Below are 72089 nucleotides of genomic sequence, written 5' to 3'. Positions count from 1 at the left end.
GACTTAAAACAAATACCTAAAATGTCTGAATTACAACATGCTAGACAAAAGAGAGAGACAGCGGCTGCTGTCGTTGGTGACATATTTGGAGCCATAATTCCTTCAGTGGGGATTATCTTAAACTCCATAAAGATTCGAAAGTTGTCTACTATTGTGAATAACATGCTGACGAATTTCACAGGGGCTATACTCCTGATGGATACTGAACTTGCTGCGGAAAGAGCTATGACTCTTTAAAATCGGCTTGCTTTAGACATTCTTTTAGCGAAGAGCGGCGGAGTCTGTAAAATGCTTAGCGAGCGTCATTGTTGCTCGTTCATTCCTGATAATAGTAAAAAGATTAGAGGTATGCTTACTAACCTAACTAGAGATAGCGCAGATTTGAAGGAGCTGAAGGAACCTGGGAGTCTGGGAGAAGGTTGGAAAGGGAATTGCCAGAGTAGGGAGTTGGTTTAGCAATATTTGGAATGGGGTACTTGCAAAAATATTAGGGGGTCTATTAATTGTCCTGATCTGTTTATTGGGTTTATGGGGAGCATGCAAAATCAATGAAAGAATTAGAAGAAATTTGACAAAACGAAGCAAAAGAAATGAAGAAAATGAAAGGGAGAAAATGTTTAATGAAATTTGGGAAAGCTCACACAAAGTGCAAGATGATGAAATGCGCATTATGCGCAAAGTGAAAAATTGAAAGTGAAAGGTTAAAAGGGAAAGGTTTGTGTGATGACTAGGGTCATCAGAGGAGGGACTGAGAGAGTGTAGCTATATTAACATAAATTGTTTATGAACTAATGTATAATAATGCCGCACAGAAACTGTATTAATATGTTTTGCTTAAACGTGCACTTTAAATGTGACCACGGGGAGTGGCCGCCAATGTGTACGGGGACAAATGAAACTGACTAATAATGATTAAATGTTTATTAAAATTGTGATTTACATTAATGTTGAAAGGCTAAGGGGCATATTTATACCTCCGTCTGCGCCGATTGTGCGTCCAAGTTTTAGACGCACAATCAGTGCAAATGTTGCCCCGTATTTAAACTTTGACGCCCGAGCCCGCGGATGACAAAATTCCACCGCGTGCGTCACTTTTTGGATGCAGCAACCTGCCTTGCGTTAATCATATGCAAGGTAGGCGTTCCCGTCCAAAAAATGGCTTAAAGGGCCGTGCGTCGTATTTATGCTTTCGGGCAAAAATGACGCATAGCCGGGAGGGGGAGCCAGAAAATGACGCACAGCCCAATTTGCGTCAAAAATTAACGCCTGGGTCAGGGCAGGCGTTAAAATGGGGCAAACACACCTGTATTTAATCAGAACACACAGAACAAACAACAGAGCAGCAGAGCAGCAACAGGGAGCCATGGAGGTGATTCTAATCCAGCATGCACGCAGACGCAGAACCCAGCAGCAACAACAGCAGCTACAACAACACCAGCAGGGACCCCAAAGGCAGCACAGAAGGCAGGAGAGGATATTCCGCCCAAGATCAACCCTTCAGGGCCTCAGGGAACACAACATCATACAGAGGTACCAGTTGAACTGGCAGGCCATTCAGCAGCTGCTGCGAAACATTGAACAACAGTTGGCCCCCACTTTGGTGACACCCCGCACCATCCCAACAGAAACAAAGCTGCTTGCCGTGCTTCATATGCTGGCAAGTGGCTCTTTTCAAACAACTGGTGCCCTGGTTGGCAGAATATTACAACCATCATTCTCCGCCTTTTTGACCAAAGTACTAGATGCCATCATTCGACTGACACCCGCCACATCTGCTTCCCTAACACACTGCAGAAGCAGCAGGAAACTAAACAGGGGTTCTACGCAATCAGTGGCTTCCCACACGTCCTTGGTGCAATCGACTGAACACATGTACGCCTTGTGCCACCTGCTGCAACTGAACACCTCTACCTCAACAGGAAGCACACACATTCCATCAACGTGCAGGCCATAGTCGATCACCAAGGATTGATCACCAACATCGTGGGTAAATATCCTGGGAGTGTACATGACTCATACATCTTCCGTCACTGCACCATCAATCAACACTTCCAGGATGGACGGTATGGCAATGGACTACTTGTTGGTAAGTACAAAAACCTACTTATATACACACTGCACAACAACCCTCTAGGACACACAACACATACACCACAACAGCAACATGTCAACAGGAACACACTGAGGTCATGACATCACTAGCCATTTTTCTTAAGTCACCATTGAACCTGTCACACATCGGAATTTACTGTACAGCCTAATGTGAAGACGTCAATGAGTGTGGTTGCCTAAATGTCACCTTGCAAATTGTAAGTGTCCCAATGACCTTTACATTAATACATTGCATAAGTGTCAAGGTATGGGATGTCCAGGGTACTTTCATATGAACGTGTTAACAACACTTTCAATTTTAACTGTGCATGGAACTATCATCTCACCCCCAGTGAAGACACACGGACACCTGTATCACAAGTCACAATGCAAGGGAGGGCACACTGTACTGAAAATCCCAAAACATACTGCTGACAAACGGTTAGCAGACAAACACTTGTTGAGCCAAGGAAACAATACAATGCAGATGGTATAGCCTACAAGCATAGGATGTCACATTAGTACACAAAAGAGTCACAGACAACACAAGACAACTACTGCCATTTAAGGTCTTTTCAATAGTGCCAGCTACATCAACATGATCCCATTCATTTTCTCTTGCAGCTGATCAGGGATATGGCATCCAGCCATGGATTATGACACCATTTGGCAACCCGAGTACAGCTACAGAGCGTGCATACAACGAGGCCCATAGGAGGACACGCAGCATTGTCGAGCGGACCTTCGGCATCCTCAAGTCAAGGTTCCGCTGCCTCGACATCACTGGTGGTAGCCTCCTATATTCCCCAGAGATGGTTTGTATGATCATCCTCACATGTGCAATATTGCACAACATTTGTATCAGAAGAAACATTCCCGTCCTGGAACCAGAGCCACACATGCCTGAAGAGGAGGAAGAGGAGGATGATGGGCTGCAACAGGAGGGGGAACTACAGAACACAGCTGCTGGTATACGCAGGCGGCAACAGATTGTAAATAATTTCTTCTGAATATGATCACCTTCACCACTTTAGTTAACGAATTTAAATAAACACCTATTATAATCACCATATCATGGTCTGGCTATTCCTTTTTACACACCTTCATCTCTACTTATCAGAATAAGAATGTTGCCTCATGGAGCATTGCTGAAATACTGAGTAGGACACAGAACATCCCAGAGCTTATGTGATGCCTAACATACAATGGTCACATACACACACACTCTTAATGACATATATCATGTACATATCTCCTTTGAAGGCACATTTCAAATAGCTACTGCACAGTTGATATGTCACATTACCCAGAGACAGATTTGTTGTGTAAGTGCTATTTATTGAAAAGTGCTATATGTACATTGTCCATGATTGTGAGTCCATTATAGTGATATCTTCCATTGTGATCCAACACAAGGGTTTACCAAAATGATTTTGTCATGCTGGGGTTGCTGTTTAAGACAGTGCAGAGGGACAGGATTTGGCAATGAGTAGGAGAGAGACAATCACTGGGCTGGGTTACAAGATATACAGTGGTTTGCAGAACAGTGCTTGAGTACAGTTGTTGCAAGACTGGCAAGTTACAAAGCGCAGGACCTTGGTAAAAGTTGGCCACGTGGCAGGGACTAGTGCTTCCGGGTACTTTTCCTTGTGATTGTGATCTGTTCCATGTCTTCTTCTTCTGATGTGTGTTTTGCCTGATTTGTCGTTGTTGTTGTTGATTGTGAAGGGGCAACACACACCTCAGTGTTAGAAGACGTGGAGTCAGACATCCTGGTCGCTGCTCCCTGTGAAGGTCTTAAGGGCAGTACTGCTGCAAGGAGGGCCTGCTGGTTCTTGAGAATAGCAGCCACATCACGATGGTAGGCAGCCAGGTCGGTCTTGAGGGGTTCAATGTTGCATTCGTGCACGCGTTGACAGGATTGCTGTTGTAGGTGTTGGGTCAACTGTATTACAGCTGTGCTGATTTCCTTCTGGGTTTTCTGCTGTTCCTGCAAGATAGATGTTAGGGCTTGCATAGCTGCTGCCTGATCTGCAGATGACATCATGCACGAACGCATCCCCTCAAGGCTGGCTGCCATATTTTGCATCCCCACCCGCACCTCCTTGGCCAGCTCCTGCTGTACTCCAACTACAGTTCTCTCAAAGCTGGTGCCAGTGTCGTCTGAGTCCTCAGCTGTATTGGAGCTGGCAGGTCTTACAATTGGGGTGGTGGGTGGATCCTCTGCGATGGCTGCTTGTTCTGTGCTCCTCCTTGTGACTGAAGGTGGGGTCTGGAGGGTTTCAAGGACCTTTTGGATGGTGTCCTGGGGAATGTTTATCGGCTCGTCATCCATGTCATCAGGGAAATCTGGGACAGGCATATCGGCAGGAGATCCATCTTCCTCTGCAATGAAACAGGGTACAATTAGTGTGTCTGTGTTGTGACAATTTTGACGTGACGTGCCTGCCTTTTGATGAATTCACTTTGTGATCTTGTTTTGTATTAATATCTGCAGTCCTTCAGATGGGCATTGTTTCAGGCCTATGGCCCACCTGTGTGTCACATGTATGTTATTGAGTTATCAGACTTGTCAGCCTCATTGCCTCTAGGTGTTGCTTTATGCCAAATAGAGAATTGCCACCTTCTTGTCCTACTCGACCCTCGGTGTGTATATCCATTCTCATGGTGAGACCTTTCACTGGCTGTGGGTGTTCTGATGGCCCTGGCAGCACACTTAACTATCAGGACCTGCCCCAATCCCTGATCGCTCACATCGACCTAAATGTAATTGACATGTTGCATGTCCTATGCATGGCAATGTTATGATCTGATATGGATGTTGACATTGTTAATATGTCCTGCTGATGTTGGGTAATGTGTGTTACATTGGATTGCCCTGATAGTCGTATCAGTGTCCTATTTCGTCCTCTGACTGTGCAGGTGTATTTCAGTGACCAGTTACATGTGTCCCCTCCTCAATGCTGTTGTCTGAGCAGTATGACATTTGTGATGTTGCCTTGTTACCCAGGCACAGGATGGACCCTGACATACGCAGCATGGGTGTGTCCTTAGTGCTGTGTCGCTCCTATTGTTGTTTACTATGGCTGATGTTTGTGACAACTATGGGCATTGACATTTGAGTGTACTGGGGCCTTTGTCTTGTTTCAGGGGATTGTTGCAGATGTCATCCTCACCCCCTAATTTAAGTATGTATGTTCCATGGGGAGGTTACTGCCATTGGCTACTTGAGCTGCACACAGATCAGAGGTGGTAGTGGCAACTGTTGTCGCAGTTACATTGTAGTTGTCGGTTTGGCTAGAGGATTGCTATTAGGGCCCTAGTTAATGTAGGAGGTATGTTGGCTGACGAGTGCCAGGATGTAAGTTTGACGTAGTGGCCTTCCCTCCTGTCATGGCTTTCCCTTTGCTCCATCGTTGGCATGACAGCATGCCCCCATGGGACTGTTGTTGGTGTTGTGTAATGGTGTGCCCCAGGTCTTCTCAGAACGGGCCATGCCCTAATACCATGCCCCTTTACCCATGCCACTCCATGTATATGATGACTTACATGCAATGTGTAGTAGGTATTCCCCCCCCCCCGGTTGCAGTTGACATTAGTGCATTTCAATTCCCCATGCGACTTACCCTGCATGTGCGTTGTCTCCTGGTAGTCTGAGCTGTCCTGTCCTTGAATCCCTGTGACGATCTCCCCAGGGATGACGGCTGCGACCATCTCCTCCATGTGGTCCAGGGCCTCCTGGTGTGCTGGACTCCCACCTACAGTCTGCAGTGCTGCCTTCCTGTTCCTGGCCACATTTCCCTGGTCCTGCGTTTGCAGTCATGCCAGCGTTTCTTGCACTCGCTGACTGTTCTGTGTACTTCAGCCACACTGTTAATCTTGTCGACAATTTGTTGCCATACAGCCTCTCTCCTACTAATTGGCAATTTAGAGGTGACAAACAGTTGGTGCTGGTGTTCCGTCACCTCTTTAACCAGAATTTCCTGCTCCTCAGCACTGAAGCAACACTTTCTTTTCTTCTTAAAAGTGTCCTGGTTCTTGTGTGGGTCCTCCTGGCTGGTTCCTGGTCTGCTGTCATCTTCCTGGGGTCTGTAGAGGCATCTGGGATCCATTTTGGCTCTCCTCTGGTGAAATGGCTGTGTTCGCTGTGTTTTTTCACGCTATTGTGTAAAAAAAAAACGGCGCATATCGGGTTTGCGGTGTCGTAAATCGACCCACAGTCATTTCCGCTGCGTTAACGTCGTTTTCCTTTACGACTTGACGCCGCGGTGTGCGTCAAAAATAATGACTCCCACCTGTTGTTTGCGCCTCTGTGCATCAAAGTATAAATCTGACACCCGCACGGCGCACCAAAATGGCGTTAGCCGGCGGTAATATTTTGGCGCAAAACTGCGCCGGCGCAGTTTTGCATCAAAAAGTATAAATATGGGCCTAAATGTATTAGATTCTTGCTAATAAAGCAGTAGGCCTTAGTTAGCATGAGTCGAGGCCTAGCTGCCTGACTCTCATATTAAATGTACTTTTCTAACGTGCAGTGAGCTGACTTGCTAAAGGACATGAACTCTTGTTTTTTCAAAAGTTAGAAGCTGAATGTAACTGTAGTAGATCCGTTCTCATGAAATTCACCCTGCCTACAGTAACATTTTTAGCTAAATGCAACAGTGTAGATTAACAAGGTCGCCTAAACCGGTACGGACAATGGAGCCACTGACCGAAGATGTGCAAAGGACCACAAGACTTTGAAATCATACCGGACACACCACCCGCTAAAGACGTCAATCATAAGCACCAATAAAATACGTGGGAACTGTTGTGGGGTGACAAATTTGATGATTTAATGCATTTTTTAATTGGTTATAGATAGTGGGGTGCAACCCCTTGTCCAATTAGATTTTAGGGGAATGTACAATGAAAAAGTGATAAAACCCATTGACACAGGGAAATGAGTTCGTTAGTTAGGGCGATGCTGATGCAATTTGATATGATCCAGAGACTCTGTCACTTTGCCTAGTGACTTTGCTGATTTTACTTAGAACCATCCTTGTCCTTAGATTACCCATTTACACTTTACCTCCTTATAAGGGAAGTGCCCCTTTACCCGGAGCTGAATTACTGATGGCGAATCAACTGATGTCCTGAAGACAAAGACAGAGCTTGATTGCTGACCAAACTTGAAGGGTATGACAATGAAATTGTGATTGTCTGTTTGCTTTCCTTTCTAGGTACCAACTGCTTTTCTTTTGACAGGAGCCATAGTTAGATGTTTTCCAAATTGGTGTTACGAAATTGTTTTGCATGAAGCCCAACATGCCAATGCTAATTAGAGGTTAGGTAAGGGGTTCACTAGAACTGACACAAATGGACAAATGACTGAATCTACGCTTTGTTGAACCATACGCTGATATACTCTGCTAACGATAGTTTATGTACACGCTGTGCTATATTCTAATGTTTGTTATTCTTGCTTTGATGAAATCTTATCAGAGTTGCCATATTGTGAGTATGCTATTATGTTTTGAGGCTAATCAATTTGCTAGTAGTATTGTAACCAATAGGGAATAAATATCACTAAATTCATACTAAACTGGTGTGGTTATTCATGACTGCAAGGTCATGGTGGTGTCTTGAGCTTCATTAATGCCTTTGACTAAAATTAAATGCATTATTGTGATAAATATTGATGATATTATTGACGTATTGATTGACATGCTGATTAGCTATCTCGTCCTAAGGTGTCTCTCAACAGGGTAAAAAGATTAATTGGCCTAAAACGAGTCCCAATGTGTAATAATTTATCATAAAGGGACGTGTTAGCAGTAGCCCCACAAAAATGGTGAGGTGGTGACCTGGCAGGTCAAGTGTTTTGACCGGCAGAGCCATTTGAGGCTCTGCATTGGAAAGACAGCAGTTCCAGAGTTCTAAACAAGGGAGTGGAAACACTAATTTGATAGGCATGTTGAATTCCCTTAGGCAACTATCTTTGGCTTTGATCATCAATGTACCATTGAGGCAGATGTTTTTTGTCTGTGCTTGGTGAATGTTTGAATTGGCTGAACATCAGATGCGTGTTCACATTGAATGTATGAGAGCTTTGACATGGTTGGAAATTTGGGAACTCTAGGAAAGAGTTTTGCATGAAGAAAGAATGTTCCTGTTTCTCTGCTGTTGTAATAATAAGTATAGATGAGTCCTGTAGGCTCGCACTCGTAGTTCAAATGATTTTAATCTTTCCTTTGTTTATGATTCTTTGTGTGCAACAGTATGTGCTTCCTGGTCATTACCCATTTGCATAATTTGCCTAATAGACATCTGAACTACTTGTTTGGGCACTGTGTTATTGGTACTCAGAGGTCCCTTTGCATATTTTTGTCAATCATTTTTGAATCTGTTTTAATTTAAGTTACAGTTCCTAACTTAGACTCCTTTCCAATATTATTATTTACTATAAATGATAATCCATATGTGAATCTAAGGGCCAGATGTATCAAAGGTTTTTACCCATTCTGTGTCTATGGGAAAAAGTGTTCGTACATATGGCCCTAAGTAGGGTGTTGAGGCATAACAACACAGCTATTTGACAATTAACCCCTTTCCTATTCAATCGTAATCAATTACACTTTCATCTCTAAATTCTGCACCATTAGACCCTTAAACCTTCCACCAAAAGCCTTCTCCCTTCATTTGTAACCACTTCCTCCTTAAACTCTTGCTGTAGCATTTTCATTCGTCGTAGGAATCAATATTCATGGAGGTGGGTGGATCTTTGGACCCGACGACAAGGTGTGGTAGAATCATTAACATAATTTTAATACAATCCAATTAAATTACACTCCATGACCAATGCAGCCATGGAAAGAAAACTCCAGTTGCCCAAGATGTTAAAATAAACACAGGCAAATTAACATTAAAAAAATATGCATTCAAGAAGAACATTACATATCATGAATAAAGATATGTGTGATTAGGAAATTAAGTTTTGGCCAGGATTAGCATTCATCAGTCAAATTAATTCATTAGTTCAGCAGAGTTATATGTTTAGCTTAACACAGAAACAATCCTACTGTTGCCCAAATCATGGAAGTACATGTGTGGGGCCAAACACATGTGGGCAAAAGGCAAAAAGCATAAAAAGGACAAAAATATTTGGAAAAAGAAAATCACAGTCAATTGAAAACTAACTAAGATGGGCAAAAGATAAGTTAAAAGGGAAAGTGTCAGCATATCAGAAGCTCGATCAAGAATCTTCTGAAAAGGATTGAAAAATCTCCAAGTCTAAAAGGGGCATCTCACAGGGATAGGTAGAGGGGAAGATACCTCTCCAAGGGGCCCAGCATACAGGATTCTTCTTCAGCAAAGGATCAGGAATGCAAGAGATCTAACCAAAGTCCAACAATTCACTGCTAAATTAAAGTTCATGAAGCACTCTGATTCACTCCAAAAAGCAGTCCACATTACATTGAAGGGGCATCATCCAATAGAAAATCGATCACACAACTCCAGGTTGCAACATCAAGTTCCACTCCCAGGTTGGTTCATGGGAACATCTCCTATATGTGTGACTCTACGTAAATTCTCTATAAGTCTAAACAATAAGGCCTATTACGAAAATCTAGTGTTTTCATGAGAACGAAGTCTGAAAGAAAGCTCATGTTATGAAAATGAATCAGCATTTTCTGCAAGATCTCAAACTACAAAACTACAGGCCTCAATTAAGCTAAATATAACAATACATTTATTTAATGCATTTTAATATTCACACTTTTCTATGAAAACCTATGAATTCAATGTTAATAGTGGCTCAATAATATGCATGTTGCATTTATTTTAAATGAAAAACAACTTTGTCATTACATTTCATTGGATTTGATAGGGTGATGCATTTCTTTCATTTTTTTTTCATGCATTTTTAATTAATTAATTATTAGAAATTCAATATTTTTTCAACATATTCTGCTAGTCTGAGGCCTAATTTACATTATGATATCAGTTTAATCATGTTAACATGTGATTTAATTCAAATTCCACCTATGTTGAACTCTACATTGTAAATGAGTGCACATTTAAATTGTGTGTCAATGCAGCTTCTACCTTTGAATCACTAATGCTTTGATTCACATAAGGCATAAACTGTCACATTCGGATGACCTTTGTGACATGAGGTACATCACAAAAATGTATAAACTACATTGCTTTTTTTCACACTCTCATCACCACTCCACTCTTTACCCTTAAACTGTTCACCCTAGCTCCTTAACCTCGAAACCATTTCCTTTAAACCCATCACCTGCCAACCCTAAAAATGTCAGCATTCACCACTAAACCGTTTACCCTTAAGTCCTTCACGTTTAAATACTTCAACCTAAACCCATTAACATTTTCCTATAAATCCTTAATCCTGAATCTTTGATTTGTAAACAAATGAGTTATAAATTTGTTCTGGTAATGGCTGTAACTGATCATGATGTTAATCTACCCCTCCTTGATTCTACAACCCTGGGTCTTATGATCCCTTATAGAATGTTTCACCGTCTTTGTCGTCTCTATACAAATAAGAACCTACTTTACCAATTGTCCTATTCTTTAGCTGGGAACCTGCAAGGTCTAAAGATGCTAGAGGAAGAGTTATTCAACAGAATTGTGCTTCATATAATAATAGGAAAGAACAAGAACACAATCAGGCCATCAAATCAAATAAAACATACTTCAACAACTGAACTGTATATTTTCTCAACATGGCGAAGAATCTGTTTGGGACGGTTTCAAAGCTCGCCAACCCATTTTGTTTACATTCATGAATCCTTCATTCCTATAAATTATGTGATGAATGGACTCTTGTTTTCTGGGACATGGTAGCCTCTCTCTGCCTAGCCATAGAATCATAAAATCTACCCCACCCAAAAGACCTTTCCACTCCCCTTAAGCCACATCAGCCAACTACATTGTTCAAATTTTTCACTCCGTTATGCTCTGAGGAAGTTGCCATTTGCCTCAAACCAAACTGGCTCTCTAGCTCATGGCTGTCTATCCCAACTGGTAAAAGAAGTAACAGTGGCCTTTGTGGACAAACCCCGTCCTTCATTTAACAGTCCTCTGGCATCCCTACTTGAAAAAAAAGCTGCTGTCTTGCTTCTAGTGGAAATGCCCCATCTTGAGCCTACATCCCTGTCCTGTTAAAACGATTCATAAGCTTGACATTATCTTGAGAAGCTCACTCAAGAATGACATGTTGCCTCAATAGCCAGCTCATGTACATATCATTTGAAAGATCTTCACTTCATTCTGCATTTTCTTGAGTCTCAGCTCCGTGTCAAATTAGTTAATGTCTTTATATAATCCATGGTACACTACAGTAAATAGCGTACATCTTGGATCCTACAAAAAATCTCATACTCATGTGCAGCTGATTAAGAAACACAACCTCCAGGTTACTCACATGCTGTAAGAATTGGTAGCGCATATCCCCATTGCACGAAAATAGACTACTAATTAGGATGGGTGACTTCCAACCTCAAAGATTGATAACACCCATTTTAGTATGAACCCTCAATTTCACTAAAATAACCTGAGCTCAACCCCGTGGTAGCTATGGCACAGAGCAAACAGGCTTAACTTAGGGCAATATGTAAAGTAATTATGCAGTACCATAACAAGTAATACAGTCAAAACACCAAGCAATAGAAATCCCAAAGTAAACTTTATTAAACAAAATGACCCTAAAATGGTAAAAATCAAATAAGGGGAATGGGACATATGCATTTTTAAAGTTTAACTACAAATAGCACCAAAAAGCACAAAGTGCCAATGATAGTCATGGGAGTGGTAGACTGGGACCTTGATGCACTTTGAGGCTGACAGTGATGGAGACCTGGTCAGATACAACAAATGGATTGATCACAGTTGAGGAGATGCGCTTTTATAACTTATTACAGTGTGTTAAGTGACTTCAGCTGGTCAGATTCCTATTACACAGCCACTGCGTCATTTCCTATGCCTGGGTTACAGAGACGTAGGAATTTTGACTCATTACAGGCTGAAAGCGATGCATCGTAAGGATGCATGTACATTGCCAAACTTGTACATATCATTGTGTCAGTCGTGAGTGAGAATTTAAGAGGGAACACCTACTATGTAATACATTCTAAATTGTGTGGTGCAGCTAGTTCTGATGCAGATATTTTTTGACCTAGGCCTGCAAAAACTGGTGTACTGAGCCTAATGTGTCATTTTGTAAATATGGAGCATAGAATGCGCCGCCAGAGCGTAAAAAAATGATGCAACAGCGATGCAAGCTCCCTGTAAATATGCTCCACTGTTTGTTTCTTGGATAATGAGAGGCTAGCAAGTTCCATGCTGCCGGCAGTGGTTGCTAGGCCTCGTGGAGTGCAGGGCCATGCCTTGCATATTTTCTATCCCAGTTTTGTTATGCCAAAAAAGAATAAAAAACTACAACTCCCTGTTGGTGTGATTTTAAAAAATACCAAACCCCTTTGGGGTCGACAGCAGGCAGTGACACATGAAGACCCTTACCAGCCATCTGAGAGATTGCCCAGCACAGGTGAAGTCTCAGTCCTGCCCCCAGGGGCCTGGGACACCTCAGTGCCTCACATCTGTGAAATGCTGAAGCTTCACAGCTAAAGGTAGCCCCGGGCACTGTAGGTGCAAGTCCTGCAGTGCCCAGGGCTACATGCCAATAATCATTTCATACCAACCATTCCGAACGTATCACAGAGTTGGGAAAATGTGGGGTGAAAAATCAAAGACTGAAACCTGGTGTCACTAACTGGGCAAGTTCAAGGTTTTAGTTCCGTGCTTCAGTGCTGGTTGAAGTGTTAAATATCTGTGAGGCTGCCTTGAAGATAAATGCAACAGTAGGAGCCTAAACCGTACATGTATGGACAGCAAGGTAGTAGAAAAATTATTTTAAATGTTTTTGTGCATGAGTGCGAGCCTGTGTCTGTCAGCATAAGAGAGAGAGGATGTATATGTGTGAGCGTGTCTCTGTGTCTTGGTGTGTGTAGGTGAAAGTAAGAGAGTGAGTAATGGTGTGAATTAAAGTGAGTGACATTGAGTGCAAGTGAGTGATTGTAAGACGGTGCAGCTGAGAATGAATGAGTGAGAAAGAGTACAAGAGTAAGTGTGAGTGCAAGCACATGAGTAAAAATGAGCAATTATGAGGGCAAGGGACTGTGAGTGAGAATGAAAGAGAATGAGCAAGAGTGAGTGTTAGTCAGTGCATGAGAATGAGTTAGTGAGAGTAAGAACGAGTAGTGCAATGACAGAATGAAACTGAAGGTGCATCAAGAGTTAAAGTGAGTGCAAGTGTTTTTGAGAGTGAGTGAGAATGAGTTAGCATTAGTGAAAGTGTGAATGAATAAGAATATGTGCACGTGAATAGGAAAGGGAGTAAGAATGAGTGTGAGGTAGTGTGAGTTAGAATGAATGAGTGTGAATAGGAATGTAATGCAGTGAAAATGTGAGTGAGTGAGAATAGGTGAGACTGAGTGAGTCAAAGTGAATGTGAACAAAAGAGTCTGAGTGAAAATGAGTGAGAGTAAGAGTGAGTGCACATGAGTGTGAATGGGAGAGGGTGAGAGTAAATGAGTGAAAGTGGGGGTGAATAAGTGAGAGAAAAAAGAGTGAGTGAGAATTGGTGAAAAGTGTGAATGCGTATCAGTGAGCATGAGAGAATGTATGTGAGTGAAATTAGTTTATGTAAGTGAGCATGATTGAGTGAGTGAGTAAATATGAATGTGGAGTTGTGCTTGTGAGGTGTTGTCACTTGCAAATTGAAAGTAATTTTTGGATTACAGAGACATCCATTCAAAAACATTGGTGCTGGCATATTGGAGGTAGTTTTTAACGTAACAGTACATGTGTTAAAGTATTTCCACTGTGTTGGACCAGACACCCTTGGGTGGTAGTCCCACAAACTGTTTGTCTTCACCACTCCTGCTTTGTCTAATTCAATCTTATTGGCTTTAGAACTCTGTGCTAACCAGTGCTAAAGTGCTCCGGCTTTCTCCCTAAAACATGGTATAATTAGCTTACAGCTGACTGGCACATTTAATTTACATGTATGTTCCTACTAAAGTGGTACTGTGTGTACCCAGGGTGTGTTAATTAAATACTACTAGTGGGCCGGCAGCACTTATTGTGCCACCCACTTAAATAGATTTGTTTGAAGAAGAAGAAATCATGCTCTCTTACTACAGCTGAACACAAGAGCCTTTATTCTAAAATTTCTAATTCTGACGTGTCAGATGTGTCTGTGCAAAGGAAAATGGAACATAAAGGTAAATATGTTGTGAAAGTCATGCCCCTGAACTGTTGTTTTCACAGGAAGAGATCCTTTCCTCTTTCCAGGATGCAGGCCACAATTTAACCAACCCTCTTGTGTTTCTCTGCCCATTCATCAGCACGTTCCTGATGTTATTTTGAGTGAATTGAAGGATCCAGAGAGGATTTCCATTCCACGCTTTATGAGCATTTATATACACTGGATAATATAGAAGAGGTGTTGCCAGACTAGGTTCATGTGGATTCAGTGGTTGGGGGTCTGGCGGGCCATTCTTCTGTGTCAGAGAATAACATACTGAAGGATGCAGTTGACAAAAAGATTGATAACTCTTTAAAGAAAGTATATTGTAGGTCTCATTTAGCTTTGAGATCTGGCATTTACAGGGCATATGTTGCTCAATCATTGCTCACATATTTTAAAGAACTTTTTCGTACTATGCAAGAGGGGGGTCAGTGTCCTGACCTCCTGAAGTCGATGGAAAAACAAACAGAATTTTTATCTGACATATCTTTCGATTCTGTATGTGCTTCTGCCTTGTCCTGTGAAGCTTCTGTTGCAGCTGGCAGGAATTTATATTTGAGATGATGGAGTACTGATTTGGCCCAATGTTCTGATGCCCTTAAATGCCTGCCTGTTCTGGGTTCCCATCTTTTTGGTAAAGAATTGGGGGATAAGCTGCACAAGACCCGAATGGAAGAACTCCTTTACTTTTCTGGACTTTCTCGACGGAAAGCTTCCTTCTTCCAGTCCAAACTTTTTCAGAAACCATCTATGTGTCAACAAACTACAGATAGTGCTTCGAAGTTTCAGCATAAATTCTTCCAGTCTAAATTCCAGAAGAAGCAGGGATAGGATCCAAGTCATAGTTCTTGACTATGCGAGGCTCAAGGAGATAAATGGTGTTGTGTCAGAGGTTGGTGGCAGGTTGACACTGCTTCAGTTGGCATGGCACAACAGAACAATGGACAGATGGGTGCTAGAGATCACTGGGAATGGGTGCCGGAACGAGTTCTCAACAATACCATTGAATTCTGACACTATCTCCTCCCCTCTACCCAGAGATCCAGTCATGAGCATGAAATTGAAAGAGAGCATCCCATCCCCATTGTTGAAGAAATCAATTGTACTGGTACGATTCAATCAAAAAGGGATGGAGGTATACTTCTTCACCTTCCTAGTGCCCAAATTGACTGGGGAATTTTGGATGTGCTAAACTTGAAAGCCTTCAACAAACTTGTCCGCAAGATCCCATTCAAGGTGGGGACAATTCAACGCATTGTTCCATTAATACAGATCCAGTCAGTGATAGCGTCTCTGGATCTCAAGGACACCTGTCTTCACATTCCCATAGCATTCTGGTCACAGCAGTTTCTCTGGCTTTATGCACTGGCAGCATTGTGTTCTTCCCTTTGGCCTTCACTCATCCCCAAGTGGGTTTACTAAAGTGGTGGCACCGCTTGTGGCATATCTCCATCTCCAAGGTGTGTCCCTCTTTCCATATCTGGACGATTGGTTGATTCAGGCCCCATCACTTCAGCTCATGGAACACCTTCTAGGACTAAACATAACTATGCTAACTACCACAGATTTCTTCTCAACTTCACGAAGTGTCAGCTGTCACCCTTTACCAAGATTCAATTCATTGGGGATCTAGTTGACTCAATTCAGAGGAAAGTTTTTCTTCCACAAGACCGAATCCTTTAAGTCCAGTCTCTTCTACACCTCCTGCTGGGTAAGTCTTCTGCCAGCCTTACTCAGTAGTTGGAAGTGCAGGTGCATATGGCAGATGTGGTGTTTATGGTTGCTTGGGCAAGAGTCCACTTACGTTTCTTGCTTTGGCATCTGCACATGTTCATAACTTTTCCCATTCGCAACATGGAGGTGCGGGTTCCAGTATCATCACAAGTCATTCAGGATCTGTAGGGATTGTGTCATATCATATTCCCAGTCTTCATAAAGGAATGGTCATACATCCTTCCCCATCCAAAGTTGTAACAACGAATGCCAGCTCCCTGGGTTGGGGTGCCACTTTAAGCAATCTCTCAATTCAGGCTTGCTGGAGGACATGGGAGAGGAGGGAGGTGTCTTACCTTATTCAAGCCTTAATTAGAAGGGTTCAATGTGAAAGTTGCTTACATCAATTACCAGGGCAGCACTCACAGTCAGTCGCCCAACTTGGTGGCAGGCTCCATTAGTTGGTGGGCAGAAACGCATCTCCTCTTGCTGCCTTCAACTCACATCAGGGGAGTGGACAATGTTTCTGCAGAAGTGCTCAGCCACCTGTTCCGCTCATTGATCTCTTTCAGGCTGTCCAAGAGAATTTTTCAATTATGGGCCTGTTTGCATCCAAAAGGGATGCTCTCCTTCTGCTGTTTTGATCCACAGTGAACAAAGTGGTGCCTCAGGAAAGGATGTGTTGACTCTATCATGGCCTCAACTGCTTCTGTTTGCCTTACCTCCTTTTCTACTAATTCCAGGGTTTCTCAGGTTCTACAGGAGAAGGCACAAGTGGTGGCAGTCATTCCCTTCCGACCTTCGAGGTCTTGGTCTCCTCTGTGGAAGAGATTGGCTGTCAAACCTCCATGGATTCTACCACGGACACCATTTGTAGTGGAATTGCTAGACCTCCAGTAACCAGTTCTGCTAATCCTAGTGGTCTAGAGATTGAGACGCAATCATAAGAGAAACATGGATTGCCCTCGCGTGTGGTTTATGTGGTCCAGGAGTCCATAAAAGGTTCCATCTGACTGTCCTATTCTAAACACTGGGCAAATGTTGACAACTGGTGTGTGTCCCACAACCTTTCCTCTGTCACCTGTTCTACTTTGGTGTTTCTTCTCTTCTTGTTGGATAGTTCTGACAAGGATAATTCTCCATCTACACTGAAGGAGCAATGGGTTGCAATCAGGGCTTCTAGAGATTCTGACAGGCTTTCTCCTGATGCCCATCTTCTAATTTCTCATTTGTTTTGGACCTTCAGCTTTCTCCTTTTGAGCCATTGGAGTGTGTTGGTTTGAAGCTTTTTTCTTTCAGATGGCATTTTTGGTTGCCATTAACTTAGCCAGGTATTTAGAAGAACCTTCTGCTTTACGCTACTCTCCCCCTTTCCTTGTTTTCTTGAAGATGCTGTGGTTTTAATACTGGATCGTGATTCCCTTCCTAAAAAGCAATCTAAATTTCATTCCTCCCTGGAACTAATCTTTCCTTCCTTCTGTCCTTCCCCTTCTTCTAGGGAAGTTGAGTTGCTGCTTTTGGCTGATGTTAAATGCGCGTTGCCTATTTACATTGACAGGTCTGCTGCCATCAGGACATGTGATGCTTTCTTTGTGACTTTTAGGCTGCTTGGCCCTGGGAAAAAGGCATCTAAAGTTTCTTTGAGCAGGTGAATAAGAGTGATAATTAAGTTGGCTTATCTACATTCTGATGCTTTTGTTGCTGTGTCTCTTCAAGCAAAGTCCGCAAGGTGATTGGCAGCCTTTTGGACTGAACTTTAAGAATGACTCTGTGGAAGAAATTTGCCGAGCTGACACATGGGCTTCTGAACAACTTTTACTCATCAATACAGACTAACTTGTGCACAGTCCACTTGTAAGAATTTTGGTTCTGGAGTGCCACAAGCATTACATACAGGATCAGCTGTTTAATACTCTTTCTTTCCCCTTTATCTGATTAAACATTAAAACACATTGAGTTTGCTATCTCCATTGTGTTTTCTTGAAGGTCCTGAATAAAGGCCTTCATCTGTTTTAAGTCTGTTTTGATATGCCTCATTAGTTAGGACTGGGTAGAGGATGAGGGATGTTGAGGTAATGCCCTGATTACTTCAGGTAATCTTCATTACTCTTACTCATCCTAGATCAAATCATCCTTCCTACTCACCATCCCTGTATCAGGACTTTGATGGGGCTTTGTATTTCGGGAAGTTCTAATGTGGGGCTACAGTTTATAGCCCTGCTGCCCGGTGGGGATGTTAGCATTTCCTGTTTTTGTTTCCTGTCATTGGTTAACAAGCCTGGTTAGTTATGACTTGGTTAAGGACGAGTAGGACTAGGAATAATGACGATTACCGAAAGTAATCACAGCATTGCAAGAAAAGAAGTCCTGGGTCTGCAATGAAAGCCTCATTCTGAGTGGGGCATTGAAATAAAAGGGGGGCTGGTGCATCATTTTTACTCTACACACAGTCCTTCTTTTATTTCAATACTCCACCCTCAACAAGACCTGCACCAGAGGAAGTGGGATTTCTTATTTTTTGGTCTTTATTGGCGGGCATGTGTAGGTGTTATACATAAACACTTAGCAGCTCATATGCAGTTATAGACTGTGAGTAAATGGGCACTGTCCTTTAGTGGAATCAATCAGCGAGGTGTCAGTGGTATCCGTGCTGCAACTTTAAGTCATCATATTATCGTCTGGAGTACACTGTGTGCAGGTTGTCAGAGGTTATTTGCTTGTGTGAGCTGGAATACGCGTGAGGTCACAGTGGTGTTCAAAGTTAGCAAATTGTGTGAGACGTTGACCTTCTTTCAAATGTTATGACAGAGTGAATGATTACTTAGTACGTGATCGAGTGTGACTGCTAGTCATTTTGTTTTCCTGTTGACAGGCAGTGGTTGGTGGAACCCAATGCCAGTATTTGGTATTTGCAGAGTGAGAAGGTCATGATCTGTTACAATAGAGGTAGTCCTGTAGTAGATACTTTGCTTTCGTTGTATTTGGCTGTTGTGATAGGAAGCAGTAGAGAGTCCATGTACCAGCAGTTGTTGTTGCTACATTACTTGTGGTAATCTTCATTGCACTCGAATTTTTCTTCCTCGTTACATTTATTAAGTAGGGCTATTTTTTTAGAGCTCCTATAAAGGGAAGAATGACATAAAAACATAAGCACTACATAAAAATAGTCATAATGGTAAAGATCTCCTCGCATTTCAGTATATGCACTATATGACTACATACAAATCATATATCTAAGCAAATAAAGTTAGACACTTTTTCTGCAAGTTATTTTGGTTGCCAGTGGAATGCTTTTGATATGGCTACTTAATGCAATTAATGATGGCGTACAAAACCCTTGTGATTTCTTGTCTTCTGGCAGCGGAGATTTATTATCTTTAATGAGATTTTAAGATGCTAATTCATTTCCCTCAGCTCTGAAACGATGAACTATAAGAAATCGCGGCAGAAGATCTGCTGATGTCATGTGTTATCTCCCTCACCCCTGATGCCATGTTTCTCGAAGTCAGGTAAAATCATGCTATACTTTCATCAGAGACGGGCCTGTCTAGTTAAAGCAGTGATCTTTAAACTTTGTAATGCTGCACCCCACCCATGCTGGAAAAAAATAGCTCTCCCCCCTACGGATTTTTCCCAATTAGTCTATTAAATTGCAATGTTTAAATATGGGTGGACTTATTTAAACATTGCACTTAAGTTCAGTTACTGTTTAAAAAATGCTGTCAAATACATGATGCTAACATACTATCCTGGTCAGGCTGGCCTTACTAACGTTTGAAAGCATTCACAGTGTGATTCATAGAAGTGGGGGTGGGGATTTTGAAGAGTATTTCGAGACCCTTCCCTTTTGACTCATACTCCAAGTTTGGATATAAATGACAAAACTCTTAGTGATGGCCCATTAGTGACTGGTTTACTGTTGCTCATTTTTTTCATCTTAAAACAAAACCGTGTTATCAGCAAAATGCTTCTCTTGCCCCCCCCCCCCCCCGGGATCACCTGAGACCCCAAATGGGGGTCAGCTCCAGCCCCCGTTTGAAGACCCCTGAGTTAAATAGATAGCTAAGGGGAAGACAGATTTGTGACACAGCCGCCAGTAGGGTTTCACGAAGTGTAAAGATATTTTTGTTTGGTTATGTCAGACATAGAATGGGTACAATACGATGACACAGTTTCACATAAACTGACTTTGTCTTTAATAACTGTGCAGGGTGCAGTCCCAATAAAAATAAATGTCAGGTCTTGCTTGCAAATAATGTTCGTGCATTTGTGGAGAGAAACAGACGGCCTCATTTACGAGGCCCTAGCGGCACACTGCGCTGCCGGAGTGTCTCGTTTTTTTTTTTTACGCTCTGGTTGCGCAGTGTGCCAGTCCATATTTACAAGACCACGCAAAGCCACCATGCCTGGCTTTTCGTAGCCTTGTAAATATGGACCTCTTTCAAGCTAAACACTGCATAAAAGGGGTGTTCCATGGGTGTTGTTTGGGGTGTTAACACGCAACACCCATGGAACCTGAAGAAATTTGACGCAATTCCAATTTTACAAGTCTGGGAATGCATCAGATTCCTACATCACCTCAAAGGTGGAGTAAGAGTGACACAACAGGGAGAAAGATCTTTATTTCTGCTCTATGTGCTGCAGCATGCAGCACACATAGAAAGAGGAAAACATTTCATGTGATTGTTTTTGTGCAAGAAGGTGTCCCTTCTGGCACAAAAACAATCATCCCCACAATGCTGGCACCCTTGCACAAGGGTGTCTGCGGCAGCAATATGTGCGCCAGCGCAGGGGAAGACAGAAATGCATCTTATCTTGCAGATACGGTGCATTTCTGCCCTTTCTCAGTGGCACAGTGCCTTGCTGCACCACCCTGCGCCACGGGCCTTGTAAATAAGGCCCAGAGTGTTGGGCATTGACAAAGTACCTACAATTAAGCCCTGGGATGCCATGAAAAAAACAGTGGAAACACTGGCAGCACGCAATTCCTGTACACATTCCTCACAGACTTTATTTCACAAACGGTTCCTAGGTATTTGAAACCTCAGCCATGCTGCAGATGTTAACTGCAGCACATTTCTTATACTTACAAAAGGAGCTGACAGGTCACCACGACTTAGAGCGCAGTACTGTTTTGCCAAGGAGAGGTTGAGATTCTGATAGGGGCTGCAGAAATAGCGTAAGCATAAGTTTCGTTTACATCAATTGTTGCTGTGAGGGATTTTCTTGATTTGCGTTATCCTTACATTTTATTACTCAAGAATCCCCCCTTAACAGTGCTTAATTTGTGCTTGTTTCCGGTGCTGAGCCCTGGCACTTATTTTTGAGGGCCGGAGCTTGCTCTTCTGCCTCAAGCATTTGCTGCAAGCAAAAGACATATGGGAAAGACGGAGGAAGGGAAAAACGAAAAAGCTTCACAAAGGGAGAAAGCATAAAGCTGCAAGAGTGAGCTGGAGGGGCAGGTAGCTGCTTTAAATGGATTTAAGAGGCCCGAGATGGCTTTAGGATTACGCTGCCTCAGTATTCTGTGTTCACACATTTAACTGCAGCATCTGCGTTTTTAAGAGGAGGGCTTTGGGCACCAGCACCTCTTTATTTCCAAATTAAGCACTGCCCCTTAAACCTATTGCTTTTCAATTAACTTATTTGGGGATTTTTTTGGCTAAGGCACAATTTGTTCCTCAATGCTTCAAAAGAATGAGTCGGGAAGATACCCAACTCCACCTCCCCATTCCCCACACCAAGATTTCGACCCGGCTGCTTACACTGCAAATCGCGACAAGTGTCTCTATCCCGCCGCTTTCAAATGGCACCTGTCACCACCCCTTTATTAATAGTAAATTGAAAACAATAAGGGGATGCTCTGCTGTTCAGTAGTGTAACAATATACTCTCGCTGACATGTAACAGATTAACTGGTATGACTAAATACCTCCAGTGACTGAAATGATTGTTTCTTCTTTAATTAAGCTAATATTCATTCCGTCTGCTGCGAGTAAGTGACCTCAGCATTAAATTGAAATTGATATATATTTTGGGTTGTTTTTTTGGGCCAGTGGAACAAATGTTGCAAGAGCAGACTCTGTTTAGCAGGGTACATAAAACCACACCCCCTTGTTGGCTTTCTTGTTGATGTGACAAAGTGAAGGCTAGCCATACCGAAGCTCCTCTTTAAATGATATCTGTTTGTATCTAGGCGAAGTACCGTTTAGAGCTGCCAGTGAAAAGGTACAATGTCGCTTGAGTCCACTAGGTGGCGGCCAATAACTGACCGTCTTTTCTTCTCGACGGCAGCGTGTAGTAGGAAAAGAGGCGGAGTCTCATTGATGCTGTGAAGTCAGTACCCAAACGAGATATAAAAGCACGGTTCCGTAGCAAGGGAGGAATTCAGGGCAGTTTTCGTTCACTGGAATGTATATAGAAAAGCCGTACATCTTTATACATTTTAAAAACAATAATTTTAAAAATGCGTTTGGAGATAGTTATGTTTTTTCTTCAACGACTGATCGAGCAAAATCCTCAAGAGAGAACTGAAACTCTCAAAAAACGGACATTTTAAAGAAGAGGACAACAGCTGCAGTATTATCCGAAGATGTGCCGGCGAGGTCTAACATCAGGTGAGGAATTACTTTTACGACTGACCGTTAAATTAACCTTAACACCTAAAAAATGTTATGACCTGTAGTTTCACTGGGTCACGTTATTAGTTTAACAGTTTTTGCTTTGTGTATTAAGCTAAATGTAGACAGAAGTTACAGTTGTTGTCAAATATAATTTCGAGCATTTGTCCTCTTACACTCCCGAGGCCCCCGATCACCAGAAACCGCAAATACACGGATGGGCAGAGCGATGAACACTTCTACCCTCTCCAGGACACCATACTCTGTGTTCGTAATTGAGATGCAAACGTGTAGGTACCGATTGCTTCCTATTTGCTACTGAGAAGTGCAGGTACCCTCCTATTAAAAGCATTGTAACTCTGCTAAAAAAGTGCACGTGCTCTGCCTTTTAAAATCAGTACGTGCAGGTACTCAGTGCCTGCGAGTACCTGCCCATTTAAAGCACTAAGCTCATCCTATCACTATATTGTCGGCCCCTCACCTAGCACTTTAAATGAGCCGGTACTTACCGGTACTGAGTACCGGCACTTCTATGTGTTCTCCTCTTGAATATCAGAACTTCTCCCTGTGATATGTGAGTACCAGTACTAGTAGAGGCAGCTAGGGACAGGGTCTGAGGTATGGGGTACGTGCAGCACAGGGGTAGCTAAATACGAGACTTTCAGATGAGCAGGACTGCGCGACAGGAAAGAGGAGATGTCGCCTGACAGCTAGAGCATCCGACATTGAAGCTGTCACGCTGTCACTTATAGTGTAAAGCTGCAGCAGCAACCCAGCGCTTAAGTACACTTGTCATTGACTGTCAGAGCTCCTAACTCCCTTCGGTCAAGTTCAGTCATTTGAACAGGGCGGAATTATGTTTTTTTGTGCAACTTTATAAGCGCGAGCCTGGCCCGAGGGCAATAAAACGCTGAACACGAGAAGCGCAAGCTCCATAGGAAAGCATATATTTTTGTTTTTACGGCACGAAGGGGTCAGACCTAGGCGTTGGCTCAACATCCAGTGATCCTGGGCAAATGACTTGATTTCCCAGTGCCAAAAAAATAAATGCCTTAATGTAAAACGTTTGCTTGTCATGCAAAGTGCCTTGCACTTTGCCTAAGTCTGCGCTATGTGAAGCCACATGAAGAGAAAACTTCATGTCAATTATGCCCTGCAAATATGAGCCAACTTGGCCGAAGGGCACTAGGGCGCTTTACATGGGAGAAGAAAATGTTGGTGTTGTTAAGTACCTACCTCGCAGCCACGCGCCCCAGACACTCCACTACTAGACCTCAAGATTCACCCACTCGGTTGAGTACCAGCACTTCCCTTTCGATGAAAGCACTGCATTCACCTAAAGGCAGTCGCATACAAAATATAATCCACAAACCTTAAGAGACAAATACATGAAGGTTATAGGGGAAAGCATTGTTCTGTAAAGGAAAGCTAAATGTTTATGTGATCATTTGAGACATCTGTGTGCCACTGATCTGACTCCTGGTGAGAGCACTGGGGAATATATTCACGGAGATATGCAGCCCCAGCCTGTGATAGAGAACACTGTGAATACGGAGTTCATTAGGTTTTTCATGCATTACAAGCTGTATAGGATCGGATGCTGCAGTTGAAAAAATGTATTTCCCACGATATCGGCTAGGCTTCCACAGCTGAAAAAATGTGTTATACACAGTATAAAATAGGCTGTCACATCAGACCTGTCAGTTCACCCGTATTTGTCAGATGTCACCTGCCTTTTTTGTGTTCATTCTCCATTCACTTAATGGGAATATCTTCTTAAAGGCCTGGCTTCACCTGCATTTTAAATTCAAGAGGTTGACAAGTGTGCAAAATTTAGAAAAAGATTCAGGGGCAGATTTACAAGCCCCTTAAAGTCATAAAAATGACTAGTGTCATTTTCATGACTTTAAGGCAGAGTTAAGGTGGCCATTCCCCCCGCTCCATAATTACAAAATGGCGCAATGCATGCATTGCGCCACTTTGCAACCCCTTGCGCCACATTATGCCTGCGTCAGGCATAATGTATGCAATGGGGGCGTTCCCACTCAGGGAAGCCCGACAAAACTGGCACAGTGAAATTCACAACATTTCACTGCACCGTTTTTTCGGTCATTTTCAAGGCCTGCTCAGGGCAGGCGTTAGAGTGACGCACCCATAATAATCTATGGGCCTCCCTGTGCTTTGTTGCACTAGTGCCAAAATGTTTGACGCTAGTGCAGCAAAGCACAACAAAAGCGTTAAAAATGTGGATGCTATTGTGGTAACCACCGCCATGGTTTGCCCTACTGTAAATATGGTGCAACCATGGTGTCGTTAAGGGGAGCAAGGGGGACGCAAGAAAAGTGGCACACCGGGACTGATGCACCGCTTTCTTGGAAATCTGCCCCTCGGTGTTTCAGTGCATAAGGTGGTCTCAAAATATTGATTTTTAGTAATAGACCATCAACCTGAGCCTAGCGCAAACCCTTTTCTATAGGTTCCATTAAAAAGATGCATTCCAGAACTGGTTACCCGCTTACGGTACCTGTCAAAAAGAATAACTCTTTGTCACTGAGAATCTTCATATGACTGCATCAGGTAAAGCCTATATTAGCTCCCAATGAGCCTTTGGATTTGGTGATTAACTAGTTGCACAACTTACATTTCTTCAACGTTGAAGGCACCCTGTAGAGGAGGCTTGTGTTTTCCAGTTGTGTGTCCGTTCACTCGTTTCACTGTACAGGAGACCCTCTACTTCCCTTTCAGCCTGGGGAAACAGATGGTCAGCATTAACTGTTCAGGACCGTGTAATTTAGCTATGGGAACTCTCTTTAATAATGGACTTGTCCACTTCGAGCTCTAGCTATAGCGAGATAAAGCCCGGGGTGGTACTTGCCATAGCAGCCCCCAGCAGAGCATTGAAATGAATCTGGGATTAGTCTACAGCCAGTCAGCAGGTACGGGCCCTAAGCACACAGAAGCTGCGAGGAGGAAGTTATTTAGTGATTCATTAAATGAAGATAGTGTTATTACTTTGCACATCTTGAAAAATATAAGAACATTCAGGGGCTCATTTACAAAGAAATGACGCAGCGCGGCGCTGCATGCGCTCTACATCATTTTGAAAGTAAACGGATGGGTTGTATTTACAGAAATACAACTCATTCCTGTACTTTCCTATATGCTGGCGCACAAGCTGCTGCCTAGCTCCAACGTAGGCACCCTTGCGCCGTGGTGAAGGGTGTCTGCCTAGCAGGGATAATTGTTTATGTGCAGGAAGGGACACCTTTCTTCACATAATCATTAGTGGCGTTTCCTCTTTCTTTTTGTGCTGCAGAATGCAGCACATATGGAAAGAGGATAAAACAGACAGAAATACATGTATTTCTCCCTATTGTGCCACTTTAGCGCGGCCCCTGAGGTAGCATAGGAATCTAACACATTCCCAGCCTTGAACATCTGGGAATGCTTCCGATTCCAGGGGTGTTGCTTGGGAACATCTACAGTGACACCCGTGGAACGGCCCTTTCACACAGTTATCCATGAAAGAGGGCCATACTTACAAGGCCATGCAAGGTAGCTTTGCATGGCCTTGTAAATATGGGCCAGCACACTGTGCTATTGGAGCGTCAAAAGAAATAATGTTCCGGTAGAGCAGTGTGCCGCGAGGGGCCTGTAAATGAGGCCCTCAATCTTTTATTTAAGTGATCCAATAAAAACAGAGTTAATAGGCTATGTGGATTTCTTTACTAGCTTTTCGTTCTTCTGAATAGGTGAAGCTGTTTTGCATGCATTGCTGTATGGAGTTTAATGAAGAGCACGAGCTGTTTATAAACAGGTGATCATTTGACATAGAAATGCAAATATGTTTTGGAGAACTATTGAACATCTCCCATTCTGCCTGTTTTGCAAAAGAGAAGTTTACTATCAATAAGATTTTATATGCAGTACAAAATATCAGATATATGTTGGCTAGCTAACACTTTGTGATTTTCCTGAAGGTGACAAGATAACCAACTTGTGAATTGAATGTTGAAGGCTTTGCATTGGCACCAGTTATTTATTAGTAGTCTTGCTGCTAGCGTTCCTGGCTTTGAACCTTTCACACCTGTGGACGAACCTTGACTTTCCCACTCGAACTACTTGTGTGACCTTGGGCACATCCCTTTCTCTCATGTGCATCAGTGCCTTTAATTACCAAATTCTAAAGAGCTTCTAAACGTGGTTGAGGTTTCAGTTTGTGCTATTAAAGGAAACATATTATACTATTCCTAAAGTGATGACTTGTAGCAAAAGGTGCCCCTGTTCAGCTCCAAAACTGACACCTCTGTTATCAGGATTTTAGCAAATGGCAAAACAACTGTTGCAGCCTGAACCTTCAACTGAAGTTCACTCGAATATGGTGAAATGGTGTTGCATTGCCAGCTACGATATCTGTATATTAGTCCATTCAAACGGAACATACTTCTAAACCTGCTAACAATCTCTGCTATGAGAATTACCTACTGGTAGCAGCAGTAAACTGAATGGGTGGGATTGTGGTAATGCCATAGTTTGTTCTCTAAGAGTCTTAAATGGCCCTCATTTGGCAGGTTTGGCCAGCTCTGAGCATTCAACCTTCACTTAAAGGGCCCACCAAACTGTGTTCCTCCAAGTATCCTTTAAATTCTGTGCCTTTCAGTGGAAAAGTCAAGTATGAGACACTCTCTAATGTTAGACTAGAGCGCTCACAATAATAGTTTGCAATATTGAACGCTATTTGGCAGGGATGGATAAACATAATGAGGGCTAGGGTGGACGTTATTTTAAGCGGTGGGTAGGTAGCTTGAAAAGGAGGGATGGTTGTCATATCCGCTGAAGTACATCTGCTAGCAAAGAACTTAGTATTTTCATTACACTATACTAAATGAACAGCTACTAGGAGTGATAAGAGAGCAATACAAAAATGTTAAATTACTTTCATATATTTATTGAGGTATTTATTAAACAGACACTAACTATACCTTAAATGTCTGTTAGGATATTATTTTAGTTACATTGACCCTACCTGTTGGAAAGATGCATTGATTACTCACTTGTAGGATTACCTAATTAATTCATGTCACTGGGATACTTAAGGCATGATGTAGATCTTGGTGGAGGGAATACTCTGTCCCAAATGAGATGGATATGCGGTCCACCTTATTACGATCTCCATAGGATATCGTGAGATTGTAATAAGATGGACGGGATAGCCTTCACGTTTGTTGCAGAGTATCCTCCTGTACCAAGATCCAAATTAGGACTTTAGTTTCTAGCTCTGAGCTTCTGTTCAACAGATCAGTGCATTATTGGAATCATATTCTTGGTTTAGTTCAATTAAATTAATTTAACTAACATTCCTGCAGACAGAGATGTGTAAAAGGAAATTCCACTAGAAAGAGTGTGCCCATGTCATAAAGCTATCTAGCAGCCCTTCGTAAATTTCGCAGACCACACCTCCAAATGATTATTGCTTTGAGGGGTCTTAAGCCCTTCCTCTCAATTTACAGTGCTGATTGTAAGAAAAAAGAGTCCTAACTCTTAAAGTTTCATGCAAAAGCAAAACATGTGCGTACGTTCATAGCAAAACAAATAAATCTACCTAAGTGTTGGACTTGGCCATTTCTACAGAGTCATCCCCAAACTTTTTGCCTTCACTCTTCTGTTTTCTGAACCTGTTTTTCTGTGTTGTTATGGCTTTGTGCACTTTACTACTGCCAACCAGTGCTAAAGTGCTTGTGCTTTCCCCTTTAAACGTGGTGAAATTGACTTCCACCCAATTGCCACATTTGAATTCCTTGTAAGTCCCTAGTAGGAGGTGCTACTTTTACCCAGGATGTTTAAATTAAATGTACTGCTGTGCTGTTCTGCAAGAAGGTCTGAAACTCCTTTGCCCTGCTGCCCTGTTGCCTGCCGCCCTGCTGCTTGAGTGAAAAGGATTGGACCTGCATCTTGAACCCTGGACCACCCGATTGACTTCAAGAGCTAGTTTTCTGGCCCTCTGATCAAAGCCTCAGGGACAGAAAAAGCAGAAACCACCTTGAGCTCAGCACCTGGACTCTGACTGCTGTGAGTCTTGCCCCCAATATGTTGCCACCCTAGATCCGGACCCTTGAAAATAGGCCTGAAGGTGCTCTCATAGCTGACACATCTCCTCACAGCTCCACTTTGGAACTGCGGCTGCATAAAGCATCCCTTTTACTGGAGTTCGCATTGCAGCCCGCAGTCTTATTGGAACCGCCACTGCATGACACATCCTTGACCCCTCCTTGACCCAGACCTTTGCATTGCAAGCTCCTCATTGATGTCATCTTCGATGACGATTCAGGACTCCACATCACAGTGCTGCAGGTTCTTTGGAACAGGCAGTGCACAACACATCTTCAAAGCAAGATTTTACAGCTCAAGCCTCTCATTAAAGGCATCCTCTCCAATGACACAGAATTCATCATCACAGCCCGCAGCTTCCTCAGAACTGACACTGTGTGATACATCCTCAATGTGGTATCTCACAGAGCTTTGCAATCCAGGATTTAAGGTATTTAAGTAGGCCTAACTGTATCCATTCCGAACTCCATCACAATCGGCCCGAGTGTGTGACTTTGTCCTGGGCTGGCGTGATCAGATGAACTCAGCTAGAACATGATGTTTCTAGACACTATTTTCACTTAAATATTTAAAATTTCATATCTCTGGTTCTACTAATTGCATTTTTGATGTTATGATCTCAAACAATTAATTAAAGTTTCATCTATTTTTCCAAATTCATGTGGGATTTGTGTTGTTTTTTTTGTTTTCACTTTATTACTGTTTGAGGTACTGCATGAATACTTTATACGTTACCTCTAAGTTAAGCATTACTGCTTTAAAACAAGGTTAAGTTGAGGTTTGCTTGTGTTTCACCCTGACAGAGATTGTGGTTTCTGCTTGAGTACGGTTCACCCCACCAAACCAGTGACTCAATTTCTTACACTAAGGGATTATCAATCACGCTGATTCTTGGGGTACTTAGGTTCAGAAATGGTGTCACAATGTAGGGTGAAAGGATTGGCTGGCTATAAAATTTAAGATTCATTTTGTGCTTTTCATGTGTGCTGTTTAATGCTCAAGAATCTGCTTAAATTTGGAATGGGAATACTGTATGTAAGAAGCCTGTGTCTGGATGCCACGCACATGAATTAGAGGGGCATCCACTTTGTGGTTTGCATAGATAGCTAAACGCTTGATAATAATGAAAACGGTTTATTTGCTATTTCTATTCTGTTAACATGTTTTTGACCTGCTCATATCACCTTTTGACAGATTGGTTCAACTTTCTTGGACATGCACTTCGATAACTTTGCAGAACACCTGTCTGAAAAAAAGAATTAGCAATTTCCTCCAGAGATGAACTCAACTCATCACCCTCATATCTCTGAATTAAACTTGAGCACCTCTGGGAGCAACATAAGCATACCCACTGTGAAGAGCAACCCTGCATCATGCGAGCAAGTGTTCATAGCCACTGAGGTTTTCCTCATCCTTGGCATCATAAGCCTCCTTGAGAACATCTTGGTCATCCTGGCAATAATCAAGAACAAGAATTTGCACTCTCCAATGTACTTCTTTGTCTGTAGTTTAGCCGTTGCAGACATGTTGGTCAGTGTGTCCAATGCTTGGGAGACCATAACCATCAATCTGATCAACAACAATCACCTGATCATAGAGGAGGCCTTTGTGCGTCAGATAGACAATATCTTTGACTCCTTGATCTGCATTTCTGTTGTAGCCTCAATGTGCAGCTTGTTGGCAATAGCCGTAGACAGGTACGTCACTATCTTCTATGCCCTGCGATACCATAATATCATGACAGTGAAGCGAGCTGGGGCCATTATTGCATGTATATGGACTTTCTGCACAGGCTGTGGGATTATCTTCATTGTCTACTATGAGTCCACATATTCCATTATTTGCCTCATCACAATGTTCTTCACATTGCTTTTTCTTATGGTATCCTTGTACATTCACATGTTTATGCTCGCACGAACCCATGTTAAGAGAATAGCTGCTCTGCCTGGTTACAACTCAGTCCACCAAAGGACCAGCATGAAGGGGGCCATTACGCTGACCATACTGCTGGGCATCTTCATCGTTTGTTGGGCTCCATTCTTCCTCCACCTCATTTTGATGATTTCCTGCCCACAGAACCTGTACTGCGTCTGTTTCATGTCTCACTTCAACATGTACCTTATCCTTATTATGTGCAACTCTATCATCGACCCCTTGATTTATGCCTTTCGTAGTCAGGAGATGCGAAAGACCTTTAAAGAGATCATTTGCTGCTACAGCGTGAGAGCTGCTTGTGGGCTTTCCAGCAAATATTAGAGATATCATCTCTAATCTAGAGATAAAAAAGGCAGCACATACACTGGCCAAGGTCTGCGATTTCTGCAGTATGAAACTGTCCAGTGGGCATCAGAAGGGAGTCTTTGCTTTCTGTGGTTCATGCTCCAGAGACAAGTTCATTCAGTTGTTTGTTAGCTTTAATGTTCTCATAATGTATCATTTTGTCATAGGGGCCAAATGCATTTCTTCAATGGTAATGACATTTTACATTTGTTGCTGCATTTAGCTGTCATGTATTTTTAAATGGTGGGGATGGGAAGAGTTTTCATGGCATATCTTAGTCACCATCTACTGAAAAGCCAACTGTCAATTAACTCGAAGGGTCAAGGGGGAGCATGTCCAGCACAGCTTCTTTTCACAGGGAAGAAGATTCACATGAAAGACAAAAAGAAACACTAAAGCACTGGTCTCCCTGAAGGTGGCTGCTTCTCTGCAACTCAAGCCTGGGTGATGTTTGTTTTAGGAGTTCTTTAAAGTATGGAAGAACTCAGTGACCAATGGACAGTGGCAACTGCATGACTGGAAATCTCCTGTACTGTGAAACCGTTCTTACAAGGTGGAACCCACACTTTACTGCTGTGCATCACTAAGTCACTCTGTATATTCTATATTGAACTGAAGCCCTAAGAATAAACCATTGTGCATTGTATCTCAAATAATGGAAGAGGAAAACAGGATGGGCATGCCAAAACCGCAGTCAAGGTCTTGAAAAGTGACACACTTATGTTTACATGCAATTATTTTCATGTAATATGTTGAATGTATATAATGGTTTGGACTCTTTAAAACCACATTCATAGGCTAATCCTTCCATTCCGATACACATATGAATGTAATGTGAATAGATATCACAAAATATAGAGCAAGCTCACTGGAGAAGGTAGTACATAGTTTAATACAGTATATGTGCCAGGGTACCTTTTCCGCTATGAGTCGTAAGTGTTAGAAGTGTAGTTATTATTATAGCTGATACAGTATGCTATGTGTAGCTTAGTGCAGTATTTATAATGCATTTTCTCAAAACAGGGTATAATTTGCCTTTGGTTCAAAATGTGCTTGGTGAAACATATCTCTGTACTCTTCTTACAAGGGCGAGTTTTGGTCATGCCATTTGTGGCAGCAAAGTGTGTGCTCCACTAATTATATATTATATGAAGATTATATTTATACCGACATTCTACTAGTTCTAAAATGTTTTATCCTCTATAATAACTTGAATGCATCCCTAAAATGAAGCAACTAATAAGCTATTGATATCTATGTTTTTGTCTGCAACATGAGGTTAAAATGCTTGCATTTTGATTGTGTGAGGTATTCATCTTTAGGTCAGTTGATGCCAACTTTCTAAATTCACATGAGTGAATTAATAAGGTGACCACCTTCCTTGAGATCATTACTGACACTCTTCCTTATCTTGAACTTTTCACCTATAAATCATTGACTTCATGTCTGTTAGTCCAATGAGTTAAATGGAAGCCAAACAAGATTAAAACACCAAAAATGGATTTAGCTATCACACAAATAGATAGGCCTGGAAACAGGACCTGTATTGACCTGGTTACTCTAGGCTTATCTGAAATGGCAACCTGCTCTGATGCTCACAGTGGTACTCAGTCATTAGCAGCAAGGGTGTGCAAAGTATTTATTAAGCAAGCAAACTCTCATGTAGATCCCTGTTGTAGGCCCTAACGCTATCACTACATCTACTCCCACGTGTAGTTCTTGCACGCAAACTGATAAAATTTCCTTGCAAGTCCTAAGTTGATGCTTAAAAGGGATGTGTTGTTTACAAACTAAGAGCCTGATTACAACTAAAGATTATGTTTATTGCACCTGGTAAAAAAGTATACCCTGGTATTTGTTATTTACTGGATGTGATAAATAGCACCTATAACAAGTTATTGGGGAATAACATGCACATTTTGTGTTTAACACACCAAAACTCGCATTGCACAGTAAAAACTGTACTTATTTCCCTTGTCAAGTTTCAACAGATTTGACCTTCTGAAATTTAATGAATGTCGGGTTATTCAACGCATCCCATAACTATCAGATGCATTAATTAAAACCAAGCTCATAATTCCGTCCCATGTGTAAACAGGGGTTTACGCACAGGAAAGAAATAACCGCTCAATTTGCATTCAGAGTTTAAGTAATTCTAAATCAGTTTTTTTCCTTACAAATGTAGACTGGATGAATGTTAACTTTCTTTTTTTTTCTCAAAGCAATGTAGAAGGAAAGCAAGAGTCCTAAAGTGAATTTGAACAGTCACGTGCAGAACAGAAATGTTATTAGAAATATTTGAAAACTATAGGGATAGTTAAAATACTGATGCCAAATATGAGAGGTCTGCAAGAACAAACATAAAGATTTCACACATCCAAATACTTCCGGTCATCCAGAATTCTACAGTACTTATCCTTGGCTATGAGGGAATGGACGCATCTTGCTGGTTGCGAGTGGAACACCATCATATTCATACACTCTTAAAAGCACTCACGAATGTAAGTCACCTAAAACAATCAAAAAGTTACTGTGCCTTCAGATATCGAAAGCAGCATGTCATTTCACATCTGACAACAACCATGTTATGGCATATTAGTCCTTAAGAGCACTGGTATAACTAGTGTGCTTTCTTCGTGCTGACACATTCTCACACCTAGGGCCTGATTCAGAAAGCTAAATTTACATTTTTATGTAAGTTAATGTTTTTTTGCAATTCCGAAAGCAACTTTATGAGTCGTATCTTTATGACTACCTATCTTTTATGTGTGGAGTCTCTGCCAAAAGTGTTGAGACTCTGCAGTTGTAAAGATACTACTTGCTAATTGCTATGTGAATTGCAAAAAATCATAAACTTACACAACATTTTAAGGTTGCCTTTGTGAATCAGACCCATAGAGTTAAAAGGGCATAGTCATGTCTTTCGTTGTGGAAGCAAAGCAGATTCTCTATTCACTGTAGAAGTGAAAATTGAAACATTCAAAGTACATGCCAACAGACCTGAGTGATGTGAGAGACCTCCGATTTTTAAAGAAAAAAAACTTTAATTTAGCTTTCTCCCTCCTGAAATTGCACCCACTTCAGTGTAAGTCAATTGCGAAAATTAATCTTCTCATGATTATCTTATCCTGTTAAAATCTCACACGTTCTCCTTCCCCAATATTAGCATGTACGAGATTCCAGCAACATGCTACATGGAGGGAAAAGGAGTGCTTGCAACTGTAATTTTATAAATTAGAAAATGTAACTAAAATACCCAGGTTTGAAATCAAACGATTTACAACAACAATTTGCGAGACTAAGATCAAATTGCAAAGTATGTTTTTGTCGTGCATCGTTGCATAGGAAACACCTGTAGGTTGTCACTGGAAAGATATTTATGCTTGATTCACAAAGATGGTGTTTGTGGAGCCATCTGGTTGCGAGCAGCCCATCAGATGACCATGTCTGTAAATAAGAAAGATAACATTTGAAACACTTGATGTAGCAAGAAACAAACATTTGGAGATAAAGACACCTTTCATCGAACCTTAACTTAAATCAATGGAAGTAATTATTGAGGTTACGCGTATGCATGCACTTTTAGGACCTTACAGGACCTTTCCTCAGATACTAACATTTGGATTCAATTCTCTTTAGTGATGGGGGAAACATACTGCCTGCCTCCCTGACACCTTCTTTGGTTATGCTGTCAGCTGTACCTACATGTTTTCGGTTACAAAGAAGAAGAGAGAACTGCTACACACAGTGGTAATATCTGCTTCAGTGATTACTTTGGTGTTGCCCTGCAGAAGACACTAAAGTGTTGTCAGATTGCATGCAGTGCACTTGCCTAGATGCTTTTATGATGAGTGCCAAGAATTTAAGTGCTTGAATGAAGTGAGACACATTAAGTCACTTTGGTATGACCAAATGCAGTCCTCAAGTCAAGTACAAGATCAAAAGCCTAAGAAACAATAGTCTTATTTTTAAAAACCCACAGAAGGTGAGAAGCAGAGGCATGAGCTCCATTACAAACCACCCAAAACAACCGGGAGTGAAGCTGTCATTAATGCAGAATTTACAGAGGAACAAGGACCTAGTGGTCCGTGATGCCAACACCACTTCAGCTTTTTCTTTTACTACACAGCTGAAGAAGAGCTTGATTAGGCTGAATGATTAGTTGAATGCTACCCTTGCTCTGCTACTGATTCAGTCCCCTAACTACCTCAATGTTTTTTGTGGAAGATTGTTTCATTGTGCAGGGGAGAGAGTTGACATATCTTGTCAGGTCTTAAATTGGATCCTGTATTAAGTTATTAGAAAGGTGTCATCAGGTTCTACTTTTCTATTAGGTGACTATCAACCAACCGGAAACTGGGGAGAAAGGTGGTCAAAACATAGGTTAATAAACATCAGTTCTCACTCAATATGGTCCAGGGTTTAAGACATACTTGTCATCTGGTTAGTTGCCTAAATGTAGAATTACTCAGTTCCTAAGAATAATTTCTCCCTAACGCTCTTGCTTTTGTTTGAACAGAGTTGTACTGTTTCCAGGGTGCAGTGTGGTTCACGTTGTCATGGAGACGCTTCTTATGTTTCAGTATACTATAGCCAAACAGCAGGGAGACAAAACATGTTCGTATGCTGTTCATTTTCAGTGCATTTGGTACTTTTTAGTAGCAAAATCACTGCTGGAAACTAAGCATACATTTGCTTTTTTCCATTAAATGATATATATGTCGCAGTTGTTTATTTAACATATTTTGTTTCATTATATTTTATTGGATTGTCAAAATGGAGAATGCATAATCTTTAATATTATTTGGGAGGTTGCTCCACATTTTTGATGAAAAATAGTAAAACGAAACCCCAAATAAGGTGTCTTAATGAGTACCTGAAAGCATTAGGATGTGCTTATGGAATGAATTTACACCCATATGCTTTGCAACTGTGTTGCAATATTTTTATATGCGTTATCATATAAATCACATGTGTATACTTACTTTATATTATACAGTAAATTATGTATTTATTTTACTAATGATTGACTGTAAATATGTTCTTCCAGTTACATAATGATGGTTTTGTAAATGCTACACAAAAGGATGTGTTATTTTATGGCATTCATATTTGACACTCATTTGAGCAACAGTGATGTTGAAAAATACAGTGCCTGATTCCGACTTTGGCTGAGTGGATTACTCCGTCCCAAATGAGACGGATATCCAGCCCACCGAATTACGAGTCCATTATATCCTATGGAACTCGGAATACGGCGGGTGGGATATCCGTCACATTTGGTATGGAGTTATCCCCTCTGCTGAAGTCGTAATCAGGCCCATAGTCTTTTCAAATTGAAACAATTCTACACAGCTGCATAGCTCATTATTGCATAGTGTGAATAATACTGTTAATACACAAATGGAAAACAAAAATCCTTAAACCTCTTCGCTGCTTAGTCTCTCCTCCCCCTCCCACTAACCCTTTTTTTTTACTATGTGGGATAGTTCATGCTCAGGTCCCCATAGCCTTTTGTTGACATAAGCTATACACGCAATATTTGCGTCCTTTTTTTCCAGCATCATGGGGATTCGAAAGGTACCCAGGATTTGTGGATTCCCCTGGTAGGGGCCCAGAAATTAGCCAAAATACTGCAAAAATGTGTTTTTTTGGGGAAAGATGGGAAAAAAGTGCTGCAGGTGAAAGCATTTGTTATTCCCTGCAGATGGCACCAACAAAAGGTTCACGTTGCTAAAATCACCATCTTCCCATCTTTCAGGAACAGGCAGACTAGATTCAGAAAACCAAAATATTCAACACGGTTTTGGTATTTTACTAGGACAAAGTCAATTTTTCCTATTTTTGTGCTTTCAACCTCCTTCCAGTTAGTGACAGGAATGGGTGTGAAACCAATGGTGGATCCCAGACAGCTATACATTTTTTTAAAGTAGATAACATTCTGAATTCAGAAAAGTGTCACCTGCGTAGATCCTTCAAGGTTTTCCTATAGTAAATAACAGTTGAAAAAGAAATATCAAAATTGAGTTGAAAAAAAACAGCCATTTCTGTCTACATTTTCATCAGTAACTTTTTCCAACTATGGCAGATTTTCAAAAGCAATATGCTGTTATATCTGCTGGACTCTTCCGGTTGCAGGGATATATAGAGCTCATGGTTTCAGCAAAAACCTAAGGTACCCAGACCCAATAATTGATGTGCACCTTGCAATGGGTTTTCATTGTGTACCGAGCATATAGCAATTCACTGGGTAAGATATAAAGAGTGAAAAGAGGTATCAAGAAAACCTAAGTATTTTCAAAATGGTGGAAGAGAAATGGAATTTTGAAGCAGTGGTTATTTGAACATCTCTGAATTTGGGGATACCCATATTAGCATGTGAATTAAAAGGCATTCCTCTAAATGACTTCTTTCCCAAACTGTCCTACTTTTGGAAGGCACAAATGCAGAGAAAGACAATTGCTAATAACACTTGGTCTACTATTCTGTGTTACCCCACGTCTCCTGATAAAAAATGGTCCCTTACTTGTGTGGGTAGGGTTAGTGCCCGCAACAGGAAATGCTCCAAAATGCAACATGGACACATCACATTTTTCCACTGAAAACGGACGCGTTTTTTGCAATGTGCCTAGCTGTGGATTTTGGCCTCTAGCTCAGCTGGCACCTGGGGAAACTTAGCAAACCTTTACATTTTTTAAAACTAGATACGGAAATCCAGGATGGGGTAACTTGTGGGGCTTTCACCAGGTTCTGTCACCCAGAATCCTTTGTAAACCTTAAATGTTGTCTAAAAAAACACAATTACTCACATTTTGGTTAAGCAAAGTTCTGCAGTCTGAGGGGAGCCTCAAACTTTCTTTCACCAAGCATTTCCTTAAGTCTCCCTATACAAATGGTATCTCACTTGTGTGGGTAGACCTAGTGCCCGCAACAGGAAACGCCCCAAAATGCAATATGGATACATCACATTTTTCCACTGAAAACCAACAAGTAATTTGCAGTGCCTAGCTGTGGATTTTGGACTCTCACTCAGCCAGCACCTAGGGAAACCTAGAAAACCTTTAAATGTTTGAAAACCAGACACCTAAGAAAATCCAGGATGCCGTGATGTGTGGTGCTCTCACCAGGTTCCGTCACCCAGAATCCTTTCCAAACCTCACAATTTGTCTACAAAAACACATTTTCATCACATTTCAGTGACTCAAAGTTCTGAAATCTGAGGGGAGCCAGAAACTTCCTTTCACCCAGCATTTCTTCAAGTCTCCAGATAAGATGGTGCTTTACTTGTGTGGGTAGGTCTAGTGCCAGCAACAGGAAATGCCCCAAAACGCAACAGGGACCATCACATGTTTCCACTGAAAATTGATGTGTTTTTGGAAAGTGCCTAGCTGTGGATTTTGGCATCTAGCTTAGCAAAGTTTTGGAATCTGAAGGGAGCCACAAACTTCCTTCTACTCAGCGTTTTCTCAAATCACTCGATAAAAATGGTACCTGACTTGTGTGGGTAGGCCTAGTGCCCGCAAAAGGAAACGTCCCGGAATATGTTGTGGAGATATCAGTATTATCTTTCACAAAACATCCTTTGCAAAGGGGATAATCTGCGTTTTTGGTCCCAGGCTCAGCGGCTATCTAGGGAAAACTACCAAACCCAGATATTTCTGAAAACTAGACACCAGATGGAGTCAAGGGAGGTTTGGCTTGCATAGATCCCCTAACAGCTTCTTCCCTAGAGTTCTCTGTAAACTTCACATATAGCTAAAAAAATCACATTTTCATCACATTTTGTTTTGTGAGATCACTGTCCTGGCACAAATTTCCTACCACTCAGCACACTCCCAATAAAAATACCTCACTTATGTAGGTCAACCAAGTGCCTGCGCAGGAAAGGGCCAACAATGTGTAGACATTGAGGGGGCACAAAAGCATGTTGAGAAGCGCAGTTTTTTAATACATTTTTAGGCTGACTTTGCTTAGGGCACCCACATGGGTGCAATATAATTTTTATCAGGAAGCCGAGGAGAATGCTAGCTGGTAGGAAATTTGTGCCAGCGCAGTGATCTCACACAGAAATGTGAGGAAAACTTGGGAAAATCATTATACAAAATGACACAAAACTGGGCTAAGGTATTTTTGCATAATTTTCTTTAGTGCGAGCTAGCACCATTCCATAGCGCCAGCCGTGCATCGTATTTAAGGAATGACGTACGAAGGTGCTAAGGAATGATGAGCGTAAAAAATAATGACAGTAACCATTGAGCCCTGTCGTAATGAAAAATGATGTTAATGATGAAAAAGTGACCCAAAAACATTTTGCAACAAAGGGTTACCACCATTTTTAGCCCAAAATTAGCACCAAATTTAAATGCACACGCAGGAAAAGGTGCAATTGCAACTGAAAATGGAAGTATCAAGCCAGGAGAGACCCCAGGGAGAACCCAATCGCCCAAGCACCAGCCAGGAGGATCCACAGAAGTCCTTGGAGAAAGAGATGAAAAAGCACATCACTTTAGTTAGAAGGAGCGCAACATCCTTGTCAGAGAGGTGACAGAGCACCAACATCAACTCCTTGTCACCTCCAAATTGCCAATTGGTAATAGATAGGCTATATGGCAGCAAGTAGTGGACATACTGAAAGTGTGCTGGCATGATTTCAAGTGCAGATCTAAGGAGAAATTGGCAAAGAACGGAAAGGCAGCACTGCAGACTGGAGGTGAAAGTACTTCACCACAGAAGGACTTGAATAAGCTGGAGGAGATGGTTGCAGCAGTCATCCCGGAAGAGCTGGTCACCTGAATCCAAGGATAGGACAGCGCAGACTACCAACCACCACCACCACAAATGCAGGGTAAGTTGCATGTGGGAATGAACTGGAATCCTACAAATGCCAGAAGAGGGAGGTAGATAGGACACACCCAATGCATGCTAAAGGATTGCATGGGGACACATTCGCCCTGAATCAAGATGCCCCAACCCCACACAAGCAACCCATGTACATACACCTTGATGGTGCTATGCACTCCAACATATATACAACGTGCATATATGACCCTCACCAGGCTTAAACTCCACCACGTAAATATGAAGCACATTGGCTGGAAGAAACGTGAAGTATAGTTCCTTTGCCATCACAACACCCCTTGCATATTGTCAAAGCTCCTGTACCCACACAATGTAGACATCCGAGACTAGGACAGAAGTCAATACCATTGAGTGGACTGAGGGTGGTGTATCTCGCAAAACTGTTCCCCTTCCTCCTTGTTGCATTGCCAATACACGTGTGTTTCATCTTGCAGCACACTTTGAAATGCCACCTTAGCTAACTTGACTTGTACATGTCCAGGAGGGGACACCACCCTGCTCATAAACAATCCAACCCCGCAAGGCAGCTACTCCTTCATCATGCTGCAACAATGCCTGTCTCAGTGGTGCAGGGAGAACATGTCCAGGAGGGGACACCACCCTGCTCATAAACAATCCAACCCCGCAAGGCAGCTACTCCTTCATCATGCCGCAACAATGCCTGTCTCAGTGGTGCAGGGAGAACAAATCAGTGCATCCACAGGGGGAATTGCAAGGCTGTCCCCTCTCTCAGTAAATATGGCACTTCCCTGTGTAACTAACCTGGTGAAGTGCTGAGCTACACATATTGGTGCTGACCTGAACCGTGCCACAACAGAAAAATCTGTACTAAAGCTTGCAACCTGTGGAACACAACACATACAGGGTGAACCCACAATAACTCATACACAACCATATTACCCACATGGGAATGGCCAAACAATAGAACAAATACAAACACATGGTGCACGTATGTGAACATTACTGTGCCCATTACGACACTGGTGGCTGGCGGAGGCCGTCTGCCAAAGTCCAGTGTTGGGAAGACACCAGTGTGGACTTCCCTCTGTGGTAGGCATTACGAGATTCCCACTGGGACGGTGGGTAGAAACCGTGTTTCGGCCTTCCAGCTCTGTGAGAAACTCACCACAACATTGACGCTGGTTTGTAATATAGCCAGTGCAAATGTTGGGTTGGGCTTATCACTGCCTGTAAATTGTGAAGTGGAAAGTACAAAGGGGCTGCCCATAGGGGCTCCTACACCGCCCATGCCTCGTGCAGGGGCACCCAGAGGCACCCCAGACCCCATTACAAACCAGCCTCTGTATCGTGAATGGACTGCTTTGCAAAGGCTGGTTGGAAAGTGGGATCATAATCTGGAGGGCAGCGCTGATTGCAGTGCTGACCTGTAGGATTAAGACCAGTGGCACTGGCAGCCGGTAAGCTTGCGGAAACCTGGCAGTGCCAGGCCTTTGAACCGTGGTGCATACATCATGGTCCTAATATACCAGTTGGACCATTGCTGTTGCCGGTGGTCCGGGCACCACTGTAAGTCTGGCGGTCATAGGACCTCCAGACTTGTTATGAGGGCCAATGTGTGCAGTAGTGCAAGTAGCTGTAATCTCACCATCAAACAAGATAAAGGCCCTGATCAAACTAGAAATGAAGGTGGGTGCCTCTGTACCAAATTAAGCTGGATCACGCACAGACATTTAGAAAACGCAGTCTTGACGAAAAATCATAAGCATATGGGCCATGCCTGTGTCCACCCCTGTGCCAGTGGTAAATTAGCTGTCCAGCCCCAACACCGCATCCCTTGCAGCATAGTGCAAGGATGGCCGCATTGAGAGGAGAATATTGTTGTGTAGGAAGGAGCCCCTTCCTGCACAACAAGAAACTGATATGGTAATCTTCTTGGTCCATGTGTGCTGTGGAATGCAGCACACATAGACAATGGAAAACATGAGGAGGAATTAAAGTATACGTCAATATTGTGCCCTGCTAATTACACCCCTGGGGTGGTGTTAGATATTGGCCCTGCCTCAAGTCTACAAGAGCACGTACATCTGGGGCAGCATCAAAATCCATAGTGTGTTGGTGTGTCCCGGCCACAGCAACAGCCATTGCACGCCCGTTCCACGCAAAGTGCTGCATGGGAAGGGGCCGTATTTACAAGGTGGCGTCAAGCCACAATAAGGGGCTTAATACAACCTAGTAAATACAACGCAGCCCATAGCGCCACCAGAGCATCCTTTTACTTGACACTCTAGTGGCACTAGGGGCTAAAAATATATGCCACATAATGTACAACAACAACCTTGGGCCTTAAACTAGTCACTGAGCCGCCATTACCAAATAAATGATTTGCCATGTCAACTGTCACAACAATCTAAGATTAATTTTACACTATCTAATTCCAGAGGATGATTGCTTTCCTCCTGCCGACCTGCCTGTCCTGGATTTCAATGATGACCTGGATGACCAGCTGACAACCATCAATGAACCGACTCTCCAGGATGTGCCTAGGATCCCTCCAGATACCACCTCCAGTTGCAAGGAGGGCACATAGTGTTGCAGGGTCTCCACATGAACCACTCAACAACCAAAATATACCACCTACCAGCACTGACACAGCCCTGGATTCCGGGGACCCAGATACCAGCTTTCAAATGACAGCGGGAGCTAGCCAAGAAGGTGCGGGTGGGGTTGGAGACAATTAGAGGGAGTGCAGACGTACCTCATAACACCTATTGAAAACATACTCCCCACTAAGTGGACTGCAGCGGTCCCTGGAGGACATAGCTGCTGCCATGAGGGAAAGGCCACAACAATTGCCCTCCCAAACTGGCATCAGGACAGCAGACAACAGGCTGGAGTTCATTCAGCGGGAAGTGTCCTCCCGCAGGGAAGACATGGCTGCCTACCACCGCGATGTTGCAGCTATATTGAAAAATCAGCAGTTCCTCCTTGCTGCAGTGATACCTTATGTCTTACCACAAATAGCAGCTGCTGGGAACTTATACACCACATCTTTATCCCCTAAAGTGTGTGTGTGTGTGGCCCCCTCAACCTCTACAACAGCACCACTAATGGCACAAGAGGCACCACACACATCAGAGGATGAAGATGTGGAGAAATTACTTTCAGTAGGAAGAGTACCCTGTAGCACCAGTCTGGGCCACATAGAAAATTCTTCTTAGTTCTGGCCTTAAGATCATGCCAGTGTTGTGACAGTAGGAATTGTGTTCTCTTCACCCATCAACTGTTGACTTGTCTGCTATGTACTGTCATTGCCTCTGACATACCAATTAGCAATTTTTGTTCCTCCTCACTAATGGACACTATGCCTAAGCATGTCTCATGACAAGTCCCTCAACCCTAGACTCTGATTGTGTCACATATCCAAGACTTTCACTAATGGGATCTCAGACCTGGACATTGTGAATAATTCACTTTCACACTTCCACCTGCATATAATCCCCTTGTACACATTTAGCATGTATACCTTTTCTGTGATCCATCTACTCAGGTAAATAATTGAATTGTGTGAATCCATGTGGTAGAAATGGTCTTTGATTGGCAGTCAGGTTACCCCCTGTCCAAGCAAGGACTCTCATTCTAGTCAGGGTAAAGGAAAATCACCCTCAGCTAACCCCCACTCACCCCCTTGGTAGCTTGGCACGAGGAGGCAGGCTTAACTTTAGAGTTCTAGGTGTAAAGTATTTGTACCAACACACAAAGTAACTTAATGAAAACACTACAAAATGACACAACACAGGTTTAGAAAAATAGAAAATATTTATCTAAACAAAACAAGACCAAAACGACATAAGTCCAACATACACAAGTCAAGTTATTAATTTTAAAAGGAAAAGAGTCTTAAATCCTTCTGTAAACAGGTAAAACACTGTCAACATTGAAAAGTACCTGAGTAACGTCAAAATAACAAGCACGGATGAGTGTGCGTTGAAAACGGTAAGCGGTGCGTCAATTTGTCACCCGCAAGAGAGACCATGCGTCGTTTCTCCTTCTCCGGTCCGGTCGGCGTGTGTTGTTTTTCCTCTCCGTGATCTGTGCATGGTTTTTTAATCTTGGTCTGCTGGCTCCACATGTCAAGACCCCAGGAACTGGATAGGGCACCACTTGGCAGGGCAGGAGTATCAACAGAGAGTCCAGGTGCTGGCAGGGGAAGTATTTGATGGCCCTGAGACTTCAACAACAGGAGGCAAGCTCAGGACAAGCCCTTGGAGATTTCTTCACAAGCAGGAATGCACAACAAAGTCTAGTCTTTGTCCCCTTTCACCAGGCAGAAGCAGCAACTGCAGGATAGCTCCACAAAGCACAGTCACAGGCAGGGCAGCACCTCTCCACAGCTCTTCTCAAAGCAGAATTTCTTGTTGATGTCCAGAAGTGATCTAAAGTCTGTGGTTTTGGGTGCTCTTCTTATACCCATTCAGGCCTTTGACGTAGGCTCAAAGGAAAGTCTCTCTTTTTTGTGAAATCCTGCCTTGCCCAGGGCCCGGACACACACCAGGGAGTTGGCGACTGCATTGTGTGAGGGCAGGCACAGACCTTTCAGTTGTGAGCGACCCCTCCTCCTCTCCCTCCTAGCACAGATGGCTCATCAGGATATGCAGGCTACACCCCAGCTCCCTTTGTGTCACTGTCTAGAGAGAGGTGCAAACAGCCCAACTGAATGGTTAAAGCAAGAAAATGCTCACTTTCTAAAAGTGGTATTTTCAAACACACAATCTTAAAATCAACTTTACTAAAAGATATATTTTTAAATTGTGAGTTCAGAGACCCCAAACTCCATGTGTCTATCAGCTCCTGTAGGAGGCTGGCCTGGCTTATAGTGGGTACCTTGTGGTACTTACACCGTGTGCCAGGTCCAGTTATCCCTTATTAGTAGAATGGAGGTGTTCTATCAGCTTAGGCTGATAGAGGTAGCTATAGCAGAGCAGTTTAGGCTGAACAAGGAGACATGCAAAGCTCCTATTATACCACTTATATCATATAGCACTATATCATAAGAAAACACAATACTCAGAGGGGCATATTTATACTCTGTTTGCGCCGAATGTGCGTCAAAATTGTTGACGCACAAACGGCGCAAACCCTGCCCCATATTTATACTTTCATGTCCGACCCCACGGGCGTCAAAATTCCACCATGTGCGTCATTTTTTGGAAGGGGGAACCAGCCTTGAGTTAATTATATGCAAGGTAGGCGTTCCCTTCCAAAAAATGACTTTAAAGCCTGTGCCCCTTATATATACTCTGGTGTCATTTTGACGCACAGGAGGGGGTGGGCCTTAAAAAACATCGCACAGCCTGATGTGCGCCGTTTTTTAACGCCTGGGTCAGGGCAGGCATTAAGGGACCTGTGGGCTCGGAAGGAGCCCAGAGGTGCCCTCCCCTGCCCCCAGGGACACCCCCTGCCACCCTTGCCCACCCCAGGAGGACACCCAAGGATGGATGGACCCATCCCAGGGAAGTAAAGGTAAGTTCGGGTAAGTATTTTTTTTCCGATATTTTTTGTGGCATAGGGGGGCCTGATTTGGGCCCCCCCTTCATGCCACTATGCCCAATGACCATGCCCAGGGGACATAAGTCCCCTGGGCATGGCCATTGGGCAAGAGGGGCATGACTCCTGTCTTTGCTAAGACAGGAGTCATGTCAATGGAGGTTGGGCGTCAAAAAAAAGGGCGCAAATCCGGTTTGAGGCCTGAATTTTGCCTCAGACCTGACGTGCACCATTTTTTGACGCACAACCCCCATTTTCCCATACACCGGCGCTGCCTGGTGTGAGTCATTTTTTTTGACGCACACCAGTCCGCAGCGCCGGCTAACGTCTTTTCATTAATAAGGCGCCCGCATGGCGCGTTGGAATGGCGTTAGCCGGCGGTAAAATTTTTGACGCACAACTGCGTTGGCACAATTGTGCGTCAAAAAGTATAAATATGGGCCAGAGTTACTAAAAATAAAGGTACTTTATTTTAGTGACAATATGCCAAAAGTATCTCAGAGGATATACTCCCTTAGGAGGTAAGTAATATACACAAAATATATAAACACAAACCAAAATCAGGTAAGTAACAGTTAGAAAAGTATTGCAAACAATGTAGAACACAATAGAATGTAGTAGGGAGAAATAGGCCTAAGGACAACACAAACCATATACTAAGAAAGTGGAATGCGAACCACGAATGGACCCCACGCCTAGTGTAGTGTGTAGAGGGTCGCTGGGAGTGTAAGAAAACACTAAGGGTGTCCATGATACCCCAACCCAAGACCCTGAAAGGTAGGAGTAAAGTTACCCTACTACACCAGAAAGACAGTAAAGTCGAGATAGGGGATTCTGCAAGGACAGCAACTGACTGCAAAACATTGAAGATGGATTCCTGGACGTGAGGACCTGTAAAGGAAGGGGACCAAGTCCAAGAGTCACGCAAGTGTCCGGGGGGTGCAGGAGCCCACTAAACCCCAGATGAAGGTGCAAAAGGGCTGCCTCTGGGTGGAAGAAGCCAAAGATTCTGCAACAACGGAAGGAGCCAGGAACTTCTCCTTTGGTCAGAAGATGTCCCACGGCGTGCTGGAGAATGCGGAGTTGTTTTCATGCAGAAAGACTGCAAACAAGCCTTGCTAGCTGCAAGAGTCGTGGTTAAGGATCTTGGGTGCTGTTAGGGCCCAGGAAGAACCAGGTGGTCGCCCCTTGGAGGAGGAGACACAGGGGGCACTCAGCCACTCAGAGAACCCATGCAGAAGCAGGCAGCACCCGCAGAAGCACCTGACCAGACACTTAGAAGATCTGAGGACAGCGGTCGACTCAGAGTCACAAAGGGGGGTCCCACGACGTCGGAGTCCAACTCAGCGAGTTGGGCAATGTAGGACGGAGTGCTGGGGACCAGGGCTAGGCTGTGCAGAAAGGAAATCTTGCAAAAGGACACAGAAGCCAGAGCAGCTGCAGTTCACGCAGTACACAGAATTACTGTCTAGCATGGGGAGGCAAGGACTTACCTCCACCAAATTTGGACAGAAGGGCCACTGGACTGTCAAAGACACTTGGAACCAGCTCCTGTGTTCCAGGGACCACGCTCGTCAGGATGAGAGGGGACCCAGAGGACCAGTGATGCAGAAGTTTGGTGCCTGCATTGGCAGGGGGAAGATTCCGTCGACCCACTGGAGATTTCTTCCTGGCTTCCAGTGCAGGGTGAAGGCAGACAGCCCTCAGAGTATGCACCACCAGGAAACAGTCGAGAAAGCCGGCAGGATGAGGCGCTACAATGTTGCTGGTAGTCTTCTTGCTACTTTGTTGCAATTATGCAGGTGTCCCGGAGCAGTCAGCAGTCGATCCTTGGCAGAAATCGAAGAGGGAAGTGCAGAGGAACTCTGGTGAGCTCTTGCATTCGTTATCTGGTGAGATGCCCACAGGAGAGACCCTAAATAGCCCACAGAGGAGGATTGGCTACTGAGAAAGGTAAGCACCTATCAGGAGGGGTCTCTGACGTCACCTGCTGGCACTGGCCACTCAGAGCTGTCCATTGTGCCCTCACACCTCTGCATCCAAGATGGCAGGGGTCTGGGTCACACTGGAGGAGCTCTGGACACCTCCTCTGGGAGGTGCTGGTCAAGGGAGTGTTCACTCCCCTTTTCCTTTGTCCAGTTTTGCACCAGCGCAGGGCTGGGGGAATCCCTGAACCGATGAAACTGGCTTATGCAGAGAGGGCACCATCTGTGCCCTTCAAAGCATTTCGAGAGGCCAGGAGAGGCTACTCCTCCCAGGCCCTTCACACCTATTTCAAAAGGGAGAGGGTGTAACACCTTCTCTAAGAGGACATCCTTTGTTCTGCTTTCCTGGGACCAGGCTGCCCAGGCCCCAGGGGGGCAGAAACCTGTCTGAGGGGTTGGCAGTAGCAGTAGCTGCAGTGGAGACCCCGGAACGTTAGTTTGGCAGTACCCGGGCTCTGTGCTGGAGACCCGAGGATGCATGGAATTGTCTCCCCAATACCAGAATGGTATTGGGGAGACAATTCCATGATCCTAGACATGTTACATGATCATGTTCGGAGTTACCATTGTGACGCTACATATAGGTATTGACCTATATGTAGTGCACACGTGTAATGGTGTCCCTGCACTCACAAAGTCCTGGGAATTTGCCCAGAACAATGTGGGGGCGCCTTGGCTAGTGCCAGGTTGCCCACACACTAAGTACCTTTGCACCTAGCCATCACCAAGTGAGGGTTACACATGTAGGTGACTTATGAGTTACTTAAGTGCAGTGTAAAATGGCTGTGAAATAAAGTGAACGTTATTTCACTCAGGCTGCAGTGGCAGACCTGTGTAAGAATTGTCTGAGCTCCCTATGGGTGGCAAAAGAAATGCTGCAGCCCATAGGGATCTCCTGGAACCCCAATACCCTGGGTACCTAGGTACCATATACAAGGGAATTATAAGGGTGTTCCAGTATGCCAATGAGATTTGGTAAAATTAGTCACTAGCCTGCAGTGACAATTTTAAAACCAGTGAGAGCATAAACACTGAGGTTCTGTTTAGCAGAGCCTTAGTGATACAGTTAGGCACCACACGGGGAACACATTCAGGTCATACTTTATGAGCACTGGGGACCTGACTAGCAGGATCCCAGTGACACATAGGCAAAAACAAACAGTCATACAGTAAAAAAATGGGGTAACATGCCAGGTAAGATGGTACTTCCCTACAGCTCCCAAAGGGAATATACGCTTTAATCATACTAAAGGGAGCCCCCATGTTAACCTATGAGAGGGATAGGCCTTGCAACAGTAAAAAAACGAATTTGGCAGTATTTCACTGTTAGGACATATAAACAACATTAGTATATTTCCTACCTTAAACATACACTGCATCCTGCCCATGGGGCTACCCAGGGCCTACCTTAGGGGTGTCTTAGATGTAAGAAAAGGGAAGGTTTAGGCCTGGCAAGTGGGTACACTTGCCAAGTCGAATTGGCAGCTTAAAACTGCACACACAGACAATGCAGCGGCAGGTCTGAGACATGATTACAGAGCTACTAATGTGGGTGGCACAACCAGTGCTGCAGACCCACTAGTAGCATTTGATTTACAGGCCCTGGGCACCTCTAGTGCACTGTACTAAGGACTTACCAGTAAATCAAATATGTCAGTCATGGAGATCCAATTACATACACATTTTATACAGGAACACTTGCACTTTAGTACTGGATAGCAGTGGTAAAGTGCCCAGAGTAACAAAAACAGCAAAAACAGAGTCCAGCACACATCAACCACTTGGGAAACAGAGGCAAAAGTTAGGGGAGACCACGCCAAGGATGCCAAGTCTAACACGTGTCCCCCCAGCTGAAAGTGGGGAACAACTACCCAACCTCATGGGAGTTCTCATCACTAAGGCGGGAGAATCTGGACAGACAATCAGCATTGCCGTGTTCTGTACCAGGGCAGTGTTCCACCGTAAAGTCCATCCCCTGTAGGGAAATGGACGACCTCAACAGTTTTGGATTCTCACCCCTCATCTGCATTAACCATCTGAGGGGCCTGTGGTTGGTCAGAACCAGGAAGTGAGTCTTAGCTTCTTCAGTGCCCAGACTACAGCAAAAGCTTCACGTTCTATGGCACTCCAACTACGTTCCCTGGGAAGTAACCACAAGTTGATCTAGGCCCTCTTCATTAAGCTGTGAGAGTACTGCTCCAATACCATGCTCTGAGGCATCTGTTTGCACAACAAACTCCTTGGAGTAGTCAGGTGCCTTCAGCACAGGTGCTGTGCACATGGCCGCCTTCAGGGCATCAAAAGCGGTCTGGAAAGCCTCTGTCCAGATCACCGTCTTTGGTTGCTTCTTAGAAGTCAACTCAGTCAAGGGGATAACAATGTACCACACCCCTTAACAAACCTCCTGTAGTAGCCAGTGAGACCTAAAAAGGCAGTCACCTAAGTCAGGGTTTTGGGAGGCTCCCAAAACAGAATGGTGTAAATTTTTGGCTGTAGGGGTGCCACATGGCCTCTTCCTACCTGCTATCCCAAGTACACCACAGAACCCTGCCCTAATTGGCACTTGCCTGCCTTAATAGTGAGGCCTGCCTTTTGCAGGGCCTCCAACACTCTGCAGAGGTGTTGCAGATGTTCCTCCCATGTGGAACTAAAAGCAGCAGTGTCATCCAGGTAGGCGGCACTGAACTCATCCAGCCTAGCCAAAACCTGGTTGACCAACCTCTGAAAGGTGGCAGGGGCATTTTTCATCCCAAATGGCTTCACCTTGAACTGAAAGTGCCCTTCTGGGGTAGAACATGCAGACATCTCCTTGGCCCCCTCAGTCAAGGAGATCTGCCAATACTCAGATGTTAATTCCAACATGCTGAGGTAGGTGGCAGCTCCCAACCGATCTATGAGCTCATCCGCATGGGGGATGGGGTGTGCGTCAGTCTTACTGACCGCATTGAGTCCCCGGTAGTCCACACAGAACCTGAGTACTGGTGTGGCACCAGTTGCAGCAGCCTTTGGGACCAATACTACTGGGCTGGCCCAAGGACTGCTGGAATCCTCAATACCCCTAGGGATAACATATTGGATACCTCATCCTTCATGCTAGCCCTGACCTTGTCAGTCACCCTGTAAACTTTCTGTTTAATGGGTGTACTGTCCCCAGTGTCCACATCATGTGTGCACAAGTGTGTGACCCCTGGGATCAAGGAAAACAGTGAGGCGAACTGTCCCAAGACCTAATGATAGTCCCTCTGCTGCTCTGCAGTCAGGGAGGGGGAGAGGATCACTCCCTCCACAGACCCATCTTTTTCTCCTGCAGACAGGAGTTCATGAAGAGGCTCATCCTCCTTCTCCACCCCATCATCCTTTGCAAGGAGCATGGACAGTTCAGTCCGCTCAAAGTGTGGTTTGAGTTAGTTAACATGCAGGACCCTTAAAGGGTTCCTGGGAGTCTGCAAGTCCACCAGGTAGGTGACTTCACTCTTGTGCTCAACCACCTCAAATGGCCCAGTCCACTTGTCTTGGAGTGCCCTAGGCTCCACTGGTACCCTCACCTACACTTTTTGCCCAGGTTGAAACTCAACCAAAGTGGCATTCCGGTCATACCACTGTTTCATATCCTCTTTGCTTGCTGGTTCCCCTGTGCAAGACTCATGAAGCAGGCAGTCTGGTTTCTCAGAGCCAGCAAGTAGGTAAATACATTCTGGAGGGGTTTACTAGGAGCTTTTTCCAAAGCCTCCTTCACTAGGCTTAAAGGTCCCCTCACAGGGTGGCCATAGATCAGCTCAAAGGGACTAAACCCAAGTCCCCTTTGAGGCACCTCCCTGTAAGCGAATAGAAGACATGGCAAGAGGACATCCCACTCCCCCCTCAAGGGCTCTGACAGGCTAGCAATCATGCCTTTCAAGCTGGGGTTGAATCCCTCAACCAGGCCATTGCTTTGGGGGTGGTAAGGTGTGGTGAACTTGTAGGTTACCCCACACACCTTCCACGGAGACTGCATAAATGTAGACATGAAGTTGGTACCCCTATCAGATACCACTCCCTTGGGGAACCCCATGCGGGTAAAAATCCCCATCAATGTACAACCCACCACAGGAGAAGTGATTGACCTTAAATGAATGGCTTTTGGGTACCGGGTGGCATGGTCCACCAAGACCAGGATGAACCTGTTGCCCATAGCTGTCTTCGGATCCAGAGGCCCCACAATGTCAATACCAACCCTTTCAAAGGGGATACTAACAACATGAAAAGGTTGGAGCGGAGCCTCACATTTCCCCCCACTCCTGCCACTTGCCTTACAAGTTTGGCAAGACCTACAAAGGGCATCTGAGTGCCTTCGCATTAGGGACCAGTAGAAGTGGGTGACAAGCCTCTCATACGTCTTTTCCTGCCCCAAATGTCCTGCTAAAGGCACATCATGAGCCAACCCCAGTAGGAAAGCCCTGAAGCACTGGGGTACCACCAGCACACGGGCTGATTCAGGCTCAGGAACCTTAGGTTCACTATACAGGAGGTCGTCCTCCCAGTAGATCGGGTGAGATCCTGGCTCCTTGCCAGCCGCCTGGTCCGCAGCCTGCTGCCGCAAACCCTCCAGAGTGGGACATGTCTTCTGTGCTGCACAGAATGCTTCCCTGGTGGGCCCCTCTTCCTGCTGCCACTGCAACAGCTCAGGGTCCTCTACCAGTTCAGCAAACTGTTCCCCTGTAGGCTCCAGCATGTCACCCTCAGGCTCCGCCTCCTCCCTGACGGTGGGAACTTCTGGAGCCAGTTTCCCGCGCCCCTTGCCCTTCCTCATTTTGGCGGTCCCCTGGGCCGCTGTTTCAGGCTCCAGGGGCTCTTAACCACCCTGACGGGCTGCCATTGACCTGGTAGATATGCATATGCACCCAGGCAGACCCAGCATCTCCAAGTGTGACCTGTGTTCCATCTCCTTCCTAGGGGAATCCTCCAGGTCATTGCCAAGCAAAGAATCTACAGGCATGGTTGGACTCACAGTTACCTTCAAGGAATCTGAGACTCCCCCATTCTAAGGGAACCTGAGGCACTCTACACAGGTGCTCTGAGTTGTCGACTGCAACTACTTGGTGAAGTACACAGCGATCAATCTGCTCTTCAGACACCAGCTGACTCCTCACTGTAGTCACACTGGCTCCTGTGTCTCTCAGAGCCTCCACCCTCTGTCCATTGATGGTCATCCACTGCCTGTACTTCTTAGTGTTCTCAGACACTAGGGTTCTCTGGGTCATCTCACTGTCCCCGAGTGAGACAAGGGTGATCTCAGCTGACTCCCACCCACCTGTAACCAACTCCTCCCCAAGCGCTACACAAGCCAAAACCTGGGACTGGGCACCAGTGGGTTCCGGTGTACTCTTGGGGCATTTGGGGTCCCCCCTCACATGACCCACTTGGTCACATGCATAACACGTACGTGGGGACCCCCTGCCACTGGCTTCTCTTTGGAGAACCATGGCTTCTTCTCACTGGGGGGCTGGGAATCTTTACCCTGGGAATCAGATTGGGGCCATTTAGAGAACTCCCCCTGTTTACCTTTACCCCCCCTTTCTTATGAGAGGGACCCAGCCCATCCTTGGCGTGGTCTCCCCATACCTCTTTTGGACCCTGGTGCTCTCCCAGCAGCCCTCTTCCTGCACAAGCTTCCTGGGATCAGTCAGCTTGCTGTCAATTAGGTGCTGGTGCAGCTCTGGAAACCATAAACTGTACAAGTGCTCCCAAGCAATCAAATTGTAAAGCCCCTCATACGTTGTTACCTTACTGCCCTTCACCCAATCATCCAGTGACCTGCAGAATGAATCAACACACTCCAACAATGTTTGGGATTCCTTCCTCTTATAGGGCCTGAATATTTCCTTATAGTGCTCAGGGGTGAGACCATATCTTACGAGTAGGACATCCTTCATGATAGAGTAGGTGAGCACCGGAGAATCCCCTTAATATATCAGAGTAGTCTCACACCATGTCAATGATTATAGAAAAGCAGTACATGAGTGCAGGACTGTGAGACACAAAGCTACACACAAGATCCTAACATGAGAAAGGGGTATGATGGCGTTGCCTGATACAACCAATTGACTTATATACGGCAGATATGGCTGAGAACCAAGTCAATGGCAATATAGCCAGCTGGGAGACCAAGAACAACTCATTTGTGTGGTACAGAGGTAGCTAACCTCATCAGTGATGGCCAGCTGTCAGTGTTGCAGGATGCAGTTCCAATTGTGCCTGTTGTCAGATGTGTCACAAACTTGTAACTATAGGACCCCTCCAATGACAGCAGAAGTACCAGACTTACCTGTCCAAGACAAAGTATACATAGACATTGTAAATGGTGGGTACACTGGATGGCAACTGCATCCATAAGTGTACGTGATATTGCAGCCAATGTGACAGCTCCTTCGGCACGGAGAGGGGAGGCGGCGGCGGCACCTTTGAAGGAGCAGGAGCCCTTTAACTCAATCCCACGGGCAGGAGCCCTTTAAATTTGAAATACTGCGTTCCCGCCCTGCGGGAAGCGCGGCACGGAGAGGGGAGGCGGCGGCGGCACTTTTGAAGGGGCAGGAGCCCTTTAACTCAATCCCATGGGCAGGAGCCCTTTAAATTTGAAATACCGCGTTCCCGCCCGAGGGACGCGCCCGGGCAGCGCCCGGGCAAGGCCCGGGCCAAGGGCGGGCCCGTCTTGTGCTCGTCATCGCCAGGAGGAGCCTGGGCTGGGCCACCCCCCTAAAGTTTTGTTTGTTTTGTTATTTGGACATGGTCTAGAGGTTTCAGGAATCTTGTCTGTTAAGTCTGACTAGTTTTATTTGATCACAAGCTTTATCCGGCATTAAAGGGGCTAGTGTAGCAAGTCTTTATTACCCCTTGTTCCTAGGGGCTTCTTTTCCCCCCAATATCATTTGCACTCGATAGTAGGAACCAGGGCTGGGCCATTTTTCCAGAAGTGTTTGAATTTATTTAGCTTGGCCATCGGAAAGACGATATGGGGAAGAGGAAGGCCGATGATGTATCAGTATCCCACTCTCGGGTTAAAAAACCCAAAAAACATTCTGTTAGGAAAGTGGAGAGATGTTCTACCACAAATCTACAGCAATTTAAAACAATTGATTCATTGTTTGAAGAGGTTGAGGCAATATTGAGGAGTCCCTCTGTTGCTGGCCCTTCTTTACTGGACACCATTCCATCAAAAAAGATTCCTGAAAAGAAAAAAACACAGATGCATAGAGTAGAGGTCAAGGCGGATCTACACCCTCCACCTCACTCCCAGGGTGTAATTCCTTCACTTTTGGAGACTTCAACAACTTTGGTGGAAACAAATGGATGTTTACCTGCAGAAGGTGCACCTCTTTCGAAATGCACGTCTCCGCCTTTTATTACCATTCCTTGCTCTAACAGGTTTTCGGTTTTATCCTCTAATCCTGTAAGTCCTAGATATTCACAAACCTTATTTGCAGAAGGAACTGATAAAAACTCCCTGGATAGGAAGATGGGTAACAACGAAGCTTCTCAGTTAGCTATCATTTCTCAGAAACTAGATGATGTTAAGTGTCTGCTGGTATCTTCGACGAACAAAATTTCTGGACTTTATGATCAAAAGTCTGGTTGTAATTGCATTATGCTGTTTGAGTCTGTTCCTTCCTCTGATTCACTGCCGGAAACCAAAAAACCTAGTTTCCTTACTTTAGGTGACAATTCGACATCTCTTTCTACACACAATATCATTGGGGGAAGTAATGGTAGCTCTCCAAGGCATGGCAGGTTTGTCTGTCAGACCATGTCTACCACCAATGAGCGAGTTCCAAAATTAGGCGCAAATAAGTGTGGATCCACCTCTGGAAGGGGGGATAAAGGTATTCCCCGTTTTAAAATTTCTCAGTTAGAAGGTGGAATGCCTTCTGCAGCAAGTTGTCGTGCTAGTCCCCGTTCAGCTACACACCCTGACAATTTGACATTTCTACAGACCCGTGATTCAAAGGGAAGGTCAAGAAGGAGGAGGGAAGATCCCATTATATATTTGACTAGGGTGCCAAAGCTACCTCAGGGCAATAGAGAGTCGAGTGACTCTCTAACCAATAAAGTCATTCATTGGATATGCTCCCAGAGGAACTGTCTCTCTGTTATCAGGTCTGATATATGTGAGGTCCACAGATATAATCAGTTAGGGTCGGAATTTGATTATATTTCGATTCTTTTTAATGACAGTAGTCTAGTCAATGATCTCCTGGCCTTCTACACACGGACAGGTACATTAAGCTCAGGTAGGAAATCGAACCTTAGACTTAGTAGTCAGCTGCCTGGGGTTTTGTCATGCAGAGGATGCTGTACATCTGGAACTATTGTAGCTGGGGTTATTCCTTCTGCAGACAACTCTTTAACATCTAAATCTGAGAACCCTTCCCCCCTACTTTCTGAACTGGACTGACTGATTGCCCCCTGCACAGTATTTCCTAAAACAGTAAACGATGAGTGTCAATTTACAGGGTCTCCATCTACTGCCTATTTATTGAGAACTAAGTTAATATCTACGCCTCCCAAAATCAATATTATATCTTGGAATGTTGCAGGAATTAAGTTAAAGTTGGGTGACCCGGAATGGGTAAGCCTTGTTAATAAACAAGATATCTGTCTTTTTCAGGAAACTTGGACAGCAGAACAGATATCCATTCAAAGCTTTACAACCTATTTTTCTGCTGCCCAACCTGCTTCTGGTGGCTTTGGAAGACAGATAGGAGGGTTAATGATTTTATTGAACAACAAGTTAGAATGTGACCACTCTATGATAAAGTTTAATTCCTATGATCTGCTGGGTGTGCAACTCACATTCCGACCTGGATTTAAGATGATAGTTCTGAATACTTATGCAAGATCCGTTCCCCGTGGGTCAGAATCAATTCTTCTCACCCAGCTGACGGATTATATAGAGCTTTTGGACTCTTCAGATTTTCTGATTATAGCTGGTGACTTTAATTGCTCTTTTTTGTTGGACAATACATCAGCAATCTGACTACTGAGGAGGACGAATATTGGGGTATTCCTCAATCCAAGGAAATGGCGTCTTTGCCAGCTTCCCGTATTGCATCTCAATTGTCTTCCCTTTGTCTGAAATATGGCCTGAGAGAATGGAGTGGCCGCACTAAATCAGATCCTGAGGGAGCTATTACTTTCAAGCGAGGGCTTTCCTTCAGTACTATTGATTATATTCTGGTGGATATTAGGCTATGGTCAAGCTTACTGGACATGGAAATATTACCTCGCCTGGACAGTGATCATAATCCCTTGTGCCTTGTACTGACCAACCATGCATTTCTTAGAGTCCAGCACACAACGATCACTAACGTCCTACTCCCTTACCTGAATCATAGACGCTCTCGGGTCTGTTGGCCGAAGGTCGAATCCAACCCGTACTTGATTAGGGAAATATATTCATCATTTTTAAAGCTTTTTGTAGATTATGAGGATCAAGAAGTCTCTGATATTCCTATTATGGTTATCCACAATAAATTGGTGGATTCCCTACAGGGTATCTTTTAGAGGGAAATCCCTTCTAAACCGAGACCTGTTGACATCCCGCGTAGGGATTGGTACAATCAGGATTGTGTGCGAGCAAGATCTAATTTAAACGAGGCTGTAAAAAACTCTACCCAAGAGGTTATTAAAGAGGCCCGACGTAGGTATGTCAATGCCCTGAAACAAGCAAAAAAAGACTGGGATAATGAGATATGGCAGAAGCTGCTTGAAGCAGTTAAACATCAAGATGATAGTTCCTTTTGGCGGCTGCTGACCTCCAGCTCGAAAAGGGGTAATGATGATATTGGCATGTATATTCAGCCCGAAAGATGGGTGTCCTATTTTTCTGGAATTTATGCTCTGCCTGCACCGCAAGCTCTGGAGGTCCCTGGATATGATGAGTGCTGGGCTGTTACCAAGACTCCAACTGAGAGCATTGTTTTTACCTTAGCCGAAACAACAGCTGCAATTAATTCTCTGAGACCAACTAAAGCCCCTGGTCCAGATAAAATTCCAGGGGACCTGTTTAAATCAGAACCAAAGATATGGGCATGGTACATTAACTTATTGTCTAATGCCATAGCAGCTGGTAGCCCTATTCCAGATTCTTGGCGTGGTGCAGAAATAATTCCGATTCACAAAAAGGGTGATGTAGGTTCACCTGCAAATTATCGACCAATCAGCCTTATCGATATCCTTCAGAAGACGTTTGCTAAGCAAGTCTTGGATAGGTTTACTGATTGGATTCAGGATAATCAAATTCTATCCCCCTTACAGGCCGGCTTTCGGCCTAAAACTAACACCATGGACCAAGTCTTTAGGCTGTCATTACTATTTTGGAAGTATGTCACCCTATCTAAGCAAAAACTCTATGTTGCTTTTGTAGATCTAAGATCTGCGTTCGACTTTGTCCCAAGAGAGAAACTATGGGGAGTACTAAACAAAATCGGTATCCCAGGAAACTTAGTGCATTTAATTCAAAGGTTACATGAAAAAACATTTGCACAAGTTAGATGGGGCAATCGGGGGGAACTCACCGACAAAATAGATATTAGGAGAGGAGTGCGCCTGGGCTGTGTTCTTGCCCCAACTTTATTCACATTGTTTATTAACGAGGTGGTGCAAGTCGTTACCAACTGCCAAAATGATGCTCCATCCTTGAATAACCACAAAATTCCAATTTTGCTATTTGCCGACGATTCCCTCCTGATCTCCAGAACTCCTATGGGTCTCCAGGTACTTGTGGATAAGTTTAGTTCGTTTTGTGGTGACTATGGACTTGAACTTAATCATAGCAAAAATAAACTTATGAACCTGGGCTGTGGCCCCACTAAGAGATATTCAATTTTCTTTAATGGAACCCCCCTAGGCATGGTAAGCTCCATAGATTATTTGGGGGTGAGAAGTAGCAACAATCTGCATTGGGGGGCCCAAATCGATAAAAGTTTAGCTCTTTTGGCCCAGAGATCTGGGGCTATTCTACGCTTCCACAAGTCTACCTCTGAGAGAGTGATTACTCCAACCATTAAAATCTACCGAGCTAAGGCACAGAGTGCTGCGGTCTATGGGGCAGAAATCTGGGGGTCCTCGAACACTGGCAAGTTGGCAGTGGGTGAAAACAACTTTGTAAGGTCAACTTTGGGTTGTCCTCGTAATACCCCACTGCTGCCAATGTTCTGGGACCTTGGCCTGCCATGTATCTCAGATGTAATTGCCCTACGACCATTGCTTTTCTGGGTCCGTGTATGGACTACCCCTGAGCTATCCACATATAAGGAGTCTATTCAAGACATTCTAGATAGACCGAATGTTCTTACCATTCCTTGGTTCAATCACATCTCAAAATGGTTTTATAGATTGGGTCTTAGTGAGTTTTGGAGCCATCCATAAAGTATAAGGAAGGATCAGAAGAACTATTTGAAAACTGTTTACTGGGTATTTGTCAGGGAAAACTACCTGATGTGCTCAACACACGGTAGATTGACCTTGCAATTTTTTGATTTTAAATGGTATCCGTATCTGGAACCATTTATGGATACAATTCTTGATCCATTAAGTAAGAGTTTATACATTCAGTTCAGATATGGTTGCCTGCCTCTTAAATCTTATGGTAGTACACGGAGTCTGACTATAAGATCTGATCCCTGTCCTAGTTGTAATCACACTTCTGAATCTATTGTACATTTTATGTTTATATGCCCTGCATATATGATTGCGCGATGGAAGTGGTTACGACCTGTGTGTAGAAATATGGGGATAAGACACTGTATGGCTGCCTTGAGGATCATGATGAGGGATACTTCCCTCTCTCTATCTTGTGCGGTTAGCAAGTATATTGTAGCTGCTTGGCATATATGTATCAGTTCCCTGGGGAAAAATGATGATGAGGAACAAATTTTAAATGGGGAAAAAAAAAAAAAAAGAGGAAAGTATTTTAGCTGCTAAATTTTAACTATGCACCGAAGACTGAAATAAAACCCTATGTTTAATTTAAATGATAGATATTAGGGGGTCAGGTGCATTCTTGATGAAATGTAATTTTATGTGTTTTAAGGCTGAACATATACTATTCTATTTTATCCTTATTCCTTTTTTAACTAAACTTCTTTTTCTTTTTTATTCAATTGTTGGTTGTTTGCTTTTATGGTTGAAAGTAACCGAATAAAGCTATGTGAACTCGACAGCTCCTTCGTCAATAGAGGAAGCACATGGTAAGTCATGGATATCAAGACAGTAAGGATTCCATAGGCCATTCCCCCAATTTGCCCAGTGCACTAATGAGAAGGCCCATATACTCAGGAACTTACACAACATATATGCTATTATAAAGAGGATTTATTATAAAACCATTAACCTATATATTAACTACAAACTACCCTATCCTAAACTAACCTATACTAACTACACTCATCAAACAACTACATCTATTTTACCTAATCTAAACGTATCTTACACATGTGCCAGGTCCAGTTATCCCTTATTACTAGAGTGTAATAGTGTTCTAGCAGCTTAGGCTGATAGAGGTAGCTATAGCAGAGCTGCCAAGGCTGAACTAGGAGACATGCTAGGCTCATGCAATACCACTTATATCATATAGGTACTATATCATAAGAAAGACAATACTCAGTGTTACTAAAAATAAAGGTACTTTATTTTAGTGACAATGTGCCAAAAATATCTCAGAGAATATAGTCCCTTAGGAGGTAAGTAACATACACAAAATATACACAACTAACCAAATCAGGTAAGTAAAACAGTCAGAAAGTAGTGCAAACACTGTAAGACACAATATGATGCAATAGGCCTAGGGGCAACAAAAATCATACACTAAGTGGAATGCAAACCACGAGTGGACCCCTAGGCTAGTGTAGTGTGTAGAGGGTCACTGGGAGTGTAAGAAAACACTAATGGTGTAAAGGAGACCCCACCCCAAGACCCTGGAAAGAAGGAGTAAAGTACTACTGTTTCCCCAGAAACACACAAGTCGTGATGAAGGATTTGCAGGGACCACACAGACTGCAAAGCACTGAAGACGGATTCATGGACCTGAGGACCTCAAAGGAAGGGGACCAAGTCAAAGAGTCAAAAAAGTGTCCAGGGGGGCAGGAGCCCACTAATCCCCGGATGAAGGTGCAAAATGGCTGCCTCTGATTGGAAGAAGCTGCAGGTTTTGCAACAACAGAAAGAAGGTAGGAAGTTCTTCTTCATGCAGAAGATGTCCCACAGTGTGCTGGAGGATACAGAGTTGTTTCCTTGGCAAAATATTGCAAACAAGCCTTGCTAGCTGGAAGAGTTGCAGCTAAAGAAAAAGAGATGTCGCCACTTGAGAGAGGAGACAGAGGGGGCCATCAGCAACGTAGAGAGCCCACGCACAAGAAGGAAGCACACGCAGAAGTCCTTGAACAAGGGTTCAAGAAGTCTGAACATGGCAGTCATCTCAACACTGCAAAGGGAGGTCCCACGGCATGGGAGATAAACTCAGGGAGCTGAACATCGCAGGACAGAGTGCTGGGGACTAAGGCTCGGCTGTGCATTCAGGATTTCTTGGAAATGTGCACAGAAGCCCTTGTAGCTGTAGATCATGCAGTGCACAGGATTACTGTCTGGGGAGGGGAGGCAAGGACCTAACTCCTCCAAATTTGGACAGTTGGATCACTGGATAGTCTGGGTCACTTGGTTTCACCACGTCTGTTCCAGGGGCCAAGCTTGTCAGGATGAGAGGGGACCCAGTGTAGCAGTGAACCTGAAGGTCGGTGCCTGATGGAGCAAGGGGAAGATTCTGTCGACCCACAGGAGATTACTTCATGGCTTCCAGTACAGGGTGAAGGCAGGCAGCCCCCTGAGCATGCACCACCAGGAAACAGTTGAGAAAGGCGGCAGGATTAGGCGCTACAATGTCGCTGGTAGTCGTCTGGCTACTTTGTTGCAGTTTTGCAGGTGTCCTGGAGCAGTCAGCGGCTAATCCTTGGCAGAAGTCGAAGAGTGAAGTGCAGAGGAGCCCTGATGAATTCTTGCAAGTAGTAATCTGAGGAAAAGCCCACTGGAGAGACCTTAAATAGCGCTCAGAGGAGGATTGGCCACCTAGTCAGGTATGCACCTATCAGGAGGGGTCTCTGCTGGCACTGGCCAATCAGAGGCCTCCAGAGTGCCCCCACACCTCTGGAAACAAGATGCCAGAGGTCGTCTGAGACACACTGGAGGAGCTCTGGGCACCACCCCTGGGGTGGTGATGGACAGGGGAGTGGTCACTCCCCTTTCATTTGTCCAGTTTCACGCCAGTGCAGGGACTGGGGTTTCCCTAAAACGGTGTAGACTGGCTTATGCAAGGAGGGCACCATCTGTGCCGTTCAAAGCATTTCCAGAGGCTGGGAGAGGCTACCCCTCCCCAGCCGTTAATACCTATTTCCAAGGGGAGAGGGTGTAACACCCTCTCTCAGAGGAAATCCTTTGTTCTGCCTTCCTGGGACTGGGCTGCCCAGAACCCTGTCTGTGGGTTGGCAGCAGCTGTAGCTACAGAGAAACCCCCAGAGAGCTGGTTTGGCAGTACTGGGGGCCCATATTGGAGCCCGCAGGATGCATGGAATTGGCTCCCCAATGCTAGATTTGGAATGGGGGGGCAATTCCATAATCTTAGACATGTTACATGGCCATATTCGGAGTTACCATTGTGAAGCTACATGTAGGTATTGACCTAAATGTGGTGCACGCGTGTAATGGTGTCCCCGCACTCACAAATTCCGGGGAAATGGCCCTGAAATATGTGGGGGCACCTTTGCTAATGCAAGGGTGCCCTCACACTTAGTAACTTTGCCCCTAACCTTTAGCAAGTGAAGGTTAGACATATAGGTGACTTTCTTAAGTGCAGTGAAAATGGCTGTGAAATAACCTGTGCGTTATTTCACTCAGGCTGCAATGGCAATCCTGTGTAAAGGTTTGTCTGAGCTTCCTATGGGTGGCAAAAGAAATGCTGCAGCCCATATGGATCTCCTGAAACCCCAATACCCTGGGCACCTAGGTACCATATACTAGGGAATTAGAAGGGTGTTCCAGTATGCCAATTAAAATTGGTAAAAGTGGTCACTAGCTTATAGTGATGAATTTAAACGCAGAGAGAGCATGAGCACTGAGGTTCTGATTAGCAGAGCCTCAGTGACATAGTTAGACACTACACAGGTATACACATTCAGGCCACAAACAATGAGCCCTGGGGTCCTGGCTAGCAGGATCCCAGTGAGACAGGCAAAACATACTGACATACATGTAAAATTGGGGGTAATATGCCAAGAAAGATGGTACTTTCCTACAGGAACTGGGAGGTAGTCCACAAGTCCAAAAGTTCTTTTCTTTCCCTTTCTGATTTTTTTTTAATGAACTTCAACATCCTCCTGTTGTCTGCTGATTCCTACTCTGATTTGTCCAGTCTATGGAGGACTTGATTTAGATCCCTTCTTAGGTCTATCTCAAACTGAGTTAGTACACTGGCTGCTGGTGGCTGTGTGGAGACAGGAGGAGCTGACGTGGAGGGAGTAGGTCCAGCTGTGACCCCCTGCATCCCTGAGGGGCTTGCTCCTGTGTCATTAGGTGCCTGCTTTGTCAGATCACCATGTGCAAAGGCATGCCATTCCTCCAGAGCTTTCTCATGATGGAATCACCTAGCCATCTTGCGGTATCTCGCATCCATCTCAAAGAGGTGACGGTAACGTTCTGCCCTCTTCATAAAATTCCACCTCTGCTCATGAGTCATGTTGGCTGCTCAAATATGAGGACAAGCAAGCATCAGTATCAGCACTGGGTGGAGTTTATACTGAAATGTAAATTACACTGCAACAGTAACTAACACATACAGTCCAACACACATTCCTCAGCAATGACTTCCTCCTCATCTATGTCTGTTTCCAACCAGAGTTCACCAGTATCATGTACATGTCAGTAAGATGACGGCAATCCATTGTAAGTCAAAAGGGCCCATAGCTGATAGGAACAAATACAACTCTGATCAACATTTGTGTCATCTAACTTGTGAGGATGACGTGCATCTACAGGTCTGGATTTACTGTCTTCCTCGGCATAAGGGGGTTTGGGCATGCAATCTATCTCCTCAACACCCCTGGTGATACATCAAGGCCTGACCACTCATTATGGAGTCAAGGTGTGGCCCATATTATAGTGAGGCTGCTAACTACCAACTTGCTATTCTGACGTTTGATAGATCCACATTCATGTGTCCTGGTGTAAGACCTGGCCTGAGCATATGTTACAAGGGGCCACACCATTTCCCATGATGTGCCCACATTTACAGCTGATGCAATGTTGGCATAAGAAAGGTTGGGCAAATCCTGAGCTGCACATAGTTGTCAACGCATTACAGAACTGAAGCCCCAAACCCTATGCTATGTAGTCCTACATGTGTTGAACGGCACACACAAGGTGGCTGTATGGATGTCCTTAAGCCCACGGTGATTTTGGCACTGCATTGGGTACTGCAACTGTATCCTGAAATGTGTTACATCAGTAGCACATGCATGTCAGACATCATCAAAGTACCAGCTCACACACACAATTCACATCACATGCATATGTGATGTGACCTACATCAGTCACAATTATCATGGTGGCAGGACCATGTTGTGAAAACTGTAGACATCTGGGGCCATATTTATAATTTTTGACGCACAACTGCGCCAAAGCAGTTGTGCGTCAAATATTTTACAGACGGCTAACGCCATTCCAACGCATCATGCGGGCGCCTTATTTATGGAATGACGTTAGCGGGCGCTGTGGACTGGTACACGTAAAAAAAAATGAATCACACCAGGCAGCGTCGTCGTATGGGAAAATGGGGGTTGTGCGTCAAAAAATGGTGCAAGTCAGGTCTGAGGCAAAAATCAGGCCTCACACCGGACTTGCGTCATTTTGTTTGACGCCCAACCTCCATTGACATGACTCCTGTCATAGCAAAGACAGGAGTCATGCCCCCTTGCCCAATGGCCATGCCCAGGGGACTTCTGTCCCCTGGGCATGGTCATTGGGCATAGTGGCATGTAGGGGGGCCCAAATCAGGCCCCCCAATGCCACTTAAAAAAAAAAAAAAAAATACTTACCAGAACTTACCTTTCCTTCCCTGGGATGGGTCCCTACATCCTTGGGTGTCCTCCTGGGGTGGGCAATAGTGGCATGGGGTGTCCCTGGGGGCAGGGGAGGGCACCTCTGGGCTCCTTCTGAGCCCACAGGTCCCTTAATGCCTGCGCTGACCCAGGCGTTAAAAAACGGCGCCCAACAGGCTATGCGCCGTTTTTTAAGGCCCACCCCCTCCTGTGCGTCAAAATGACGCCAGAGTATAAATAAGGCACACAGGCCTTAAAGTCATTTTTTGGAAGGGAACGCCTACCCTGCATATAATTAACGCAAGGCAGGTTCCCCCTTCTAAACAATGACGCACATGGTGGAATTTTGATGTCCGCGGGGTTGGGCGTCAAAGTATAAATATGGGGCAGGGTTTGTGCTGAATGTGCATCAAAATGTTTGACGCATATTCAGCGCAGATGGAGTATAAATAGGCTCCCTGGTGTGGGAGAATCATAGACTTTTCCCACAATCAACTGGAGTGGAGTTGTCCACAAATTGTGAACACTACGGACTGTTGTGCAGCATATTATGGCACCTTGCAGTCCAACAAATTCATTATATCTGAAGGCTACTAAGGCACCTGTGGTGTGTGTCTCCTACATAATCCAGCCAGTGATGTCTGCAGATAGAACCCACATCTGTACCATAATGTCAATGAGTGTATGCTATGTGTGGCACACAGTGCTGCCAATGGTGCTGTGACAAACTGGTTGTCAACAGGCATGCTATGTAGATATACAGCTGCCCTGTGGCCTATAATGGTAGACAGCAATGAATATGTGGTCAGCCATTACTAGTCCTATTACACACAATTCCATGCCAGCACACGTTGGCCCTTGAACTACATGCAAGCCATACTCATTGCACAACATTCCAACATATATGATGTCACCATTGATCCTCCTATGATATCAGATCATTGGTCAGGCAAAAACTTCTGTCATTGTATTCCACACCTCTGACTGACTCACACCTATCCCTGGATTTGCTCACTGCTTCGGATCTTCAATAGGCGCCACCTCTTCCATGGTGTAGGGCGCTGGTCCACCTGCAAGACATCAATGGAAAACATTGCTAAGTGTAAGTTTCAGTAAATGGACAACATTGTTCAGTGTAAACTTGTTAGGCTGAGTGAGGAAGTCCTCCTAGTGGTAGATCATAGTAACTGACAAACATCTATGATCTCTCAATCACACATACTCTCAGATAAGGTAGACACATGCACCTCCAAACCATCACTGTCCCCGCCACTCCTGTGGTGCTTCTCACTGCACCACTTGTACATGTCAGTGAGATGACGGCAATCCATTTAAATCAAAATCTATTAGCACAACACCTCCATTACCATATGGAACTGCTTGATAATGTATATTCCATCTAAGGGGCATGCTATGGTTGTTGCAGTGCATTGACCAATTGCATTTCAGCCTGCATCAGATGTTGTATACATCTACATCGTCACAGCAAAACACTACCCTGGGATAGTGTGGGTATTCCAAGGTGTTGTATTCAGAGAAGTAAGTAATATGTGTGTGCCATCTCAAGGCACACATTCTTTCAAAAGTGCTATAGAGTGCACTCATGTGAAGTTGATGTACCTACCTGCACATTGACTGGATTAAATCATGGATGTAGTGCCAATAGTGTGTGGCCTGCTCTTGTTGCCATGGTATACCATTGTTAGTTTAGTGAGGGATAAGAACATGGGCATAGAAATACGGCTCAACACTGACACACTTGCTCAGTGGTCAAAGGATGCATCTGGTGGTGCAGGTTAGGGAATGGTATGCCAGTGATGGAGCGGATGCAGGGCTGCCCCATACTGTCAGTGAGAAGCAGCAGGCCTGTGGAACTGACTCAGCACATGTCTGGTTATAGACATCTTATAGGCTGTCTGTGATACACAATTAACTGGAACATGGAACTTCCAGTAGTCTGGACCATTTCTTTAACAAGCACCCTTACATGGCATTGTGTAATTACACAAAGGGACCGATGGGACTACAGTGGTGCAGCACCAATTGTATATGGACTGTCCTTGTGGCCCTCACTGCACCCCTTACTCATCGCCATGTGTGTGCATAGTCATAAATAAGTCACAGCATGATGCAGATGTCATCCAACATCTTCTATTCGTGTGGAGGTCAATGATGCACTTAGCAGGAGATGTAACAGATCATCACAACTACTGCTGGGTACATGGGGACCATTCTCATACATTTATATGCCCATATTTCACACTTTCTTTCAGCAGCCATTCTGAGTGCTTGAAAATTACACATAGGGGATTATCTTTTGACTCAGAGGATAATACTTTGAGATCCCAACAATGTTTTAGGACCCCCTTTCATGCATGTTGCATGGTGCAGGCCTCATTTGTAGCTGCTCATTACCTAGTTACACCATGCATGCATCACAACACTTTGTGATGGTTGTGCAGGGTAAATGATACATCTGTCCTGCATTTGCTTCCTTGTACATTTGAAATGCAGCCCTAATGTGGAACATGGACTCTTCATACAGGTCGCATACAACATGTCCACATCCATTGCATGCAGCACTCATACTGATCAGTAACTGTCATGCACATGCAAAAAAAATAAGATTTTTTGGCAATGGGGGTCTTAACAACTGTTCCACCAATCTCAATTCCCGAATGATCAAGCAGATCCTGCTCCCTTAACACCAGATCTGCCTAGCAATGATTAATTTGGTGGTCTTTTCTTCCAGTTGCAAATATCCGGGTAAGGTGGTGGAGCACCTTGCCCCACCACAGCCACCTTGCCTCCGTGGGGTAGCCAAGTATCACATGGCCACCCAGTTGCAGCATCATGGGGAGGTAGTGTGCCACAAGCTAGATGAACCCCCCAGCTCATCTGCAGACACCCGGCTCGTCCTCCCTTTCCTAAACATTTCCAGTGGTAAAGAGAGTTTACCGAAAAAAAGAAAAAAAAACTTAACCCTTACACCTACCCCAACTACCCAAACTACTTCAACAACTAAAATACCCCAGACAAACACCCAACAATACAGGGACAAAAGCAGTACTCTCACTATACAAAATACAAGTTATGAGACAATTAATATACAAAAAAACACAGGACAAAGCACAATGTACACTACAAACACAGCAAACACTCCACAAATCCACCAGCACCTAAACCACACAACCTCACACAGTCACAGAGAAACATACTGTGAAGTGAAAGTGAAACTGCACTCACTGTAGCATGTTTGCAGGCAGGATGTCCAGGTACATCACTTCCTGTGCATGTGCATCAAGTTTTTCAGTCATACGTCATTTTGTTTTATGCATGACAGTTATGTATCACATTTTTACTCCATCAGCATGAAAAGACCGGTGGACGTGCGATAGACACATAGGAGCTATGCGTCTAATAGCTCAGTAGTATTATATAGCATATGTGTATGTGTGAAAAAAAATTCACGCATGACGACATTGCATGGATTTTTGCATTGTGTGCCTTGAGTGAACCCTGAGGAGTTAATTCACATGTGTGACAAGTGTGCACCATATGTACATAGTGATGGTGACTATGGGTCATGTGTTTGGATAGTGATTTTGCACCCAAAGATACTTATGTAGTCAAGGCAACACATTGCGCACTCCACAGCCAATGAGTGTGTGCCATACAGGTACAGTCTACCATGTGCCCTGGTAGTGCTCATTGGCAGTGCCGGGACAGAATCCCATGGATACACCCTGCAAGCTCAGCATCGGACATTGGTTACAATCCCTGGGCATTTACCGAGGGACCAAAGGTGCACACCACACCTCCCCGGACTCCCTAGGTTGTCTAGTTTTCAGAACTGTCTAGGTTTGGTAGGTTTCCCTATATGACTGCCGAGCCCGGGACCAAAAACACAGGAGCTTCCCTTACAAAAACAGGTCATTTTGTTATAGACAGGGGACCACTTGGGTTTTTGGTCCTGAGCGCTGCAGTCTTCTAGGGTAACCTACCAAACCCAGAGATTTCTGAAAACTAGACACCTGGGGGAGATATGGCTTGCTCTGATTCCCAAGGTTTTCTCACTCAGAATACCCTGCAAACCTCAAATTTAGCTAAAAAGTCACACTTTCCTTAGATTTCTGTGAGGAAATGTTGTGGGATCCCCACACCGGCACAAGTTTACCACCCAGCTTTCCCCTCGGTCTCTCAATAAAAATGATGCCTCACTTGTATTGGTGCCCAAAGCAGAGTCACCTAAAAGCTTATACAATCAAAAACTGAGGGGTAGCCAAAGGGGGTCCAGAAAGACAATCTACACATTTTGGGCCCCAAGCACATATGACAGGGAAGGGCAAAAAATGTGTAGATCGCTCGTTTAGACCCACTTTGGTTCCCATTCAGTTTTTCATTTCATACGTTTTTGGGCACTGCACAGTCACAAATTTCATACTACCCAACCCTCCCCTCGGCTCCCAATAAAAATGATGCCTCACTTGTGTGGGTGCACAAAGTAGAGTCAGCCTAAAAAATTTATAAAATGAAAAACTGACGCGGAACCAAAGTGAGTCCAAAAGGGCAGTCTATATGTTTTGGGCCATTCTCTGTAGCAGGCTTGTGGCCCACCCACACAAGTGCTCACAAGTGGGTGGGCCAAGCACTTGCAACAGAGAAGGGCTAAAAACACGTAGGTTGCACTTTTGGACCCTCTTTGGTTCCCCCTCCATTTGTCACTTTATATGTGTTTAGGTTGACACTGCTTTGGTCACCCACACAAGTGAGGTATCATTTCTATCAGGATACTGAGGGGAATACTGGGTGGCTGGAAATTTGTGCTGCCGAGGTGATCCCAAAACTTTCCTATCCAGGAAAGTTGTGAGGAAAGTGCAACTTCCAGCTAAATTTGAGGTTTGCAGGGGATTCTGAGTAAGAAAATGCTGGGGGATCCATGCAAGCCACATCACCAGCTAAGCGCCAGTCCACGCACTCTGCCAGCCAAACATAAGTCCATAACCGCCAGAAAAATGCCCGTAGACACACAGCCAGCCGAATGTCAGTACATGAAGACCATCAGCTGAACTCCAGTTCACACACACAGAAACTTTCCCTGCTGTCTAGTTTGGGAGCTTGGGAACATATGATCCTAAAGGGGGTCAGAAGTGGCCAAAATGTGTGCCCAAATGAAAGGGGATTGACCCTTGCCTATGGGGCCACTCCCTGACACGCCCATAAACATATCCCTGGTGCCTTGTGGGCTTTGTAGCTGCCTTGGAGAGGGCAGTTAAGGGGTGAAAAGCACCATCTGCTCCCCGGTGGGGTGGGGGCAGAAAGATTGTGCCCATTTTTATGGGGGTGGTGAGGGCATGTCCATGTCCGTGCCGGGTAGCCACCAGCAATAATTTATTTAAAGGTAATTCCATGTGTCTAGTGGGCTTTCTGCACCCCCGGGGCCAGAAGGGAGTAATTGTCCCCATTTCCCCTCCCTCAGGGGAACAAAAAGACTTTCCTTTTTTTGTGGGGGGATGGGAGCATGTCTATGCCCATACTGGGAAGCCCCCACTCCTACAAATTAAAAAAAATAATCCCTGGTATCTAGAAGACTTTCTACCTCCCCCCAGGGGCGCAGATGGAATAATACCCCTATCTGATCCTTCAGAGGAGCAGAAAGATTGTGTCCTTTATTTTTTTTTGGGGGGGGGGACAAGGCCATGCCAGACAGACCCCTCTGCTACAAATGAACAAACAAAGTAATCCCTGGGTTCTAGTGGTCAGTCTTTGCCCCCTCAGGGGCAGTTCAGCCTAAAAATTGGTCCAATCTGCCCCAGAGGGGTGGAAAATGGCCCAAAACATGCCCCCATGTTGGGCAGCACCCTTGTCCAAGGGGCTTCTCCCTGAGATATATTTTGGAAACATCTCTGATGTCTAGTGGTTTTCTGCCCCCGGGGGCAGATCAGCCTAAATATACAGCAAATCCTACCCCAGGGGGGATAGAAAAAGAACCACAATAAAGCCCTTGTTATAGGGAGCAGCCCTTGCCTAAGGGGCTGTTCCCTTTCACTAGAAGAAATCCCTGGTGTCTAGTGGGGTGGATCCCTGGTTGGGGATCGCCTTCCTTGGGTGGTCCCCAAGCAAGGATTCACTTGGGAACGGTATCATTGGAAAGGGGAAATTCTCCCCTTTTGAATGACGTCCCTCCCATGTGAATAAGGTGCTTGAGCCTGAGATAGCCCCACGAGCACTGAAGCACTGAAAGTGAAATGAGCAGATCGGCTCATTTCAATTTCAGTTTCACTGTAATGACGTCAGCAAGCCGTGCACGCTGATCATCATTACAGTGACAAAAAAATGCCTTGGGTAGCAAGAAAAGCTTTTTCCCTACTCCTGAAGCTTATAAATAAAAAAAGGAAATCCCTCTGCTGTTTACAGCTGAGGGATTTAGTGGTCATATCATGAGGATAGAATGGATCTGTCCCCAGCACACGAGCACCGCAGCTGAGGATGGAACCGTTGTGTCTTCAGCATAGAATGGGTTAAACCCATCATGTGGAACCTAGTGTATGGATTCAGTGCTTTGAATAAGTTGCTGACTGTGAGCTGAACAACCTTCATAGAGCTGAAAAATTACCTACTTAACTGCTCATTATGTCAGTTCTTTGGGAGTCTGTGTTTGTGGCTGTCATGGGTGGGTGGTAAGATTCCTTACCCAACTAAGCTTTGACCGCTTTGCTGAGCCATGTAATAAGAGCCATATTTATGGCTGTCATGCAGCACATCAAGTCACTTTTTCTGCACTGCGTGACAGATAAAGGACAGGAATGCACTGTACTTAAAAGAATATGATACATTCCTGCCTTTGCCCCTTCGCTGGTGCTGTTTTGGCTGCCTAGTGCCAGTGCAGGCACCCTTGTATCAAAGTGTAACTGCATTGCAAGGAGGATTGTTTTTGTGCAGGAAGGGGCATTTTTCTCATTCATTGTGTGCTGTAGAATGCAGCACACATAGAAAAAGACAATACAAGGAGAAATAAAGATATTCTTTCTCATTATGCCTCACGTGGGAGGGCATAGCTTTTTGGCACTTTCCCAGGTCCGCCACTTCTGATAAACATGGGAAAGAGTCAAAGTTCATGGATGTTGCATGAAAAGACCCACGCAGCAACCATGTAATGCCTCCCTGTGGTGGAGTAACGCTATGCAGCAATTTGCGCTGCATTGCATTAGTCCAAATCTATCAAGCTACTGAGGACCACACAAAGTGGCCATGGTAGCTTGATAAATTGCATTTTAGGCTCACATCACACAAACACCTCAAGAGCTCAAGAGGGATGCAATCCCAGTTATAAATATGCCCCTATCATTCTCATTTTGGAGAGAAGTGCTACCCAAGTGGACTTCAGCCACTTGGGCCGATAACTGGATTAACATCGGCCAGTGGACAATGATTGAGAAGGTAATGAAGTTTGACTACTTTCTCTCTTTCGTTGTTTCAAGAGATTTGATGAT

The 72089-nt window shown here is 44.3% G+C and overlaps 1 protein-coding gene across 1 annotated transcript; it reads left to right on the top strand.

Moving 5' to 3' along the window:
- Positions 1–22453: 22453 nt before the first annotated feature.
- Positions 22454–36211, top strand: MC5R (melanocortin 5 receptor). Its single transcript, XM_069219916.1, has 2 exons — positions 22454–22739; positions 30045–36211. Exon 2 carries the CDS (start codon positions 30129–30131, stop codon positions 31104–31106), a length of 978 nt encoding a protein of 325 aa, XP_069076017.1. The 5' UTR covers positions 22454–22739; positions 30045–30128; the 3' UTR covers positions 31107–36211.
- Positions 36212–72089: the final 35878 nt, after the last annotated feature.

Source organism: Pleurodeles waltl, chromosome 2_2, assembly GCF_031143425.1.
Source record: "Pleurodeles waltl isolate 20211129_DDA chromosome 2_2, aPleWal1.hap1.20221129, whole genome shotgun sequence".
Classification (NCBI taxonomy): Eukaryota; Metazoa; Chordata; class Amphibia; order Caudata; family Salamandridae; genus Pleurodeles; species Pleurodeles waltl.
This window is presented reverse-complemented; position numbering and strand designations above follow the sequence as displayed.

What these genes read in the sequence shown, in the direction of transcription:
- MC5R (XM_069219916.1), top strand. Translation starts at nt 30,129, where the DNA reads ATGAACTCAACTCATCACCCTCATATCTCTGAATTAAACTTGAGCACC.